This window comes from Cryptomeria japonica, chromosome 8, assembly GCF_030272615.1.
Source record: "Cryptomeria japonica chromosome 8, Sugi_1.0, whole genome shotgun sequence".
Classification (NCBI taxonomy): Eukaryota; Viridiplantae; Streptophyta; class Pinopsida; order Cupressales; family Cupressaceae; genus Cryptomeria; species Cryptomeria japonica.
This window is the reverse complement of record NC_081412.1, coordinates 213,654,331-213,726,419: the sequence shown is the minus strand read 5'-3', so window position 1 is coordinate 213,726,419 and position 72,089 is coordinate 213,654,331.

The window sequence follows — 72,089 nt, the reverse complement described above, 5'->3', positions numbered from 1 at the left end:
CACCAAATTAGGTAACATGTACAGATGGGCTAGATCTTATACAAATAATAGGTGAAATAGAGCTTTGGAAGGATAGAACATTAACCCCTAAACATAAAGGGAAATAGATTTGTCTTTTAAAATGTATATCTGAGACCATTCCCAAATCTGTCAAAGACTAGTGCCTTGTTCATTGGGCAGTAGAGTCACTCACAGAACTACAAATATGAATCATAGATGCAAGTTTGTTTTCCTTAAACAAGATATTCATGCATCAATACCTTATATTAATGCACTATTTGATTCATTCACAAATTCATCAGATCTGGATACATATTTCATTATTTATGACTGACTATAGAATTTAAACTCTTCATTGAAGAATGCCTACAAACAATCATACAATCTCCTTGAGATGACAAATTTCATCCTCCTTGAGGATTGAATTCATAATAATGAAAAAACATATCACAGAGACAATCTTGTGGGAAATTACTCATGCCTGACACAAGTAAGACCTGCAATTAAAACCATATTTACAATAGTGCACTGCAATCTCTATACCCTGAAACCAAACAGAAGCATTTACAAACTTGGGTCAAGATCTTCAGAAAATGGAAGCCATCAAATCTGGAGCATTTTCCTAATTTCTGGAACCCTTACAACTGAGAAGAATTGGGAATAAAAGGGAGAGGGAACCAAATCAAATCTGCAACTGAATTGCCAAGTGTCTCCTCTCTAACTGAATTTTGTTCCCATGGAAAAATTCTCCAAAATATCCCACATTTGTCAAAATTAACCTCATAATCAGATTCCTCACTCTGAGAGCTTTCCGGTGATATATAATACCTTATATTTTGGCCAAAATTTAGACCCTGGGCAAATTAATTTTCATTTGTACTCGGTCATTTAAATATTTCGAATTTTAATATAGTCAGAACTATATCATTTATTCATTTTAATTTTGATTTTTGCTTCCATTTGTGCTTTGACGCCTTGCCATGTGGCGGCCTCTGATTGGTCGATAAGGTTGACTGGGTGCCACCTAGGATGACACCTCATCACCGTCACATGTAAGCTTACTCATCTGTCACTTGGTCGCCATGTGTACACCACCTCAGCACCATGTCATCGCCACTGGACTGCCACCTATGCGCCAATTGTGTGCCACGTGGATGGCTCTCGTTCACTTTCACTATTTCGCGGGGTTTAAACTACGTGCATCTTCCCTTTGCGAAATAGCACGCACCGTTGATCCATCTCAAACCTGCTCACTCGTTAACCTGACCTTCCTCTGCAAAATTTTGCCTATTTGCCTTGGGAAGCGTGCCTATGTGGGGTCCACTTGGTCTTCGTCAACTCACATCCTCTGTCACCTCGGGAAGCGTGCTCACACATGGGCCTGCCTTGGGCGCACATAGGCACCATCTGTCAAAAGCCCAGATGGCTTTGACATTATAGATGTGTTTGTTTTTACTTATAAACATTAAAAAACATCAATTCCCAACGAATGTGGGATTAAAACATTAAGCCTGGGACTACATTTTGGAGCTTTGCCTGAGCTTTAATGGTGATTTTTTGTGGTCTATTCACCTTGCTACAGTTAGAGAGGGAGGAGATGATAGCTGCACACCTACCAATTGCATTTGCCACGTTTTATATACCTTTCAGCACCTTGACCATGTGGCGAGGAAGAGAATTTGCATTGGCTGTGAGTTTTCAACGCTTTACCAGAGGCATCATGTGAGGGAGAAGATGATAGTGTGGAGTTTGAAGACCACCACACAAACTGCTGTTAAACCTTTCAATCGCTGCACAGGAGGAATGAATTAGCTGCCAATTACATTTGTTTAAAAAATTCTTTAGCTTTTCAACAACCACGCAGAGAGAAGTGGGAGGCCCTTTTAATGTTTGCATTGGTTTTAAAGGCTTCTAATGTGCTTCCCAATAGCCATGCTGCCTGGAAGGATTGCTGCTGTTCACTGAAGTTTTATATACTCTTAGGTTTCAATGCCTTCTCCAATGGCATGTAAAGGATCCACACAAGAGAGATTCACCATCCTATGCAGAAGAGGGAAGACTGGTAGAGATTGTGGATTTTGAATTACAGCTACCAATGTGCATTTGCTGAATATTTTAAGTTCTACATGCCACGTGACATTTGCAAGAAGGAGCTACCAAAGCATTGGCTGGAGTTTTATTATCTTTTCAAAATGCTCTCATGAACTTTGCTTTGTCCAAACCTTCTCTGAAGCCCCAAATTCCACTCCATGTTGGCATTAATTTGTGTATGTAGCCTCTTTGCATATCATGTAAACTGCTGGGAAGAACGTTGGGGGGCACATGAAGGATATTGGTTTTGATTGGCATTCATTTGCCAAAATGCAATTGCTTAAGAGTTTCTTAATTTGTTGTAGCTTCACGTGGGGAGTTTGCCACCAAAATCATTTACCATTGGAGTTTTTCTTGTCTTTAACACCTCCTTCAACCTTCCACGCCCAGCCAATACATTTTAGTGATGGTTCCACGTGGAGAGAGGAAACTGATTTGTAACTGAGAATTGCATTTGGTCTGCTCTTGCTGGTTGCCATTTGCATCTGCCTGAAGACTTATTTCATGACATTAAACACTACCCATTTGCATTGCTTTAAAACCTTATTGTTGTCTACTCCCAATTCAACTTCGGCATGCCACGAAATAAGAACAATTCACCATAAAAATTAGTGCATAAGCATGAGCCAGGTTGGGCCCCAAAGTGGGTCCGACTAAAATTTTTTTCGTTTTCATGCAACTGACCCCTAGAATGCTTCACGGACCTCAAACACACCTCTGGAATCGATCGACACCATTTTCGGATCATAAAATTGCATTTTACATCCTTCATGCAATTACGCCACAATTTTCGCATTTAATCGTGAAGACGTAATTTTCAAACCTATCAAAACATCTTTCTGGAGGTCGCCATCTGACAGGCATGTACTTTGTTATACAAGGATGACATCTACTAAACAATTTCTCAAGATGAGTCCTGAGCGAAGAGATATTAATTTCCGAAAACGGCCAACTGGCTTTGTCGACACTGCGGACCTGATGAAGTCAATGTTCTGGCAACACATGATGCCTTTCTCAAAAATATCAAACGACCTCTATAGGCTCTCAAATTTAGAAAATAGGTACCTTTAAGTACATATTAAATCTTTGAATTCTTAGTTAGATTACCTGACTGACAGGATGCAAATGACGCGCTCACCAATACGGCTACATTAACTGATATAACACTGGAAGTGTGGATAACTGAATTTGATGGCAAAATGAGCTCTTTTGAAAACCGATCAAACGGATTGGTAGAGCCTTGAAATTTGAAATGTAGCTCACCATTTATACCAACATTATCCCAGAACAAACATTCTGACATGACGCTCACCGGGACATTTTTACACTTGTGCAAACATCACAAACTACAAACGGATTGAGCTTTGAAAACTGAGCAAATGGATTCATAAGGACTTGAAATTTTGCATGTTGACTCACATTTATGCATAAAATTGAATCCACTTTGAATTTTTTCATGACGATCAATAGGGTAAAAGATGTAATTGCTCAAAGTAGGCTACTCAATAAAATTTGCACTTGTGCCTAGAATGCACTTTCAGCTCACCCCTCGAAATGGGTACTTGATAAACTTCTCCAAACTGAATTTTGAAAGTTGCAACACACTAAATAGGCCAAATGAAAGATGTGGGACATGAATCCTGAGCCTTACCCTCTGAAAATCAACTGGCTCCATTTATCCCCTCTCTAACTAGGCCATTCAAACTGACTTATTCAAGTATGCAGAGCAAATTTTTGGATTGGGCCTCTAAACTTGACTCAATTTTAATCAATCCCAACAGGATATACATTCTCCTTTTCCTATAGATGATTCCATGTTAGGGATTGAACAAGTGTTGAACTAGATAGAGAAAATATAGTAGGATAAGACCTTCCTATGGTGCCTGAATAATCCTATCTCGATGGAGGAGGTTGAGTGTCTCCTATATCTCCTGGCCCAACTCTGTGCACTCTTGAAACTGGTCCATGACGAACCAACAAGCTTTCCATTTGACGAAGTAATTTGTTTAGATCAACACTACTAGAGTCTAGAAGCACAGGTGCTGCCCTCTGAAGATGAATGGTTTCTATTGCAGCAGGTCTTCAATCTGCTTTGCTCTACTCTAGCATGAAGTCTGGTTTCTGAACCAACAATTTTGGGTTCTAGCATTTTGTAGGCAGAATTCCCCATTTAGTTGCCAAGAAATGTTGATATTATTTTGGTATTGCTCGCAGGTGGAATTTTGATCAAGTGGTAGCATTCTTCTTTGCCTTTGGCCTTTTTCTCAGTTACCACCATGTGAGCTAGGTGGCGTCTCGACATTTCCTCTAGGTGCTCTCATTTTTCATTCAAAGTAGGGAGAACACGAAGCTACCACGTGGCTAGGTTTTTATAACATGGTACATTTCTTGGCCCCACCATTCATCGTGTGAGGATAAGGACACTTGGTGCCTCCACGCTGGCCGATTTGGTTATGTTTCTACACTGATTTTTAGATGTCCTCTAAGCTGCCACGTGTCTTCTATAGTGGTTCATGAGCCAAGATGTGGTTTGCATCATGGTTTTATTATTGGGCAGATATGGAGATTGCCATGATGCAATCGAGATAACAACTTTGAAGGTGGTTTTTCTAGGTAGTGTCTCGCTAGGTGCCATGCTAGGTTTTCTTGTTAGGAGCGGTTGTCAGGATGTTATTAACGTTGCTAGTTGTTAGTTAGGATCCGTGGGCTCTATTTATGATTTATTTTCCTTGCTAAGAAGGTTTTAGACTTTCAGAGAGTTTTTTAGACTTTGGCTCATTTGAAGAAGCCTTTATGTTGATTTAATTTAGTGAATGATAGATAGATCATATTGTGCCTATGGCCTCTGTGATGGTTTTATTTGAAGCTTAATATATTAGCCTCTGTGATTTTTTAAACTTCAATAACTTCTATTATATTTGTTGTGAGACTTCGCGAATTAAACTATGTTTTGAATGAATAGTTAATATCATTTTATGTTGAATGGGCGTTGTGTTGGATTATTCTCTTGAATGGTTCTAGGGCATGTAGTTTGTTTAATGGGCTTTAAAACTAGATGTTTCTAGGTTTATACACTATTAATGCTTTTCCAAGATGTTCTGGCGCATTGCCTAAATAGTGTAGACCATTTAGCTTCAAGTTTCCTCCTTCCCCTTTCCTCCCCCAATTGTGTGAAGAGCCGACTTCTTAAACCCCGAGGTCATTCAATGACTTTTGTGCAATAGGTCCCCCATCACTGAATTTCCCATAAGGTTGTTCATGTTTACTGTAAAATTTAGAGTCAACAGGGACAAATTATGCATTTTGGATCATTAATATGGAAGCCTATTTGAATGCACTTGTTTATGATGTTTAGCAATCTGTGGTAGATGGTTACACACCTCCATCAACTCCTCCAACTGACAAAGTAATAAAAAATAAAATGTGAAATATGTATAATTCTAGAATTATTTTTAGACTGTGAGAAATTTTAAAAGGAAGATAATGTTGATAATATAAATCTGAGAAGAGAAAGGGTTGTTGATAGTTTATGGTGGGCACTAAGTGCACATATACATACATATATATGTATACCAAAAAGAAGATGAGTTAAGAAGTGAAATAAGAGGACTATGAGGGTATAGTTCTTGCAGATGTATGGGTAGAATTATGAAGCATTATAAAGAATTTGTAAGTATGTTTGGAGTGGATTTCATACTATATTGAATAAAAAGTAGAGCAAAGGTTAAGGTAGAATTTGAATCAGAAGTTGCATCATTTTGGAGTAGACATTATTGCAAACCTTGAAGTAGGATATAAGACAGATTCAAAGCAGAGATATAAGGTGAACTTGAGAAGATTTTTAAGTAAGAATTGTGAGAATAATTATCTATAGGTGTATGGGTAGCTTTTGAGAAGATTACAATCAGATTTATATAGAATATTTATGATAGTTGTTGGAGGAGTTATTCATATAAATATTTTATATTGAGATTGGTTCCTCTTTGTTTGTGAAGTTGGTTCTTCATCCTTTTGGGTTGGTGCTCACTAAATCAGTTGGGGGATTTGGTGCTTCCAATGGGTTGGTGCTTACAAATTAGTTGTTGGAGTTGGTTGTTCTAGTGGGTTGGTGCTCACAAAATCATATTTGGGAGTTGGTTCTTCCAGTGGGCTTGTGCTCACAAACGTAGGGGTTGGTACCTCTAGTAGGTTGGTTCCTATGAAACATTGTAAAAGAAGAAATATATAAAAGAAATAATTTGTCATGGTTTTCTCCTACATAAGTATTTCCACATAGATATCTTGTGTTCTACTTGTGTTCATATTAGTTAGATCACATATGAATGTTGGTATGCAATGAATATGTTAATGAGATAACTTATATGCTTGTGATTGAAGTTGAATTTTTTTAAATTGGTTGTTATACTGATTCACCCCTTCTCTCAGTATAACCATGTGCTCTTCACTATCTAGAAATATCCTTGGCTAAATTCGTACAAAATTCTCCATATATTTTCTTAGGGATTATCTTCTTACAACATTCTTGAACATTTTTGTATTAATAAGTGTTATCCTCAATAAAGAATAGAATTTTATAAATTTAGAGAGAAATGGATTGTTAATATGTGCAAGATCTTGGAACAACATATTATCAATCATGTAGTGTTGTAAATTGTATCCCCCTATAATTTCACACATAGTTTTGGGACCTTGCTTTAGTGTGTTCTCTCCTAGTTCATTTTAAGCCTATTTTTGCTTGATCCTATCCAAACTATCATCATATGCTAATGTTATAACCAAATCCTATGTCCTAGGACCTAATGCTTTGCAACCACCTTTATCTATGCCCTTTTTTAGTGGAATATGATGCCTAGAGGGCACCCAACACCCTAGCCCCTCTAAAAGGGGCCCAAATTCAAATGTGTTAGTATTGGCTCCTTCCATTAATGATCTGATCATGATATTTTCATTTCTTGTTGAAAGTCGACCTAAATATAAAAATGCCTTGTGAACCCTATATAAAGTAATCATTTGTCATTCATCAAAAAACTAGTGATCAAGAGCAAGAATCATTTCCTCTTTAGAAAGCATTATTCAGAAAGTATCTTCAAATTTGAGCATTATGGAAGAACAAGCTACAACCACCTACCTTCAAGTATGATTTTATGATTGATTTTGTTATGCCTTGTCATGCTATTACATCAACACTTGAAGGAATTGTCTAAAGATAATTTCATTGCCACCATTATCAATCCTAATGTAATTGTTAGACAGTTCAGATAAATGGAAGACAACTGAGAGGGGGGGCAGGGGGTGAATCAGTTGTCACAGATTATAGGAACATTCAACAACTAAAACTTTAATGCTAGAACCCAAAACAATAATAATTGAATAGCAGTTAATCAATTAAGCATAAGCAATAATCACAAAATAAAAGCCTTCCACATAACACCAAGATTTGTACGTGGAAAACCTAGTAAAGGGAAAAACCATGGTGGGAAACCTACCGACAATCAGATAATACTTCTATAGTAAGTATGTGAATTAAAATTGAGGGGCCTAAACTTGCAGGAGGACCAACAACCTATAACACACTACTCATCACAAAAGGAGGCTCATTGAATACATATAAATCCAGACTACAATAAGGAGAAGTGTTGAACTTCAAAAGATAGCATCTCCTATGCTTGAGTATAGTTCCGGTTAAGCTCAATACCAAAGGACTAAATCCTCTTACATAAACCCAATTCGATCTCCAATGATTGACCAACTCCTCTACCTGAATGATATTACATTATTCACACATTGCATTTCTTGACCACAACCTCTTACATTAACCATGATGATCTAAAATGAGATCTTACATCTATTTATACAAACTCTCGACCATAAACAATCAGGTCGGCCACCAGATAATAAACCAATTACATAATTACAAACCATGTTGACCTTAGACCAAACAAATAATATCAATCACATAAGACATCCCAGAAATACAACAATAGGTCCTATCCACATGTTACATTAAAGCCGGTCCATAACCTAGATCAACCAGGACCAAGTATAGGTCCACATGCTTCAACAATGATCTCCAATTGCCAAGTCTCGAACATGATCACCAACAAGATCCTGAAATTCCATCAGAAGCTCTACCTACACCACTTATGCAATTCATCAAAGATCTCCATCAAAAGCTCTACTGGTGAAACCCTCGTCGGAACAAGAAACCAATCTTCTAAGTAAACAAGATAGCATCCAATCACTAGACCAAAACCAACTGACTAAACATGAGTATAAGTATCCTGAACAAGCCAAATCCATCACTAGACTATATCAGAGCCTACCAGATAATACCGGATCCAAGTTAATCAGAAACCACTTAACCTACCGAGACTAGAAGGGTATCGGTAAAGCATCCAAACAACTAGTGTTGACATTAATACAACACATAATCAATTCCACCAAATTGCCAACAATCTCCCCCTTTGGCATTGATGGCAACACTAGATGTGAAAAACATTTAAGTACTAAGAAATTTCAAACAAGTCTCCCCTTGTGGAAGACAACCAACAATCACCCACATATAGCTCTGAATATCTCTCTCCTTTTTTAAATAATATCTCTCCCTTTGACATCAATGCTAGAAATCTGATAGAAATATCAAAGAAAAAATATAAGCCCCTGAATCTCAAAGCTGACTACTCCCCTTGAGAAGTAGCATCCCACATCAGTGTCGTAATGAATAGTGCCTCAGATAGTGCATGCCGGATTGGTGCCAAACCGCATCAATCAATTTTCTACGTGAGGTGCAGAAACTCCCAATCTATCTCTCAGGTACTCAAATGATTCCTTGGATAAAGGTTTAGTGAAAATATTTCCAATATGTTCTTTAGTGTTCACATAAATAAGTCTAACTTCATTTGCTTCCACCTTCTCCTTCAAAAAGTTATACTTGATAGATATGTGCTTTGTCTTAGAATGAAATACCCGATTCTTTGATATATCAATAGCAGTAGAGTTATCATAGTGAAGAACTACCAGTGCATCACAATCCACCTTTATATCATTCAACATTTGCTTCATCCATAAAACTTGTGAATAGTTAGTAGCAACAACAATATACTCAACTTTAGCAATAGATAAAGAAGTACATGATTGTTTCTTGCTGATCCATGAAACTAACTTCTTTCCAAGAAAGAAAGCTCCACTATAAGTTCTTTTTTTATCATCAACATCTCCAACCCAATCAACATCTGTATATACACATAAAGTAAAGTTATCATCCTTAGGGTACCATAAGCCATATTCTGATGTACCTTGAAAGTATCTAAAAATCCTTTTCACTGCCATCTCATTATTATCTCTAGGATCACTCTAAAATCTTGAAACAATACAAACAACATTCATAATGACAGGCCTAGCCTGAGTCAAATAAAGAAGACCTCCAATCATAGATTTGTATCTTGTAGGATTTACCGGTATGAAAACATCTTATCTTGTCAATTTCTCACTTGTAACCATAGGTATACTTACTGGTTTAGAATCTCCCATACAAAATTTCTTCAACAATTCCTTAGTATATATAGTTTGACATATAAAAATACCTTTGTTCGTCTGAGTAATCTGCAAACCTAAGAAAAAATTCATCACCAATCATAGACATCTCAAATTCTTTCTCCATATTCTTAGAAAATTCTATGCATAATTTATCTTCACCTCCAAAAATAATGTCATCAACAAATACTTCAACAATCAGTTTATCATCATCAGTGATTTTATAATATAAATTTCTATCAGCACTACCCTTAGTAAAACCAAGCTTCAAAAGATATTTATCCAACCTTGTATACCAAGCTCTAGGTACTTGTTTTAGTCCATATAAAGCTTTCCTTCACTTGCAAACCATATCTTTTGATGAATACTAAGAGGGGGGGATGAATTAGTATGCCAAAAAATACTGTAAACAAACTTTTAAACAGTTTAGTAGATAACCGATTCATCAGATTCACTAATAAACTAGTTAAGATAAATGCAAACCAAATAGAAGACAAAGCATTCACCCACAAGAGCATAGTCACCATAACACATGATATTTGACGTGGAAACCCAAATAGGAAAAACCATGGTGAGCAAAAACTTACAAGTAACTATCTGCAGAATAGAAACCAGATCGGTTAAGGTCAGCCCGATTAAGGTCATACAATGTTCTTCACCAGAACAAATCCTATTAGGAATCTAGATCTTTGTTAGGAGATAAGTCCTGTTAAAGACTACCTTGTTAAAGGATTTCAGTAAGTCCTATTAAAGATTACCTTGTTAAAGGATTTCAGATCCACAGTTGTGAACCACCTTGTTAGAGGATTTACAAAGGCTTTGCTGGGCCTACCCAATTAAGGGTTTCAGACATGTCGAAGATATTAGTAATCAATAAGTGAATGATCTAGATAATAGAACAGTCTGGTTAATTAGATCCTTGACAACTCCTTGTTAATGCATTTCAGCATTACTTTAGTCTTCAATATCTCTACACTTTGTCTCTTCACATAGACCTAATCTTCTCTTCAATGATCGCACATAACCATTTCAATTCTATATCTCACATATCACACATCTCATATGCAAACCCTAGACATGATGTCATTATAAAGGAAACTAATTTCATGTCGGTCCAATAGGATTAGACTACAAGTTCCTAGGTTCAGTGTATCTAGACACATTTGGTAGCACAACACAAAAACAACACCAAAGTGTCGGTGGATGATAACTCATCACACATTACAGTAATACTGGTTGGTAATTCATCACAGAGTAATATTGGTTAATACAAATGAAGACTGGTAGATCGTAGTGTTCCGATCAAAAGTTAACTACCGCTTGGTTCCTTCATACCGCTTGAGCTCCTCGAACCGCTTGGGATCCTTATACCACTTGGGGTCTTCATATCGCTTACGGTCTTCATACAATCTGTGACCAGTAAACCATTTTCTGCAAAACACCGATAGTCTAAAGACTATACATTCAATAATACATAATACCGGTTGGAGCAATTACTGATTGAGCATAACTCATACATCAAGAAAGTGTGTGTCCATCAATGACAATCAAAACATCATCAAAATGCCAACAATCTCCCCCTTTGGCATTGATGGCAACACTTAGGAAAAAATTGACATTTAAGTGTTTTTACAACAAAAAAGCCATAATCAAAATTACTCCCCCTAAGCATATACACTACCCCTTTTGTAAAGATTACAATGTACACTACTCCCCAAAATGGTAACATGAAAGTGAATGTGATGGGAACATTCACCAAAATTTTAATGTACACTACTCCCCCTTTGCCAACAATGACAAAGTAATGCAAAGTAACCCCTTTTTGCTTATATAATAAAATAGAGTAGATGTTCATGACAATAAGGAATGAAATTTCTCAAAAATAGATTTAAAGTTCTGCACAAAAAATTTCTTGTCCAATGTCCATGACTCAAGTAATGAGGTAGAAACCTCACTTTTAGTCTTCATCTGGAATGCCAGTTCCTCCATTGCATCGATTTTACCAAGCTCTTGAGTTACCATGATGGCTTCCAAGTTGAGAAAACATCTCTGAAGAATCTGCAATCTTGGAAATAGGAGTAGTTGAAGCTCCTGCAAATATTTAGTCTGGTTGCTGATCTCTGAGTCCATCTTGGCCATCTGATGCTGATAATGATGCATAATTTGTCCATAGGCAATGAATAAGTCATAGGGCATCTTGAAGGTTCTAATATATTCTTGTAACTTCGATTGGAGTTTAGCTTTCTATTTGAGCACATCTTCACAAAATAGATGGGGTTGGCAGATTTTACTCAACAGTAATTTACCTTCACCCATAGAAACACTGATATCACTCTGTTGCTTCAGTAGTTGTGTCCTTAGTTCATTCATTTTCTTGAATAAGGCAACATTGAGTGCCTTTTCATGTTTCTTCTTTGCAGTTGCTTCAGCAACATCTTCCAAGCATTGTACCTAGTCCTCCATTATGGTACAGAGAAGTTTGAGCTTGGATAGAGAGGAATCGGTATTGGGGAGGTTGGTACCGAGAATTATACGGGTAAGGGTGTCAACTGTAGTTTGTATGATATCTTGTTCTTTCTTCCTTTGCAATTCTTCCAGTCTCTCCTATGCAAGTTTGATGCTTCGTAGTAGCTCACACTCATCTGCTAATTGAGTTAGACTTGCAAGAGTTAGATCAATAGGATTGGTTGTATCAACCTGTTTGGTTTGATTACCGGTTGCCTTAGGAGTCTTCCCTCTTTCTTTTTTTTTGATCTCCGCTTGTTTTTTCTTCTCTTCTTCCTTCTCCTCTTCTACTCTTTTCTTATCCTCTTCTTTCTTCTTTTGCTCCTCTTCTTGTTTTTTCTTCTCTTCCTCCTCCTTACTTTCTTCTTCCTTCCTCTTGTCTTCTTCTTTCTTCTTCTCTTCTTATTTTCTCTTATCTTCTTCTCTCTTCTTCTCTTCCTCTTTCTTCTTTTCTTCCTCTTTCTTTTTCTCTTCCTCTTTTCTCTTATATTCCTCTTTCTTTTTCTCTTCCTCTTTTCTCTTGTCTTCCTCTTTCTTTTTCTCTTCGTCTTTCCTCTTGATTTATTCTTGCCTTTCTTTTTCCTCTCGCTCTTTCTCCGCTTTCTCTTTGTCCCATTTCTCTTTCTCAGCTTGTTCTTTGTCAGGAGTGACATCCTCAATATCTAATGCATCAACATCAATAGGATCAATTTGTTATGTCACTCTTTCTCCTTGACTATCAAATACCTCATCCAGTTTGCCTAATGATAGGTCAGGTTATTATTCAGTCTTCTTACTGGCTTCAACTACCTAGTATATTTCGACAACAACTTTAACATGTACATGTGTGTCCTTTTCCACTTTAGAATCTTTACCTTCTAGTAGCTTGAGTCTTCTCCTTCTCATGAAGAAGATGCCTTTGTTCTTATCCATTATTTCAAATAATTCAGAATTTAAAGCATAAGGAAAGTATTGTGCAAAATTTTTGTCCCTGATCTCCCATTCTCTTTCAATGGCAATGCACAATTTATTATCTAAATAATTATACAAAGAATCTGGTGTAATCGATCTAATCTCAGATGGTGACTAATCATTAATACATAAGTATTTAATGACTTCCTGTTCTACCTCCTCTTTCTCACTATCATTAAAATCATCAAAATACTCCTTTAAATCATCAAGCACTTTCCTCCTAATATTCTTTAGTGTCGTTTGACAATGTGTCATTGGCTTATAAGAAGAAATATCTATATTTACCAGTGCTGAAGTTGTAGGTACATTACCGGTAGACTTTGGATTTTTACTTGATTGCCATGTCTTCTTTGTTTGAATCTATGGTTCAATGTCTTCTTCCTTCAGTGAGAGGGTCCTGGATTTCTGTTTCCTCTCAAAGACTTTTTCCAGAATGATCTCAGGTTTCTTTTTGGCTGGTGACAAATTGGTCACTTTCGGACTGGCAAATGTAACTGATGCAAATACCGATGGCATTGCTTTGCCCTTTTTCTATTTTGGTTCTTCAATCAGTGTGACCCTTTCCATGTAGGTACTGGTTCTCTTTTTCTTTGCATCTAGTGGTGAGGAAGTAGGGTAGAGGCATACCCGATTAACATGTCATTCATCACTTCATACCCCATAGGTTTAACTACTTCCTTTCTCAGTTCCACCCCTTCCATTATGCAGTCATCTATCCTTATTGTGAAGCAGATGTTATCTTCATACTTCTTCACAATATCATCTGATATCCTCATTCTCTAGCTCATCTTTCATTTGAATTCATCAAAATACTTGTTTAGAACCTCAGGATATGTAGTTCCCACTACTTGTAGACTCTCCTTGATCTGCCTAGAAACTGGTAGGTTAGTAGACCATTGAACATCACCTACTCCAGGGAAATAACCTTGAAAGTAGAAGAATAAACCAACCAGAAGTTGGCCAAACCTGAACCTTAGAGAATTGTCCTGTTTGATGGACTTCAGATTCAACAACAATTACTTCTATAGTTAGGTACATAGGTCAAATGTAATGTCTTTCTTGATCATCCTGTAAGCAACATTCACTATAGTAGGAGGGACAAAATTCATTCTGCTGGCATAAAATATCTAGTAACCAATCACCATGCAAGCATATTTTACCAGATCATCAAAGATGGTGTTGACGATCATCGCCCATTGGTCACTCACAAAACCGGTGAGCTTTATCATTTCAGTTTTGGTAACCTTCTGTAGAGATGGTACCTCTCCAATATTGTAGAAACCGGTGATGACATAAATTGCTTCCGGTGTGATGTCATGGGTCTGCTCGAGATACATCTTGTCACCATGCGCTCTGCTAAGGATGATGCAAATATTTTCTTCTGTGAACTCTTCCAGAAAATATACCGCATTGTGCAGTTTCATCTTCTCAAGGACACTATACTCAGGTTTGATCTTCTTGTCATCCCCATAGAACAAACTTAGATGGGAATGAATTACTAAGGATCTTAGGTCTTCCAATTTGCAGTCTATATACCCTGAAATATCTCCCTCAACAATAATTCTGGCAGGTATTTGAGATAGGTCATTGTATTTCATTTTCTTTTGAAGAAATTTGGCTAAATCTATAGGTGCACTATAACTAGAGTGCGATGTAGAAGCCATGATCAAATGATAAGTAATAATTTTGGAAAATACCTTCACAAACTAGAATTTAGGTTTTCCAATGTTGTGCACAAAACACCACTTCAGTTGCAAGTTCACCGCTTAGAGTTCTTCACTGATTTCTTGAAGATGGTTGCAAGATTTCACACAATATTTCATCAATTGCTAGAGAAATCACTCTGGTTGCTCTGCTCTTGAAAAATTCTTCTTTCAAAAATAGATAAGTGATAATGACGACGAAAATCCCTTTTAAACAACTCTTACCGATCGTAATAAATGCATCACCATTAGGGTTCAAACCCTAATTTTGCCTTTTACCGCTTTAGATCTTCTATCGTCTGATAGGTAACATATACCGGTAAGGGTCTTTACCGATATAAATTGGGGGTTCAAAATATTTCACCGATATGTTCCCGCTAAGCTTTTCTAGAAGCTTAGTTTGTCGGGTCAGAGACTTCCACACTAGGTGCAGAAGCAGGTTCATTCTGTGACTCTTCTTCTGATTTCTTTTTCAAAGTTTTATTCATTTCCATTTGAACGATTTCAACATCAATCTTCCCTTCTAGAGTGATTGGTATATCACCTCATAGGTTCTTTCTCTGTCTGCAAGTTCTGGCAATGTGTCCCAGTTTGTTGCAATGATAGCATACCGTTCTAGGTGTTCTCCATGGTCCATTATTCATACTTCCATTCTTCCTTCTACATGTTGCAGCAGTGTGACCGCTACCATGATAGATCAAACAAGTTTCTCTCCAACTAGTTGCCGCTTGATAACCACCTGACTGATGGTCATAGGTATTGTATTGGTTGGGATTCTGATTCACAGGAAGTTCCAGAATAACTCATTGAGTCCTTGGGAGGATATCTCCTAGTGTTGTACAAAATTGACCTGCATTCAAATGCTCTATGCCCAAACTTGTTGCATGCATAACAGTTTCCATTGAATCTATTAGATCTAGGCATATTGTTTTGAAAATAAGGAAAATTGTTGTAGGCCTTGCTTCTACACACATTAGCAGTATTTCCTTCTTTGAGACAATTAAAGAAAATAGATTTATATTTTTGCTTACCTTTTCCTTTGGATGTCGGTTACTTCTTTGATGCTTCAAATTTTGTTCCAGAGGTCTCACCTTCCTCGTATCTAGAGAAACCAAGTCCAGTGGTATTCTTTACTCGCTTCTAGCTTTTTCTCTAGCTTAGCAGTACTCTGATTGAATTTGGCAAGTATCTCCTTTGACTCAGTAAGTTCCTTGGAAATAGCAGCATTAGATTCCATCAAGGTTGCATTCTCAGAAATAGCCATGTTTAGTTCACCTTGCATTTCTTCTTTTTCCACTTTACTCTCCTGAAGATGAGTGTTAAGGGTACTAATTTCTTGCTTCATCTTGGAGATCTCATGATCTTTGTGTTTTACCATATCTTCAACTTTCCTTCTGTTCTCAAGCTCCTAACTCATTCTGATAGTCAATCCTTCCAACTCCCTTCTCAGATTGACTTTTGATTCATTCATTTTTTCAACTTCTTCAACTAGGGCATTCATGTCGGCTTCATCAGAAGAGCTATTTTCAGTGAGTTCTATCAGTTTTTTGACATTCTCTCTTATCTTGGCTAAAGAGGCTTTATACTTGACTTTGAGTTCATCATAGGCACTCTCAGTCTGACTGAGATGATAAGTAAGTTCCCTCATACTGTATTCCGCCATATCTCCTTCCAAGTGGTTAGACTTATAGAAAGGTTTTCTTTGATACCAATTGATGAATACTAAGAGGGGGGGGTGAATTAGTATGCCAAAAAATACTGTAAACAAACTTTTAAACAATTTAGCAGATAACTGGTACAGTAGATTCACTAATAAATCAGTTAAGATAAATGCAAACCAAATAGAAAACAAAGCATTCACCCACAAGAGCACAATCACCATAACACAAGATATTTGACGTGGAAACCCAAATGGGAAAAACCATGATGAGCAAAAACTCACAAGTAACTATCTCTAGAATAGTAACTAAACCTGTTAAGGTCATACAATGTTCTTCACCAAAACAAATCCTGTTAGGAATATAGATCTTTGTTAGGAGATAGGTCCTATTAAAGACTACCTTGTTAAAAGATTTTAGTAAGTCCTCTTAAAGACTACCTTGTTAAAGGATTTTAGATCCATAGTTGTGAACCACCTTGTTAGAGGATTTACAAAGGCTTTGTTGGGCCTACCCGATTAAGGGTTTCAAACTTGTCGAAGATATTAGTAATCAACAAGTGAATGATCTAGCCAGTAGCACAGTCTACTTAATTAGATCCTTGACAGCTCCTTGTTAATGCATTTCAGCATTACTTCAGTCTCCAATATCTCCACACTTTGTCTCTTCACATAGGCCTAATCTTCTCTTCAATGATTGCACATAACCATTTCAATTCTATATCTCACATATCACACATCTCATATGCAAACCCTAGACATGATGTCCTTATAAAGGAAACTGATTTCATGTCGGTCCAATAGGATTAGACTACAAGTTCCTAGGTTCAGTGTATCTAGACACATTTGGTAACATGACACAAAAACACCGCCAAAGTGTCAGTGGATGATAACTCATCACACATTACAGTAATACCGATTGGTAACTCATCACAGAGTAATACAAGTTAATACATTATACCAATTACAGGTTGTCAAAAATGAAGATTGGTAGATCGTAGTGTTCCAATCAAAAGTTAACTACCGCTTGGTTCCTTCATACCACTTGAGCTCCTCGAACCGCTTGGGATCCTCATACTATTTGGGGTCTTCATACAATCTATGACCAGTAAACTATTTTCTGCAAAACATCGATATTCTAAATACTATACATTCAATAATACACAACACGGATTGGAGCAATTACCGATTGAGCATAACTCATACATCAAGAAAGTGTGTGTCCATCAATGAGAATCAAAACATCATCAAAATGCCAACAATCTGTATCATGTAATAGTGAAAAACCATCAAGTTGCTCAATATAAACTTCCTCATTAAGATCCCCATTGAGAAAGGCACATTTAACATCCATATGATAAACCTTGTAGTTTTTATAAGAAGCATAAGCAAGAAATAATCTTACAACTTCAATCCTAGCTACAAGTGCAAATGTCTCTCCATAATCAATTCCTTCCTTTTGAGAATATCCTTTACAAACCAATCTAGCCTTATTCCTTATAACTTGACCATCCTCATTCAATTTATTCCTAAAAAACCCATTTAGTTGCAATAACATTTTCTTTTAGGCCAGGGAACCAAAGTCCATGTGTTATTTTTCTCAATCTAATCTAATTCTTCTTCCATAGCTTTCAACCAATCTTCATCTTTACATGCTTTAATTATTGATACTAGTTCAACTTATGAAATTAAACATACCTCATTAGTTACTAGCATTCTTCTTGTCATCACTCCATTGCTCTTATCCCCAATGATTTGATCTTAAAAATGATTCAGTCTCACATACCTAGGAGTCTTCTGACTCTCTATTCCTCTTCCATGTTCTTCAGTTACTATAGAATTATCTGATGTTGCTAGAGTAACTAGTTCAACTCTCTGTTCTGGTAAAGGTTCTATCAATTCAGATATAATCATTTCCACTGCCGATTCCTTCTCATAAACTCTGATTTGACTAATGTTTAGCTCATCTACTTTGAAATTAGCACTCTCCATAATTCTCTGCAATCTCTTGTTATAACATCTATATGCTTTGATTTTGTTAGAATAACTAAGAAATGTGCCTTCATCACATCTAGGATCAAATTTCCCAATAGTATCATCTCTCCTGATATAACATTTACTACCAAATTTTTTGAAATACTTAACTCTAGGTGTATTGCCAAACCATAATTCATAAGGTGTCTTACCAGTTTCTCCTTTGATATGTACTTTGTTGAATGTATCAACTATTGTACTCACTACTTCTCTCTAGTAGATTTAAGGTAGATTAGCTTCCATCATTATTGTTCTACCAGTATCCAAGATAGTTCTGTTATTCCTTTCCACAACTCCATTTTGTTGAGGTGTCCGGGGAGAAGAAAATTCTCTTCTTATACCATGTTTGTCACAAAAGCTATTAAACTCACTAGATGTGAATTCTCCACCATGATCTGATCTTAAACATTTAATCTTCAATCCTATCTCAGTTTCTACTTTAGCCTTAAAGATTTTAAACTTTTCAAACGCTTCATATTTTTCTCTCAGAAAAGTAACCCACATCATTCTAGAATAATCATCAATGATTATCATGAAATATCTATCACCATGAAATTTTTTAACTCTAGCAGGGCCACATAAATCAGTATGAATAAGATCAAGAACATCATTTGATTTATCATGTATACTCCTAAAAGAGGTTCTGACCTATTTACCCATTTGACATTCTTTAGATATCGGATTATAGGGCTTCATAATCTTAGGTATATCCCTAACTGCCTTAGTTGAACTGATCTTAACAATGCAATCAAAATTCACATGACACAATCTGTGTAATCAAACATGTCTTCTCATCGAAGTTCAAATGAAACATATTACCTATTGTTTGTGTACCGGTTGCAATCTCCACGCCAGATCTGTTAATGATTTTGCATTTTCCATCCTTGAACTGTAATTGAAATCCCTTATCTACCAATTCTCCAACACTCAAAAGATTATCCTTGAAACCTTCAACATAATAAACATTGTCAGTATTGGTTTTACCATCCAATGATATAGTTCCTTTTCCTTTAATCATTCATGCCTTGTCATCTCCAAATCTAACTAGTCCACCATAAAATTCTTGCAAAGACATAAACTTCCCTTTATTTCTAGTCATATGATGTGAACAACCACTATCAATTACCCATTCATCCTTGTCCTCAATTTTAGTAGCAAGTGCCTTCTCTTCAGGTATATTCACTTCCAGTGCCGGATCATCTTCCTTGATAGCCAAGAACACCCATTCCTTCCCATTTACGAATCCACTAGCAAAGTCTTGTATCGGTTCATCATCTAAATTAGTAATGCCTTCCTCATCCACTATGTAGCATGATTTGTCTCTATTTTTCTTGTATATATATTTTTTTTGATATCCAGGGTTAGGCTTAAATGATCTTTTAACTCTTTCTTCAAATCTTGAATTCCTTTCAAGACATCTAGATGCAAAATGACCAATCTTATTACATGTAAAATATTTAAAAGGTGATTTTCCTTCATACTTACTTCCTACAGGTCCTTTTAGTACTCTTCTAGAAAATAGTACTTCAAGTTCCTCAAACTCATCATCTTCTCTCTTCATTTCTTCTAATTCCTTTGCATATAAAGCTTTCCATACTTGCTTATCAGTTGTAGATGTAGATGCATGAAAACCAAGTTTAGTCTTCATAGCTCCAGAAGGTCCAAATTCTTCGAGCTCAAAAGTAGATAGTTTCCCAACCAAAGTATCTTTGTTGAAAGATGTATTAACCATTTTTCTCAACTCATTAATAGTAGTAGCCTTCATTTTGTAATCCAGTGGTAGGGCTATCAGGACTTTAGAAACAATTTCATCTTCACTAAGAGTTCCACCACAACATTGAATTCCCATAAGAATCTAATTTACCCTTTCCATGAATGCAGTAATCCTTTCATCTTCTTCCATCTTTAGGTTTTCATATCTCACCCAGTAACCATCAAGTTTAGCAATGTTCACTGTAGGGTCACCTTGATTAAGAGTCTCCAACTTATACCATATAGCCTTTCCAAATGATTTGTCAGTTAATCCCATTATTTGCTGATCATAAAGTGCACACAAGAGGGCTTCTCTTTCTCTACAATCATTCTCAAGCTCCTTCTCTAGGTTTGTCGGAGGAGGATTGCCAGATCCTGGATTATAGGGTGTGACACCATTTTCTGTGATCTCCCAAATCTCCTTGCCAAAACATCTTAGATGAGTCTCCATCCAAATCTTCCATATTGTGTAATTTGTTCCATCAAGCCTCAGAATATCCCTTTGAAAGATAGCTCTGAAAGAAATAGATGAACTTCAAGTGTTAGTTGCCATAGGATCTTCCTCTAGCAGTTAAGCTTTATGCAGAGAGGACAAAGCTCTGATACCAATTGTTAGATAGTTCAGATAACTAGAAGACAATTGAGATGGGGGGTGAATCAGTTGTCATAGATTATAGGAACATTCAATAATTGAAACTTTAATACCAAAACCTAAAACAATAATACGGGAATAGTAGTTAATCAATTAAGCATAAGCAATAATCATAGAATAGAAGTCATCCACACAACACCAAGATTTGTACATTTAAAAAATCGGTCAAGGGAAAAACCATGATGGGAAGCCTACCCACAGTCAGATAATACTTTTGCAATAAGTATGTGAATTACAATTGAGGGGCCTGCACTTGTAGGAAGGTCAACAGCCTAGAGCACATTGCTCATCACAAAATGAGTCTCATTGACTACATATAAATCCAGACTTCAATCCAAAGAAGTATTGAACTGCAAAAGATGGCATCTTCTATGCATGAATATAGTTCTGGTTAAGATCAATACCTGAGGACTAAATCCTCTTAGATAAACCCAATTCAATCTCCAATGATCGACCAAATCCTCTACTTTAATGATATTACATTATTCGCACATTACATTCTTTGATCATAACCTCTTACATTAACCATGATGATCTACATTGAGATATTACATCTATTTATATAAACCCTTGACTATAAACAATCAGGTCAGCCACTAGATAATTAACTAGTTACATAATTACAAACCATGTCGGCCTTAGACCAAACAAATAATATCAATCGCATAAGACATCCTGAAAATACAACAATAGGTCCTATCCACACATTACATTAAAGTTGGTCCATAACCTAGATTAACCAGGACCAACTGTAGGTCTACATGCTTCAACAATGATGTCCAACCACCAAGTTTCAAACATTATCACCAACAACATCCTAAAGCTCCATCAGAAGCTGTACCAACACCACTTATGCAATTCATCAAAGATCTCCATCAAAAGTTGTGCCAATGAAACTCTCGCCAGAACTAGAAACCAATCTTCTAAGAAAGCAGGATAGCATACAATCACCAGACCAAAACCAAATGACTAAATATGAGTATAAGTATCATGAACAAGCCAATTCCATCACTAGACTATACCAGAGCCTATCAGATCATACCGGATCCAAGTTAACTAGAAACAACTTAACCTACCAGGACCACAAGGGTTTCAGTAAGGCATCCAAACAACTAGTGTTGACATCAATGACAAAATTTCAACACAACACATAATCAATTCCACCAAATGGCCAATAGTAATATCATTTCATTTTAGCATTTCAATTATGATTTAGTGCCCTACCAAGGGTAATCTCTCTTCTACATCATCATTGTTGTTGTGAAGATGTAGATGCCAACATGGGGTTTGACTTAGGCAAGACCCTATAGAACATAACATTTTTTCATCTTTCATGTGTCTAGGTACAAATCTAAGAACCAAAAGTTGTATAATTATGTAGAATAGAATGAGATGGATGGTCTCAGACTAGAAAAAAAAATCCCTAGAATATGTGAATCTACACATCGGTTTGACATTTTTAGGATGATTTTAGGAGGTACAAATATATAGAACCTCTTGACCGAAAATATAATTTTTTCTATTGACAAAGACACCTTTTGATTAGGGCACCTAGAACACTAGTCCAACACTTTCAAATCCTGATTGTTGTCACAAGTTCTTCTTTGTATCTTGATTCCAAATATGTACTTTTCTATTGGTTTTGATTGAAATCCAGATAGAATATCTTCAACCATAGGTCACTTAATATTTTGAGAGCATGATATATAATGAGAATGTACAACCAAAAATACTATTCTAAAACCACATAATAATCTAATGTATATCTACCACATATCGAACCAAAATATTTGACAAACTGTTCATAACTAAAATACTATGAAACATCAATAAGATCTCTAGAAACATCACAACACTTCAAAAAGCATCTGTAAATATATTCCTTACAATCCCACACACATATACACTAAAAAAAATTACATAATTATTTGATATACACCTTCTATAGTCTGGACCAAGATGCCAGATAAAAACACCATAATACCATGTTTCACCATCACAAGAATTTATCAACATATTATATACATCTATATGTCATCTACACAACTATACATTATTGCACCATATCTAGATCAATTGGACCATAGAACCAACACCATAATTCCAAAATCATTATGACAAAGTTATAGTTTGTTGGCATTGTGTTGTCATTGATGTCAACCGATATAGGCTGGCAACCAGTATTGGAGATTAAGGAGAAGGGTTGTAATTGATGCATATTGAAGTGATGTCTTTGATGTCAACCAACATAGCAGGTCACTAGTACACAAGTTAGTGTTGGCTTGTGTTGAAGGCATATTAGCCGGAGACTGGTATGGTATAACAAATGGTAAGTGCTATGTTGGCAGTGTGTTGTGGCCAACTGACAAGTGAGAAAGCATGGTGAACTAGCAAGTGGATCTGCAGGGTGAGATAATGTAGAAGTACCAACCGATATGATGGTTGGATGTGAAACAACATGATTCCCACTAGATAAATATGCAATCACCAAATGAAGAGATGGCTGACAATGAGTGTGCCCAACCAGATTCCATGTCCCTGTTTGAAGATATGCCTGATCAAACAAGGAAGCCATATTGGTGCTTTGCAAGATGTAGATGACAAGGATCCACTCCCACCGGTAAGTGGGGCTTATCTCCTATTATGAATATAATGCATCATAGTCCTCTAAGATAAGACAAAAGAGTGGAAGGCAGGTGATTGAAGATTCACACAAGATCAACCGATGAAACACTAAGTTGCCTTAGGTGCATGAGATAATATATATGCACCAGATCTACAAGGGAAGACATGATGAGTTGCCGATACAAAAAAGGAAGGATATGTTTGTCCCTTTGACAAACTAGTTGATAGGAGAACCGGTCTGTTGATGAAGAAGGAAAAGTTGGAACATCTCTAGATAGAGGATGTTGTCGGATTGAAGATGGATTTTGTTGAAGGTTGATGACATGGTGTCATCAAGGTGGTTGCTGGTAAGTATGTCCACCGGTAAAGCTGACATGGTGTAGAAGTGAAAGGCTCCCATCTATTGAAGATGTGCAGGAGGTAGGATGGCAAGTGTGTTGACTTATTTAGGTGTTCCATTGGCAGAGAAGAAAAGTGCAAGGGTGACGGTAGACCGGTTAGGGTGTAACCGACATAGTTTGTGAACTAGTAGATGAACCCAGTTGTGTGCTATTGGTTGGTGACCAAGTCAAACTAACATAGTGAGCTAAGGTGGATGCTGACAAAGGGGCCATGTGGAGTTGAAGTGGCATGCATGCACAGGTCGGTGTGGTGTGTCGGTGAGGTCATTGGCTCAGGGAAGGATGGTAGATGATTGCGACTTGAGATCAAGGAAACAACAAAGATCTAGGACATACTAATTTAGCAGATCGAAGTAGGTGAAGGAGACTGCATCATGCACATGATTGACTAGACACAAGGCCAAAAATTATGCTACAGATTACTAAAGATAGAAGATGTGAGTCACAAGGTAAAGATAATGGTGATGTTGATTGATGAGTTGTAATTCATCAATCAAGGACATGATATCAGATTGGATATGAGATGTCATGATAAGCAGAGAAGATATCTAATGTAGATTCAATGCTTGGCAAAAACCCTAGCATGCATATGTTTGAACTCACATTTAGGCAGGAAAGTCTGGTTATAAGTATGCGAACAAAATATGTAAATGATGTTATTGCATGAGAGAGGAAAGCCAATGAAGGGAGTAAAAAATAGAGAGCCAACCATTCAAGTGCTCAACAACGATCATAGAAGAGATTGAGTGTGCGAGAGAGAATCAGTTTGAAGAGTTCAACCAGTGAGAGTGAGGCAATGGACAATCTACCATTAAGTCTGATAGAGGAGTGCACCGATGATGATTGAACTGATAGAGAAGAGCCATACTAGATTGCAAAGAGAAGAGAATAGTGAGAATTAGAAGAGAACCGATAGAGTATGAGTCAGCAAGTGAGCAGATACCAGGGAGAAGTAGAAGAGACATAGAGAATAGGGAACCGATGACCAGTTGTAGATACAAAATGAGGCAGCAGTGAATAAGACAGAGTGTGAACTGACAAAGAGGAGGTTGAGTAAATACTAAAGATTCTACTAGTAAAGCTAAGGAGGAGAGAATCCGATAAAGATATTATTCATGAGTGGTTACAAAAAATATTTGTAACCAGGCTATTACTTTTGTATTTGATGATATTCATTGTAGATCACTGGGTTGGTGCTCAGTGTAGGGGTTGTAGATCCTTTGGGTTGTTGCCCATAAACCATCAGGGGTTGGTGCTCCTTGGGTTGGTGCCCTAAAGAAGGAGAGGTACTCCTTAGGTTGGTACCCTAAATGTTGTAACCGAGTGTTTCATTGTGAGGTTGGATTGGAGCAGTAGTCTCTAGCAGCATTTCTCATAGAGGTTTTTCCCATCTTGGGTTTTCCATGTACATATGATATTTTGTAATGTCCCTTTTATGTGTGGTTGCATTTTTGTCATTCTCCCATCTAACCGATTGTTGGAAATATGGATGGAGTAACTGAGAGGGGAGGGGTGAATCAGTTACCACAAAAATAAATCCACAAGTCCCTTAGATGTCTTAAATATAAACTGCTGAAACTCGGTAAATTAACTTATCATTGTTCATTAAACATTAACATGCATAAAACAAATAACATGAACACAAGTAACACCAGATATAACGTGGAAACCCAATTCTGGGAAAACCACCAATGTAACTAGTTACTGATTTTCACTCTTCTGAAGTGAGCCCTGTTAGGAGCCAACCCTGTTAAAGGTTACAAAACACACTGTTAGGTGTGACCCTGTTAGAGGATTTAATCACCCTGCCAGGAGTGGCCTTGTGAAAGGTCTTAAGAACAATTCAACCGAATTGTCACCTTGTCAGAGGATTTACAAAAATGGTTGTTAGACCAACTCTGTTAAGAGATTTCGGTATCACTGCTACAATGGTTAGAAAGCAACAATGAAGTGATCTAAATTAAATACAACTTATCTTGCTGATACAGATCTCTGTTCTGCACGAATAGATCCTTACTGATCACATATATCTTTTCTGCACCTCAAGGATATCAGAATTCACACATTTCTGCTCCTTCACATTTCCATACTTCTTACTCTTCGAAATCGCAACTTGATCTCTCATATATACCATTCAGGTTACCAAGTCGGCCCAATTACAAGTTACAATAAATATTACATAGGTCGGCTACATATACAAGTTTCAATTAATAAATATTGCTTTGGTCGGCTGCATAAACATTTCACTGATGCTTGGTGAACACTGCTGATTCTTCGGTAACCGACTGAACTCGGTAAGTACTGCGAACTCGGTAAAGACTGACTTTCCTTCACATATTCTTCGAAGACCGACTGAACTCGGTAAAGACTGCGAACTCGGTATAGCATTCTGGAGTGCTAGGTAGACTCTATAACTTGCTTCTCTTACCGTATGAACTCGGTAGACTCTGTCTAACTGCCTTGCCGAACATTCTGAGCTCGGTAGACTGATATGACATTTGTGTAACATCAAAGACAATACACAATTAAACAATTGTATCCAACAATCTCCCTCTTTGGCATTGATGGCAACACAACATGTCATAGTAGAATGAAATTTGAAAGCAGGTCTTTTCTTTTATGACAGCAACATGCTGACATAACTTTCCCTTTGGATAGAGAACACTCCTTCTTTCAATAATCTCCCTCCGTGAAGTAACTTCATCTTTGGATGGTAAAACTCTCTCTCTTTATCAAACAACTCTCCCTCTTTATCTTAATGAACTTTCTTTCAAATTTTAGTAGGATATGACAATAAAACTCTCCCTCTTTGACAACACATGCCAAAGACAATACGACTTCATCTGAGTTATAATGTACCTTTTGTACTGATTCATATGCAATATTTTCCTGATTATACTGCATCAACTAGTAGATTTTTCACTTAGGATGAGTTGATGCATCACTAAAACTTTTCTTTAATGAATTTCAGATAGGGGAGTGACCCCTAACTTACCTCTTAGATACAAGAATGCATCCTTAGCCAATAGTTTTGTGAATATGTCAGCAATTTGTTCCTTTGTGTGAATATATTCCAATCTAATCTCCTTGTCCTGCACCAATTCTCAGACAAAATGATATTTTATTGCAATGTGCTTGGTTTTGGGATGCATCACTGGATTCTTGGACATGTCAATTGCACTTGTATTATCACAGAACATAACAATTGGTTCTTTGATTTCCATTTTCATGCCTGCCAATAGCTGTTTAAACCAAACAACATTTGAACAATTTACTGCTGCAGCAACATATTCTGCCTCTGCTGTAGATTGGGATATACAGTTCTGCTTTTTGCTTGTCCAGGAAACCAATCTCTTTCCTAGAAAGAATGCTCCTCCGCTTGTACTTTTTCTGTCATCAATGTTTCCTGCCCAATCAGCATCAGTAAATACTTTCAAATCAAAATTTCCTCCAAATTTGTACCATAATCCATACTCTTCAGTTCCTTTCAAATATCTCATTATTCTTTTGATTGTCGTCATGTGACTTTCTCTTGGTTTTGCTGAGAATCTTACAACAATACCAACTGCAAGAGCAATATCTGGCCTAGTATGAACAACATACTGCAGCTTTCCAATCATAGATCTATATAGTGTTTGATCTACTTCTTGTGATTCATCTTCCTTGGTAAGCTTCAATCCAGTACACATAGGAGTTCCAACTGGTTTACAATCTTCCATACCAAACTTTTTCAGTATCTCTTTGATGTATTTTGATTGTGTAATGTAGATACCATTTTTGTTCTGTTGAATTTGAAGACCAACAAAGAATTTGATCTCACTAAACATAGACATTTCAAATTCCTTATTCATTTGTACTGAAAATTCTTTGCAAAGATCATCATTTCCTGTGAAAATAGTATCATCTACAAATATTTCTGCTAAGACAATTTTGTTATCTGATCCTTCCTTGATATACAAGCTACTGTTATCATTAGTTCTTTGAAATCCAATCTGAATAAGATAGTTATGCAATCTTTCATACCATGCTCTAGGGGCTTGTTTCAGACCATACAATGCTTTATGTAATTTGCAGACCATGTCCTTCTTTTGTGGATCAACAAAACCTTCAAGTTGTTCAATATAAACCTCTTCATCCAATATACCATTAAGAAATGTAGATTTAACATCCATCTGATAAACTTTGAATCCTTTGTAGGTGGCATATGCAAGTAAGGTTCTGACTCCTTCCAATCTTGCAACAGGAGCAAAAGTTTCTCCATAGTCTATTCCTTCTTGTTGAGCATATCCTTTGCATACTAGTCTTGCTTTGTTTCTTGAAACTTTGCCATCTTCATTCAGTTTATTTCTGAATACCCACTTAGTTCCAATCACATTTTTATCCTTAGGTCTGGGTACAAGAGTCCATGTCTTGTTTTTCTCTATCTGTTCTATCTCTTCTTTCATAGCCTCTGTCCAACTATCATTTCCCAATGCATCTTTGACATTTCTAGGTTCAAAATCAGCAAGTAAACAAGTGCTTTTCAACTTACCTCTTGTCATGGTTCCTTCAGATTTGTCTCCAATGATCTGATCTGCTGAGTGATGTCGTCTGACATACTCGGCTAATACAGGTTTCTTGCCTTTAGAATGAATTTCATCATTGTCCTCTTGTTCTTCAACTGGCTGGTCCGGCTCGGTAAATATTGGCTCGGTTTCTTCAGACTCGGTAGACATTGGTTCTGGTTCATCAGACTCAGTAGATACTGGCTCGGTTTGCTCTTTCTGTAACTCGGTTACTGATGACTCGGGAGTAGAAGATTCCTGATTAGCAGATGTATCTGGTATTGTATCAGGTTCAATAGACACAAATCTTCTATAATCTTCTGGTTCTCTTTTGCTTTCTTCTTCAGATCTTTCTGCAAACTCATCAACTTTCACATGTGCACTTTCTATAACTTTATGAGTAGACAAGTTCAAACATCTATATGCTTTACTCTTGCAAGAATATCCGAGGAATATGCCTTCATCACCTTTCACATCAAATTTTCCTTTTCTAGATTCTTTCAAAATGTAACATTTACTTCCAAATACTTTTAGGTAACTTACATTAGGTTTGTAGCCATACCATAATTCATAGGGGGTTTTGAATGAGTCCTTCTTCAGCTGTACTCGGTTCAAGGTATGAACAGCAGTGCTGATAGCTTCCTTCCAGTATTTGATAGCAATATTCTTTTCAATCATTAAGGTTCTTGCACAATCCATGATAGATCTGTTCCTTCTTTTAGCTATTTCATTTTGCTCAGGAGTTCTAGGAGCTGATACTTGTCTTTTGATTCCTCTTTCAATGCAAAAGTTATTGAATTCATGAGAGATGAATTCACCACCTTTGTCTGACCTTAGACATTTAAGTCTTTTACCTGTTTCTTTTTCTACTCTGGCCAAATACCATTTTAACTTTTCAAATGCTTCTGATTTGTTCCTTAAATACATGACAGTCATCATTCTTGAGTAATCATCAACAAAAAGAATGAAGAACTTTTCTCCAGTATAACTTTCAGTTCCTATGGGTCCACATAAATCAGTATGCACAATTTCTAATATATCTTCAGATTGATAGTTTTTGCTTTTGAAACTAGTCTTTCCCATCTTTCCAATTTGACAATTCTTACATAGACCGACCTCAGGTTTCTTTATATCTGGAATACCTCTTACTTTTCTGAATTTACTTATTTTCACTAGGTTATCAAAATTTACATGACATAACCTTTTGTGTCATAACCAACTTTCTTCAACTTGAGCAATAAAACATGAATTTTCACTTGTTTCAAATCGGAACAAATTACCTTTTGTTTGAGTGCCTGATCCAATCAGCTTTCCTTGATTATTTAGCAGTTTGGCCTTTCCAGGCATGAATTCCACCTTGAGTCCACTATTAAGTAGCTGTGTCACACTCATCAAGTTGTGATTGAGACCTTCAACCCAGTAGGCATCATCAAATACAAGTTCTTTGGTTATAGGGATTCTACCTCTTCCTTTTATGTAGCGAGGTTCATTATTACCAAACCTTACACTACCTCCATCATAGTCTATAAAATGTTCAAACTTGGTTTTATCACCAGTCATATGATGAGAGCAACCACTGTCTATGATCCAAATATCATTTTTGCTTATATGAGAAATAAGTGCCATCTTATCTTCCTCATCATTATCAGAATCATCTCTTATAGTAATATAAACAATTTCATCTTCACTATTATCAGAATCCTTAGCCATAAAGCATGTTTTCTTACCTTTGAATGATTTGTAGTCCTTTTTGCCATTCTATTTGTGATCTTTCTTCTCATCTTTGCTCTGCTTGTTTGGGCATCTAGCAGCAATATGACCAACTTCATCACATGAAAAACAGATTAGAGGAACTTTGCCTCTGTATTTTCCTTTACCTTTGGAATATTTCCTTGCTAGAAGAGCTTCAAATATTTCAAGATCACTGTCTGAACTTGGTTCTGATTCATCTTCACTTTCTAACCGAAATTCTTTTTTCTTTTTGCCTTTCTCCTTGAGTGAAACCTTAGCTTCAAATGCTGATTCCATGTTTTTGGAAGCTGGAACATAGTTGTCATAGTTGTCTAACTCAAATGCAGTTAATCTTCCAACTATGGCCTCTAAATTTATCTTATGATTTGCTTCACATCTTCTTTCCTGAATTGCAGAAACTCTAATTGCATAAATGGGTAGTAATGTTCTGAGAACTTTGCTTATGACTGTTTCCTCTGAGATATCACCTCCAGAAGCTTTGATTGCACTGACACTGGCTTTGACTCTTTCAACATATTTTGCAATATTTTCATCCTCACTCATTTTTAATTGATCAAACTGTCCTCTCAAGCTTTCTGCTTTGGCTCTTCTCACATTGTTATCACCACCATAGATATCTTTCAGCTTGTTCCACATTTCAAATGCACTTTTGCAGTCTTTGACATCATCAAACTCTTCATAGCTTAGGGCAGATGCAATGTCTATCATCATGGTGTTATGAGTCTTCTTTGCAGCAATATCAGCAACAGTTAGTGTACCAGTAGGTGTCACATATTCTGTGTCAAGATGTGTCAATCCTGTATCTCCAATGGAAGCCAAATGGAGTCTCATGACACCTTGCCATGCTGAAAAGTTATTTCTGTTTAGCCTTGGAATTTCCCTCTTGTAAGACATCTTGATCTTTAGCTTAGATCCTTGAAATCCTTCCTACAAGCACCGAATGCTCTGATACCAATTGTTGGAAATATGGATGGAGTAACTGAGAGGGGAGGGGTGAATCAATTACCACAAAAATAAATCCACAAGTCCCTTAGATGTCTTAAATATAAACTGCTAAAACTCGGTAAATTAACTTATCATTGTTCATTAAACATTAACATGCATAAAACAAATAACATGAACACAAGTAACACCAGATATAATGTGGAAATCCAATTCTGGGAAAACCACCAATGTAACTAGTTACTGATTTTCACTCTTCTGAAGTGAGCCTTGTTAGGAGCCAACCCTGTTAAAGGTTACAAAACACACTGTTAGGTGTGACCCTGTTAGAGGATTTAATCACCCTGCTAGGAGTGGCCTTGTGAAAGGTCTTAAGAACAATTCAACCGAATTGTCACCTTGTCAGAGGATTTACAAAAATGGTTGTTAGACCAACTCTGTTAAGAGATTTCGGTATCACTGCTACAATGGTTAGAAAGCAACAATGAAGTGATCTGAATTAAATACAACTTATCTTGCTGATACAGATCTCTGTTCTGCGCCAATAGATCCTTACTGATCACATATATCTTTTCTGCACCTCAAGGATATCAGAATTCGCACATTTCTGCTCCTTCACATTTCCATACTTCTTACTCTTCGAAATCGCAACTTGATCTCTCATATATACCATTCAGGTTACCAAGTCAGCCCAATTACAAGTTACAATAAATATTACATAGGTTGGCTACATATACAAGTTTCAATTAATAAATATTGCTTTGGTCGGCTGCATAAACATTTCACTGATGCTCGGTGAACACTGCTGATTCTTCGGTAACCGACTGAACTCGGTAAGTACTGCGAACTCAGTAAAGACTGACTTTCCTTCACATATTCTTCAAAGACCGACTGAACTCGGTAAAGACTGCGAACTCGGTATAGCATTCTGGAGTGCTAGGTAGACTCTGTAACTTGCTTCTCTTACCGTCTGAACTCGGTAGACTCTGTTTAACTGCCTTGCCGAACATTCTGAGCTCGGTAGACTGATATGACATTTGTGTAACATCAAAGACAATACACAATTAAACAATTGTATCCAACAACCGATATGTCTTCTTTATGTTAGATCAGTTAACCGGTATACACACATATCATACAAAAGGGTTAAGTTTGGAAACCATTGATTCACCCCTCTTCTCAGTTGCATATTGTGTTCAACATAGTTCACCTTTTACAAATCTGAAGCAACATTGTACTAAAATATACCACTATATCCAACATCACTTGAACCATCCAAACCTCAACCAAACCAACAACCTTGACTATTGTACAAGGTATATCCAACTAGCTCACATCTAGACCAACAAGTTTGACATCAATGGCAATGTAAACCTATAGAATTTGCAAAAATCTCGCCCTTTGTCATTGATGGACACACTTGTGCAATACAAAATAATTTTACCCCTTTGACAATAAGAACAAAGGGTAACACTTCTCTCCTAATTATCTATACACATCTATAGCTCTCCCTATCAACAACAAATCCTCAAAACCAAAATTAGAAAAATTAACATCTATTGCTTACCAAAAAGGTTATCCTTGCACTTAGCATGTATTGCAACCTTTTACTGAGCCAAATGTCCTTGAATTGTTTCTTAATATCCACAAGGGAATAATTCCATGAGCATATTGTAGAAGAAATAATTCTACTTTGACACTCACACTAAGAATATGACTCTACTACAATATCACAAGTATCCAGACCACATACATTGTAATGCCCACCAAGAAACCTTAGAGATTAAAGCCAACTAACTATTAGGATTCCCAAAGATACTAAGAGGGGGGGTGAATTAGTATCTTGTTGGTTGATAGATTTTGTGACCTTATTATATAATTTGCATTCCAAAACAGTGTACTGGTAAATAAGAATTAATGCAGTAAATATGAACAATAAACACAACATAGAAAGCAAAACATAACACAAGATTTTTGGTGAGGAAACCTGGTGTGGGAAAAACCTCGGTGGGATTTGTGACCCACAATATTCACTCACTGGCCAATGAATGGATATTACTTACAATAGTGTTCCTGCACATGTAGAAAGGCCAACTGCCTAGAGCTTACTGCTCAAATACAAAAGGAAGTCTCACTGACTTACAAAATGGATAATGAGAATCCAATATAATGTATTGCTACAAAAAGCATTTGCTATGCTAGGTTCAATACTAGTTGAAGCTCATACAATAGCCATAAACCTTTCTATAAGATCTGCCTTAGTATTCTCTCTACATATCCATCCTATTATCTCACTACAAAATGATCTACAAGATCTCATACTTATATATGAGTCTTATTACAATATGCCATGTCGGCTTACAAAAAGATATTACAATTAAATAAAATATACAATAAACAAAAGGTCTTGTCAGCCAGGGTGCAGATAAACATCCTTGTCACTGCCGGTGAACTATTTGCCAGTGTAGAGTCTGTCGGTGCCAGTGCTATAAGATTGCAAGGTTGCCATCAATGACAATACTTTCAATCACCTACAATTCTCATTGGAGTGTGTAATGCCAACAATCTCCTCCTTTAGCATTGATGGCAACACCCATGAGAAAAATCTAATTGTGTCCAAAAATCTTCCCAAAACTGTGTGCTCCCCCTGAACAGATGATCTCTTCTGTTAATCATTTTTCTCTTCTCTACTACTCCCCCTTTGACATCAATGACAAAGGCTGTCAAAATGTCAACTGAGTGTAGTTATCAACTAGAACCCTATAACTAGTTGGTTACAATCTAAAATAGGTTTGCTAATACAAAATTCAGGCTCAGAGTGAACCTATCACTATCCTTTAATGCTGCCTCTATAATTTGAATGGTACCAGTGAGGTGATGCATTTTCTCTTCTAGTGGCTTTAGTCCCTGAACAAGTGCCTTTGAGATCTCTTTTCTCAAAGAGATGAGGTTATCAAGCTTTGGACCGAATCTACATTTAAGTTCTTTTTCCTTTCCTTTTATTCTTTCCTTTTCCTTCTCCAATTTTTTAAGTTTTTCTTCAAAACTAGTTATCTCCTATTCTATAACTGATATTGGTTCTGATGAACCAATGATATTGTCAGCTATATCATTTATTTCTTTTTGTACTTTGCTGATCTCCTTATCGATATCCACTATCAAAAGATTACTCTTACATGTATCTCTATATAGTTCCTTAAACTCCATTATTATTTTATTCAGTGCCGGTAAGAGGGTATCAATGTGTCCCATGCACTTCTTTATTGTCTCATCAAAGAATTTATCCTTTTCTTTATCCATTTTCTTTTTAAATGTCTTTTCGTTTATTTGATCAACAGTTAATATGTTGTTAGTGATTTACTTAGACAATGTGTCTAATTGGCTCAAAGAATCTTTATTTTCTACATTGCACTTGGGTGCAATCAATTTTAGAATAGGGATGGTATCATCTATAGCCTTGTATGCTAATACATTACAATCTATGGTTTTCTTGATAGAATCCAATAATACTTCTATTACATTAGTTGGTTTGAGCTCTATCAAAGAAGTACCAGATGACTGTCCAACTACCTTAACAATCTGCATGTTGCTTGTGCGAGTAACCTCTTTGCTTGCCTCGACCTCTGGTGGGTCAGTTTGTGTTTTCATTTCTATTAGTAAGGGTTTAGGATTCTGAGTTTTTGCCAATGGCACTATCTCTGAATGTACATGTGTTTCAATCTTTTTCTCTTCCTATTTCTCAGTGGGTTTCTTAGTATGGGTCTCTGTCAATTTCTTTGTGCTCTCTACTACCGGTTTTTCTAATGGTTTCTCAGTGTTGTCAGCCAGTGCCTCTGATGATTTTACAGTGGTATTCACTACTAGTTTCACTATCTACACCTCTACACTATCCACTACTAGTGACTCAGTAGGCTTCTCTGTAGTCGGTATCCCATCTGTCAATTTTTCAATGTTTGCATCAATGGTGTTAATCACCATTTCAGTAACCAGGGGATCAACTGATTGTTTAATTTGTTCAACTTTTGTTTCAACCCCAATCTTAATATGTGTTTCAACTGCAATATTGTCAGCCAATGGCTTAGTAGCCACATCTTTCTTCTCACCAGTGGTCTCCTTATCAACCGTAATATTGACTTCCTGAGTATTAATATTCATTGTGTACAAGACTTCTGATTCAGGATTTGTATCCTCATGTCTAGTCTCCATATCCTTAGTTGCTGGTGTGTCAATAGTCTGAACTAGTGGAGTAACAGAAGGAGGTCGTGGCAAATTGTCTGTTACTTTTATGTTAGGTAGTCCACCTACCTTGCCTTTTCCCTTGTCTTTATCCTTATGGTATACCTTAAAAGTTTTTGGTCTCTTTAGTTCTTCTTGTTTCTCTTTTTCCACAAAAAAGATATCCCAATTATCAGCTATCTCTTCAGTGATCTCATTAACTCTGCTGACCATTAGACTTACATGGCGGTGTCCACTAGAAAATACTGTCTGGTTAGCCTCACTTATCAACTCATCAATTTATTCTACTAATTTCACAGGGTGTACAACAAGTAGCTTCTTGATTTTTATTTTCTTGTCCAATTCCATAAAGGCTAACCTTTTTGCATCTAGCTGCCTATACAAATCACTAGGTAACACATCTACAACCTCTATCAAAACTTTCTTATAGATGTCAAGGTGTAGAATGATGCTATTTTCTATGCTTTCCTTTTCTTCATTGTTAAATATGTTATAAAATTTACTAACATTAGAAAAATTCCCATCATCTGTTATTTCACTCAAAAGATTGTCAAGAGGAGGGATAACCTATTTTTCCTTTTTCTTCCTTGGTGTCATTTTCTTTGTTGGGGCCCTCACTGTCTGTTGTTTATTTCTTGCCTTCTTTGGAGTAGGAGAGGGTACTGGTGAAGTTTTTCTCTTCCTTTCTACTCTTTTAAATTCAGCTGGGATTTCATTGTCTGATGAAGTTCCAATCAGTGTGATGTGAGCTTCAGGTTGTAACCCTTCCAAATCACTTTCCTTAATACTGGTGATATTGATTACATTTTCCTTGATCTCTTTCACTTGTTTTGTTTCTTTTATGATATATTTCTCTCTTCTCTTTCTCTTTTTCAGTGTTTGCACATCACCTTCAATTTTTTCATCATTACCAAGCACTTTCTCCTTAGGTTCTCTAGGGGCTTCAAGTAGGGCTTTGGCATATGTCTCAATAATGTTTACATCAGCCTCATAACCCATCTCTGTCACCCAAACAGTTCTAGGAATAACTACTTCCATCCAAATCTCATCTTTCTTAATTACAAAACAAATTTCTTTTTTATATTTATCAACAATACTCTGAGGTAATCTTTCCCTAGTCTTCATTCTAGTCTTAAATGCTTGAAAATATTCAGTTATTTTGTTTTCTCTATTTGTTCCCATGTTGGTAAAGATATCCAACAATTGTTTACCTACCAGTATGTCAAAGTCAAAGTCTTTCCTGCCTGTACCGGGAACTTATTTTGTAATATATAGCATTATGCATACAAGAAGATTTCCAAATCTGGAAGTACATTTCTTATCTCCTTTGATTTTCTTCAAATTATCAATTAACTCATCCTTCAACCACTCACATACATCTATCTTAGATTTACTGTTCACCATATCATATGCACTCTTGATACATAGACTCGAAACTGAGTTCAATCGATTAGCATGTGTAGTTTAATATCCTAATATCATGCTAATGAATTTGACGTTGTCATCTTTCACATCATTAACCCTTAGGGATCTGTTGTCATAGGTTGCACCAGTTAAAGTCATCACTGTGTTGTTTGGAACTTTCTTGGTCTTATCTGGCCTACTACCGATGGAAGGTAAGCCAGTCATTGCCTTAGTTGCTTCTCTGGTAATCTTATGGATATAATCAAGCCAAAATAATTCCCCATGGACTCTACTGAGTACAATCCTCACAACTTAGGGAATTTCGGAATATCAAGGATTTTGACAAAACCTAGGGTTTCAATAATTTTATGTTCCAGTTTTATAACTCCATTCTCATCACAAATCACATTCCTATACATTTTCATGATTTCTTCATCACTTAGTTCCTCAATATGACAATGTATGTATATCCTAGGGTCTTCTGCATATGCAACTCCTTTAGGAAATTTAGAGAATGCACCTAGGGTATCATCTTATTTTGCTACTTTGGGAATAATCTTGAACATGGGCCTAGGGTGTTTAACCACTTCAATAACAGTAGGGTTTGCAATGAATTTAGGAGCAGAGGAGGAAGCCATTGATAAATACCTTAATCTGCCTTTAGGTTTGTATGCTTCAAATATTTTGCTTCACTTCTCATTGTGGATGCCTTCGCTCGGGTTTTTTGTGCTCTTAGTAAATTTGAATGCTTGATGAGTGAAAAAGAGTGAAAAACACTGATTTATAATGGCTTTTCCTTCAACTACCACAATAAATGCCTATCGGTTAAGTGAGACTTAACTCATCTACCGGTAAAGAAGCAATTCATCTTCTTACCATTAACCGAGGGTAAACTTGCATGATTTTCAATTAGTTGCCATACCCCTAAGAGATTTCTTTTCAGTTAGATGAAAAATCTGTTAGATCCCAAAGACAGGGGGTTGAATCAATTGTCCAATAAATGCAACCAAGATCAATTTAACCAAAACTTAATGTTCAATACCGGTAAACCAAACTTAATGTTGGTAGATAGTTTTAACAGTTAATTGCAATACCGGTAAAGATTAATGCATGAAATAGAAATACAATAACATCCACAATACATAACACCAATATTTGTACGTAGAAACCTTGTAAGGGGAAAAACCATCGTGGGAAGCCTTACCCATAATCAAATGATACTACTGTAGATAGTATGTGTTTACAATATGGATTTTGCACATGTAGAAAGGACAACTGCCTAAAGCTCATTGGTCAATCACAAAATGAGAGTCACACTGACTACAATTGGATGGTTAAATCCAATGATAATGTACTACACAAAATAGCATCTTCATATGCTGGATTTAGTATCGGTGTAGTTCTGATTGCCTTTACAAAACCCTCTTTCAACCTTCAAATCTATATCCGATCTTGAAAATAAGATCTTACATATATACCATAACCTAAGACGAATTGAATAGGTCAGCTCACTAAAAGATATTTCAATAAAACCAATTACAAACAAATCAATATTCGATGCGTGATGTCAACTCAATGCATTTACAACAATAATAAATCACCTTCATAACATGTCATGCTGATCTAGAATAGATAAGTCTATTGGTGCTTATCCTGGACCTATTTTCCAGTAACAACAAATATGCAAACCCAAATAAACAGTTAACCAAATTGCCAAAACCAGGTGATTGAATAATGTATTCAACATAACCAAGTAGTTTCCAAGTCATTCTAGGTGTCTGTGAAGAATATAATCTATCGGTGAACGAAATACCAATTTCTTGCATAAGTCTTTGTCTTGTCAGTGAACATAACCAAAATCTCCAAGTGATAATAAGTGTTGACAAGTGATGATAGGTGTTGACATCAATGACAAAACCATATCAACATATCCAAAATACCAACAATCTTTCCCTTTGGCATTGATGGCAACACAAGATGGAAAAACCATCAAAGTGCCAAAACAGAAATGCAAAATACCAAAAACCAACAATCCCCCAAAAGAGATCATAACCAGAAAACAAAATACAGATATAGAGAGTAATCAATCTCTCCCCCTAGGAGTAACATGTGTTTTTCCATATCAACCTCTCCCCCTTTGACATCAAATACCAAAGCAATACAAAACCAAATTCAATCAGTTCAAAGAACCTATCACAAAATACCAACTTATCAATTTATCCAACTACTCCCCCTGAGAAGTATCTCTCCTCATCAAAACTTGGAATACAAGATTTCTTTGTTAATTCTGATGGTTGATGACAAACATCAACTGTCTAAGTCTCTACCGATGGGTGTAGGACTCCAAGTTGCTCTCTGAGATACTCAAATGTTTCCTTAGGCAAAGCCTTTGTAAAAATATTTGCAATCTGCTCTTTAGTATTCACATAAACCAATTTCACTTCTTTTTCTTCAACATTTTCTCTTGGAAAGTTCAGTTTGATAGAAACATGTTTAGTTTTAGAGTGAAGTACTGAGTTCTTTGATATATCAATTGCTGCTATATTGTCATAGTAAATAGTTATAGGTTCCTTGCAATTTACCTTTATGTCCTTCAACATTTTTTTGATCCATAATACCTGTGTACAGTTGGTTGCTGTTGCAACATATTTTGATTCTGCTATTGATAGACTTGTACAACTTAGTTTCTTGCTCAACCATGAAATTAGTCTGCTACCAAGAAAAAATTCTCTGCCAGTGGTGCTTTTTCTATCATCCACATCTTGTGCCCAATTAGCATCTATGTATGCACATAGGTCAAAATTTTCATCTCTAGGATACCATAAACCAAGATTTGTAGTGCCTTGTAGGTACTGGAAAATCCTTTTTACTATTGATTCATGATTTTCTTTAGGATTACCCTAAAATCTTGAAACAATACATACTGCATTCATAATATTAGGTCTTGTTTGTGTAAACCTCCTATCATAGATTTGTATCTAGTCGAATTAACAGGTGTAGATTCATCCTTCAAAGATAATTTATGATTGGTAGTCATAGGTGTGCTTACCGGTTTACAATTCTCCATGCCAAATTTATTTAGTAATTCCTTCAAGTACTTAGATTGACATAGGAATATACCTTTATCATTCTCTAAAATCTATAATCCTAAAAGGAGTTTTATCTCTCCAATCATAGACATTTTAAATTCTTGCTACATTTTGTTAGAAAAGTCTTTACACAATCCATCTCCTCCTCCAAAGATTATATCATCAACACAAACTTAAATAACCAAATGTCATCATTAGTTACTTTGTAGTATAGATTGTTGTTTGCATTACCTTTAGTGTAACCAAGCTTTAAAAGATATTTGTCCAATCTTGCATACCAAGCTCTAGGAGCTTGTTTCAATCCATATAAAGCTTTCCTTAACCTACAAACCATTTTTATGTTATCTGTCAAAGAAAATTCATCAGGTTACTCAATGCAAACTTCTTCTTCAAGATCTCCATTTAGAAATGCACATTTAACATCCATTTGATATACTTTATAATTCTTGTGTGCTGCAAAAGCCAATAAAAGTCTTACTGCCTCAATTCTAGCTGTCGGTGCAAAGGTTTCATTGTAATCAATTCCTTCTTTCTATGAATATCCCTTACACACCAATGTTTCTTTGTTTTTGATTACCATGCCATCTTCATTAAGTTTGTTTCTGAAAACCCATTTAGTTTCAATTACATTTTTGTCTTTAGGCCGGGAAACTAATGACCAAGTGTTATTCCTTTCAATTAGTTCCAATTCATCTTCCATAGCTTTAATCCAATATTTATCTTCACATGCCTCATTAATTGATGTAGGTTCAATTTGAGAAATAAGACATACCTCCTCATTTGCCAATCTTCCTCTAGTCATAACTCCTTGAAATTTGTTTCCAATTATCTGATCTTCAGAATGATTCAATCTTACATACCGGGGTGTTTTTGCTTGTTGTTGTTCTTTAGTGACTGTTGAATCTCCAAATGATGCCAGTGTAACTGGATCACCATTATATACTGGTGTATTCTTAATAGGTTCATTTTTTATTATCTCTATTGTCGGTTCAGAGTCTGTGTACCTTGAATTTCCTCTAAATTGTTCATCAATCTTCACATTTGCACTCTCAAAATTTTTTGGCAATCTTTTGTTAAAACATCTATATGCCTTGCTCTTAGATGAATAACCAAGAAATATTCCTTCATCACTTCTAGGATCAAATTTGCCAATATACTCATCTCTTCTAATATAACACTTACTTCCACGTATTCTGAAATATTTAAGAATAGGAGTATTACCAAACCATAGTTCATGTGGGGTCTTACCGGTTTCTCATTTGATGTGAAATCTGTTGAATGTGTAAACAACTGTATTGACCACTTCTCTCCAGTATATATGAGGTAGATTTGCTTTTGATATCATACTTCTAGCTACATCCAAGATAGTTTTGTTTTTCCTTTCTACAACTCCATTCTGCTGGGGTGTCTGGGGTGCTGACAACTATCTTCTAATCCCATTGACTTCACAGAATGTATTAAATTCCTTAGATGTGAACTCACCTCCTTGATCTGATCTCATAAATTTGATTTTCTTGTCAGTTTCATTTTCTACCATCACTTTGAATAGTTTGAATTTCCCAAATGCTTTAGATTTTTCTCTGGGAAAAGTAACCCAACACATTCTAGAATAGTCATCAATGACTAGCATGAAATATCTATCTCCTTGTATACATCTAGTTCTTGCTGGACCACATAAATCAGTATGAATTAAACCAAGAACATTGTTAGACTTCTGTGGAATACTCTTGAAAGATACTCTAACTTGCTTTCCAAATTGACATTCCTTACATACCAGATTGTGAGGTTTAACAATCTTAGGTAAATCTCCAACTTCCTTGGTAGTATTGATTTTTACAATGCAATCAAAATTTACATGACAAAATCTTTTATGCCATAACCAACTTTCATCAATATGTGCAATCAAACATGCTTTCTCATTGTTGTTCAAATGAAAGATATTACCTCTAGTCTAATTACTGGTTGCATTTTCCAAACCAGTTCTGTTTAAGATTTTGCATTTACCATTCTTTAATTATAACTGAAATCCTTTCTCAACTAATTGACCAACACTCAAAATATTATGCTTCAAACCTTCAACATAGTAAACATTATCAGTATTATGCTTACCATCAAAAGATATAGTGCCTTTTCCTTTGATCAAACAAGCTTTATCATCTCCAAATCTTACTAGACCTCCATTGTAATCCTGAAAGTTTAAGAATTTCCTCTTATCTCCAGTCATATGATGTGAACATCCTGAATATTTAATCCATTCATCCTTATCTTCAACTTTAGCTGTCAGGGCCTGATCTACTGGTTGAACAATAGGTGTCGGTTGATCTTCTTTTATAGCAACAAAAGGCCATCCATTGTCTATTGGATCCTCATCAGAATCATCAGTGACTCCTTCATCATCATAATAACAAGATTTGTCTCTATTCTTCTTGAACTTGTATTTTTGATAGTCAAGGTTAAGCTTATATGTTCTTTTAGCTTCTTCTCTTAATCTTGCATGTCTATCAGGACATCTAGATGCCATATGACCAATCTTATTGCATTTAAAACATTTAAAGGGTGCTTTACCTTCATACTTACTTCCAATTGGACCTTTAGGCATTTTCCTTGCAAATAGTGCTTCAAGTTCTTCAAGTTCTTCATTTTCTCTCCTACTTTCTTTTAGTTCTCTTGCATAGAAGGCTTTCCAATCAGATTTGTCAAATGATGATGATGCTGCTGAAGTTGATGATGATTCCTTAAAAGCTAGATTTGTCTTGATAGTAGTAACATGACCAAATTCCTCAAGCTCAAAAGCTGAAATTTTTCCAACCAAAGTGTCTCTAGATACTGATACATTAGGCATTGTTCTTAATTCATTTATAGGAGTAACTTTCATTTTATATGCTGGTGGCAAAGCTCTTAAAACTTTAGAAACAATCTCATCTTCACTTAAGGTTCCTCTGCAACATTGTATACCCAAAACAATTTCATTTACTCTTTCCACAAAAGGAGAAATTATTTCATCTTCTTCCATTTTCAGACTTTCATACTTGACTTGGAAGCATTTAAGTTTTGCAATTTTGACTATGGAATCTCCTTCATTCAATGTTTCTAGTTTGTCCCAAATAGCTTTAGCAGTAGATCTATCTGACAATCCCATGACTTGTTGATCTGACAATGTGCTCAAAAGTGCTTCTCTTGCTTTGCAATCATTTTCCTCATCTTTTCCCAAGGTTGGTGGATTAGGATGACTAGGAGTAGGAGTAGTATATCCATTCTTTGTAACCTCCCATATATCCTTTCTGATGCAATTCAAGTGTGTCTCCATCTTGATCTTCCATATTCCATAGTTAGTTCCATCAAGTTTTGGACTGTCCTTCCTGAAATAGTTAGAAGACATTGGATCTCCTCAAGCTGTTAAACTTCTGCAAAAGGAGGACTAAGCTCTGATACCAATTGTTAGGTCCCGGAGACAACTGAGAGGGGGGGGGTGAATTAGTTATCCAATAAATTCAACCAAAATCAATTTAACCAAAACTTAATGTTCAATACCGATAAACCAAACTTTATGTCAGTAGACAATTTTAATGGTTAATTGCAATACTGGTAAAGATTAATGCATGAAATAGAAAGATAATAACATCCACAACACATAACACCAATATTTGTACGTGGAAACCCTGTAAGGGGAAAAACCATGCGGGAAGCCTTACCCACAATCAAATGATATTACTGCAGATAGTATGTATTTACAATATGGATTTTTCACATGCAAAAAGGCTAGCTGCCTAGAGCTCACTACTCAATCACAAAATGAGAGTCACACTGACTATAATTGGATGGTTAAATCCAATGATAATGTACTACACAAAATAGCATCTTCATATGCTAGATTCAGTACCGATGTAGTTCTAATTGCCTTCACAAAACTCTTCTTCAACCTTCAAATGATGTTTGTGTGTATAGCTCTGCTTATTTTCGCATATACCTTATTGCAATCCTTTTCACATTCACAATCTCATCTATATTGGATCTTGCAATAAGATCTTACATATATACCATAACCTAAGACCAATTGAATATGTCGGCTCACTAAAAGATATTACAATAAAATCAATTACAAACAAATCAATATCCAATGCATGATGTTGGCTCAATGCATTTACAACAATAATAAATCATCTCCATAACTTGTCGTGCTGATCTGGAATAGATAATTCTACCGGTGCTTATCCTAGACCTATTTTTTGGTAACATCAAATATGCAAACCTGTATAAATAGTTAATCAAATCGCCAAAACCAAGTGATCCAATAATATCTTCGACATAACCAAGTAGTTTCCAAGTCATTCCAAGTGTCGGTGAATAATATAATCTACTAGTGAACCAAATACCAGTTTCTTACATAAGTCTCTGTCTTGCCGGTGAACATACCCAGAATCTCCAAGTGCTAATAAGTGTTGACAAGTGATGATAGGTGTTGACATCAATGACAAAACCATATCAACATATCCAAAATACCAACAGAATCTCCTGTCGGTGGAGTGATACTCCGTTCTACTAGTGAAGGAATAGTCTCATCAACATTTTGATCTCTCTTTCTTATCCATTGTTTTGAGAATTCTTGCTTTACCTCATCAACCTTCTCTTTGCCTTTCAAACTGGGTCCTTTGTTATTTGCTGATGAATCCTTCTACAAAAGTTTGCAATATGTCCAATCTTGTTACAAGCATAACAAGTCACATTGTTTTTCTGAATAGCTTTTCCATATCCTATGTTGGTTTGTGTTTTGCATTGATTAGATAGGTGTCCAAATCTTCCACAAACATAACATCTTACATTCATTCTGTAATTTTCTGAATTGTGACCAATTTTGTTGCATTTAGAACATTGACTGGTGGGTGTATTAGTGTTCTAATAGTTTCTATATCTACACTAATTTTCTCTATGACCATACTTGTTACAATTAAAGCATTTCCCATTAAATTTGTAGGCATTAGGTTTTCTTACTGGTTTGTTTTGATCATGATTGTTTGCAGTATCGAGTCTTTCACCAACTTCAAATCCAAGTCCATTAGTGTCTCCATTAGGTTTCTAACTTTTCAGCATATCATCAAGTTCTTCTAAACTTTTCTTGATTTTCTCTTTGTGTTGATTCACAGTAGCCAACTCATTTTCCAAAAAGTCCTTTTCTCTCATAAGTTCAATTTTATCATGTTTCATGTGAATCAGATCTATCTTCAACATATCATACTCATGACTGAGTCTTAGATTTTCATTTCCAACATCATTGAGTCTCCTAGTCAAGTCATCTTGATTCTTCTTTCTGTCTTCAATGTCTTTACAAAAGCTCATAGTCATATCTTGCATCTCATTCCTCAAGGTCATGCTTTCTTGCCTCATCTTTCTTACAAGATCATTAAGAGTTTCCTTTTCATCATCATCATCATTCTATATCTTCTCATGAAGTTATCTTCTTTTGTTTCTAGCAATAGTGAGATTCTCCTAAAGTCCTTGAATGAATTCCTGTGCAATCTTCAGATCATCTTCAAGTTTGATATTCTTCAACTTTTTTGCATCATAATCTGAAAGAGATGTTTCCAATTGCTTCCTCAGGTTTTCCATCTGTACCAATGTTAGAATCTCCCTCAAGCTGTTAGGCTTTTGAAAATAGAGGACCATTCTCTGATACCAATTGTTAGGATTCTCGAAGATACTGAGAGGGGGGTGAATCAGTATCTTGTCGGTTGATAGATTTTTTGACCTTATTAAATAATTTGCATTCCAAAATAGTGTACTGGTAAACAGGAATCAATGCAGTAAATATGAAAAATAAACACAACATAGAAAGCACACCATAACACAAAATTTTTGGTGAGGAAACCCGGTGTGGGAAAAACCTCAGTGGGATTTGTGACCCACAATATTCACTCACTGGCCAATGAATGGATATTACTTACAATAGTGTGCCTACACATGCAGGAAGGCCAACTACCTAGAGCTCACTTCTCAAATACAAAAAGAAGTCTCACTGACTTACAAAATGGATTATGAGAATCCAATATAATGTCCTACTACAAAAATCATCTGCTATGCCAGGTTCAGTACTGGTTGAAGCTCATACAATAACCACAAACCTTTCTACAAGATCTGCCTTAGTATTCTCTCTACATATCCATCCTATCATCTCATTACAAAATGATCTACAAGATCTCATACTTATATATGAGTCTTATTACAATATACCATGTCGGCTTACAAAAATATATTACAATTAAATACAATATACAATAAACAAAAATTCCTATCAGCCAGGGTGCCAGTAAACTTCCTTGTTGCTATCGGTGCCGGCTCCATAAGATTGCAAGGTTGCCATCAATGAAAATACCTTCAATCACCTACAATTCTCATTGGAGTGTGTAATGCCAACACTAACAACCTATCTAATCATCATATCTATATAAAAAAAATTAAAGTGAAGAGGTAACAATATATTTAACTAAAAATATCACATCATCTTAAGTGCACAAGAGATATCACATTATTCTTGAAGAATAACATCCATATAAACTTACACGATTAAGTATTACATAAAGCACAAACATAAATAAACTCTAACATCTAGCTTACATGCTCTAAGGTTCTTAACGTTATTATTAATAAAGCATCAACTAAAAGATACTTGAGATATTTCCTACTTAAACTATTACCCACAACATATAAAAGTTACCATTTAATCTATAGATTTCTAATTATGAGATATAACTTATCTAACACTACTAGGTTACTACATTCAATTTATTTCACCAATATCCTATTGTTCTTAAGCTATTAAAACATCCAAGATAGAAAACTATCCATTCCTATAACATAGCCAATACCAATTCCATATAGAATGAATATATTACATTACATAATACCTCTCATACATTCAATACATTATTGATATAAGCCAACTACTACGAATATAATTTCATGATACAATGTTCACATGAATGATATACAAATACAAGGTCATAGATGAATCTTTATATATAACAAAGTTTCCATTTGCATCATAAATCCATAGCACTAGAAACTGAAGAGAAGAAGTAATATCCATCATGCACACAAACATCCAACAAGGAAATCTCAATGGAAGAAGGCATCAAACCACCCGACCATGTGGAACCAAAAAGGTCCACTCCCCTATGCCCTGAAGAATGACATAGTGCCTCCCACACACACACTAAACCTAGGTTGACACCTAGGCATCCTAGGGAATGCAAAAATATACAAGGAAAAGAAACCAAACAAGAACTAAAACACAACAAGTAGAGGCTCAATCACAAAATACAAACTCACTAGAGGCTTTTGCACAAAACAAAAGTTAAAAGTAGTATTCCAACACATATAGGGAAGAGTATCATCACATACCATCAACATGGGTTTCCCTAGTCATCCAACTCTCTCCAGAACTCCAGACCTCAATTCCCATTGATGCATATGTGGAATTAACTCAACCTTTTGAAAAGATAGAGAATAAATATTCTATACAATCCTTCCCAATCTCATCCTGAGTCTAAATGAGCACTCCAAGCCATGAGATCCCATCCTTGGTCTACATAAGCACATAAGGCATGTTTGGGCTCCAACAAATATCTTATCTTATCTTATTAATGTGTGAAAACCCAACCTAAAGATTTATATTAATGTTATCACTTGATTAACCAACTCTCAATGAGATTCCTTGGTAGCCATCAACATTCACTTGAGAAGAAACTTCTAATAATATTTTCTGGTAGCCACCTAGGCCCTAACACCTGTTATCGCTGTTTTTAAAACTGGGTTCTTTCCCCATATTTGGCTATGGTTTTTGAAAAAATTTGTATAAGATGTGGCCCCAAATGCTTCAGCGTTACTCTAAACCTAGAGGGTTTAAGGCTTTTCTAAGTTTTGCGCTTTATCTTTTGTTTTAAATTCCCTGGTTTCTATTCCGTCGTTACTTTATTTCACTTAAGTCATGGGTCACGGGGTCGTAAGAAGTGTTCCCCCCTTGCTATTTACCTAGGCGGTCATGTTAATTATTTGAAAAATTTTCACCTTTTATTATTTCCTTCTAAAGTGCCGGGCCCAGTAAACATTGATCACCTTGGGGAAGGATCCAATGATTGGCACTATTTCGCAAAGGCTAAGTGCTTGCCCTTTAAGGCTGCGAAATAGCGAGGATTAATATCAGCCGTCCATGTGTCATGCGGAGGAAGTGAAGGTTGCGGCTGTCAAGAAGGTGGGGCCCCCTCTACGTGGTCTTCTCTGGCGTATTAGAGGGCAGCACGTGGCACAGGCCGCCACAGTTAGCATGTTGAGATCAAGGTTCAAAAGTGGGCCCCAAAGATGAGTCAGCTCACAGGTGGAGGTGACCTGGCAGGGGCAGCTCTTACAATTCATTGAAACCCCGTGGCTCTCTCTGACAAATGAAAAGTCAACAGGTCAGCTTCGAAGGTGCCAGGTGTCTATGGCGTGTCTGTGGACCCACCATCTCTGAGGGTTTCTAACAAGGTTTAAATGCTGCGCAAGTTGAGAAAGGATCCGACGGTCGGCGCTATTTCGCGAGGGTTAAGTGCTCACCTTTTAAGGCTGCGAAATAGTGAGAATTAATATCAGCCGTCCATGTGTCACGACCGGGTAAGTGGAAGGCATAGCTGTCAGAGATAGCTGGAGTCCCGTGGCTTTCTTCTGGCGTATTATAAGGTAACACGTGGCATAGGCTGCCACAGTCAGCGTGACAAGGCGCCAGGTGTCCGTGGCGTGTCCGTGGGCCCACCTCTTCTGAAAGCTCCTAACAGGGTTTAAATGCCGAGCAAGTTGAGATAAGATCTAACGGCTCGCACTATTTCGTGAGAGTAAGATGCTCACCCTTTAAGGCCGCGAAATAGCGAAAGTTAACCTGGACCGTCCACGTGTCTTGATGACACGCGGTCTAAAAGGCAGCTGTGGGTCCCTATAGTGTATGCTTGACAAATGAAAAGTCGACAGGTCAACTTCGAAGGTGACAAGAAGCCAAGTGTCCATGGCGTGTCCGTGGGCCCACCATTCCTAAGGACTTTTTCGAAGGAGTAAAAGGTGACCAACTTGAAAGATGATCCAACGGTCCACGCTATTTCGCAGGGGTAAGCTACTCGCTTTTTAAGGCCGCGAAATAGCGAGAGTTAATGAGAGCCGTCCACGTGTCATGATGATGATAAGGCAAAAAGGGAAAAACATGGGCCCGCCACAGTATAAAGGGATACATTCGGCCAGTATCAAAATAGAATGTGAGGGGATTTTCTAAACCAATGATCAGATGCCACATGGTATTATGTAGCAAATAGAAGGATGGGACCCAGACTAAAGACAAAGCCGTCAAAATGCAATTCATAGTGAGACACTTGCAGGAAGGCTGCGACCCGTTGGAGTTAAGATATGAATTCTCGTATGAATTCGATTTTGAAGGGATGGCCGAAGCATGCGGAATCAATGTTACAGTTAAGGCCCAGAGTACAAGCATTTGATTTCCTAACAACCAAGTATAGAGACCTTTTAAAAGGATTTTTGTAGAGGAAGCAAACGCAGAGTTATCTTTTATAAAAACAGAGAAGGCGAATTGGTTGCAGAGCGAATTTCTTCGAGCAAGCATCAGGTTTTTTCTTATTTTGCAACCATTCTTGTGTTGTAATAAGTGAAATTGTTCTCGTTTAATAGAAGTATTTTGAGAAGTAGTATTTATCTGGTTGTATTGCAAATGGCTCCTAAAAGGGAATTTTCTGGTAAAGTTGATTATCTTGAAAGAAGTGTGTGTGATGACTTCTTAGAGCAGTTGATGCTGTCAACCAATCAGGCCTCTAAGGCCAAAGAATTAGTACCCAGGGCTCCCCGACTGAGAATTGGAGAAGGATTATATGATAAGGGTAATTGGTTAAGAGACCCACAGGTTGGGCTGTCTGGGTTGGGGTTATTTAAAATCGGTTTTGGAATGAGGAATTCTCCTGCTCCTCAAAATAGCATTTGGGAATTAGATGTTGGGAGATTGGTAGTCCCAGGGGTGTTCATGGATACAGATTTGTTAACCCAAATGGCATTGAATTATGATTCAGTTACCAGGTGTATCCGGGATGTGAATGGAAAAACCCTCATGGAGATAAATGCAGAAGAGCTGAGAAAAGCATTTGGGCTTAGTGAGTTTACCAATTTCTTGGAGCCTATAAACTTCACACAATTAGCTCAGGTATACAGGGCACAGAGGACTCATCTCAGGAATGGGCCTCTCAAAGAACTTTTTCTGAAAGTAGGCGGGTTAGCAGTTGTAGGGCCCAATACACAAGAGCCTTTTTCATTAAGTATGTTTACCTTAAGGGCAAAAGGGATGTACTGGGCACTTTGCCAAGTTCTAGGAGAGGATGCTGAATCTAATATGCCAAATCATTATCTGTTAATGATTGTTCAAATTCTGAATCCTTCTCTTGCTATTACATTTGATTATGCCTCCTATATTGCTGATGCTATCCATGGAGGATTGATGGGAATAAAGAATGGGAAGGTGGATAGGCCATTTGGGTGGTATTCACTATTGATGCACCTCTTCCTCTTCAAAGGTGGAGATTATTTTGCCAGTGGAATGGACCTGGTAAAAGAAAAGGAGGGAGAAAAGATGCCGGTACAATTATGGAGTACCCTATTGTCATGGGATAGAGAGGATGCAAGTTTTCTAAAGTTTGATAAATACTTTGCATCCAAGATAAGGACTCTTCTTTGCTCTGACAATCCACGAGTCCCCAAGATTCTTCTGGAATTCTTAAGACCAAAAGAATTCGCAGAGAATGTCAAGATTGTTCATAACTGGGGTGATATGTATTTGTATCCAGTGTCTACAGTGTTTAGGGTCTTTGGTTTCAGAGGCACCCCATTTTTGTTACCATACCAGGTCCCCCTCAAAGTGGGAATAGCTGAGATTCTCAGACAAATTGGTGACTTGCAAGAGGCAGAGTTAACAGGCCGAGGTAAAGGGACTATTTTCCCTACAGCTACAGTAGCCCACCAATTTGTGATCACCAAGGGAGGCTGGAAATGTTTTGAGGATTTCCTTAAACCCTACCATTTGTCCACTGCAGTGTCTAGATGTGCTTACCCGGAGGATTTCTACAATGGTGTATTCCAGAAGAAAGTAGCATGCAGAGGTAGGCCCCATCAATTCCACTTTCCTGAAGACCTCATCAGGAATGAATTTGATTTAGATGAACAGGAGTTGAGGAAGGAAAAATGGGTGGCTTACAGGAAGCCCCTGGATTTTGTGCATCAATTTGATGCTAGCTATGACCCATTGTCTAGCTTCTTCCCATTGGAAGAAAAGATAAAATTTTTGATTATTTGTTTTGAGGATGTGATGCAGACAATAAAGGAGAAAAGGGAAGTTGTAATTAAAAACAACCCTGAGAAAGCAAGAATGATTTTGGGGAAATCAGCTCCTATTAAAGCCATTCCTCCTGGTGATTACACCCTGCATAAGAAAGCAGGTTACAGTGTGTTGATGTCTGCAAGAGGGGAACCCTCTTCATCCAAAGGGAAGAGGAAAACACATGAAGTCATTCACATACAAGACAGCCCAAAGAAGCAGAGGGTGGGGAAGGAAGTGCAATCAGATACACCCTTATATTCTCCATCCCAATCCCCTCTCCACATTGGAGATGAACAAGCAGCAACTGAATACCTCTCTCAGTTGGGCAGCTTAGAGGAGATTGCGTATACATATGATGAAGTGGAAGAAGGGATGTCAGAAGAGCCCATTGAAGCACAAATGGACATCACTTCAACTTAACTCAAAGGCCAGGAGTGGGATCCTGAGATAAAGAAGGCCACTAGTGCTTTTCTAGCAGATGATAGTTTTGTAACATCTGAAGCATTCATGCAATTCATATGGAAACAACATATAGATAAATATAATGCTAGATGTGAAACAAGAAAGGCAGAACAACCAAATAAAGATCCAGCTTCGGTGGAAGAAGAAATAAAATAGGAGATGATGGAAGAATTCAAAACCATTACTCCTGAACAGGGGAGAGATTTAGTAGCACAAACTGGAGTGCTCATTCTACCAGAATGGAATATTGCTGATGCTCTGGTGCTGGATGCAGTGAGGAAAGAAACCAAACCCATGGAAGGGGTTACATTCAGTAAAGACAATGCTGCTCTAGTCATGTGGTCCCTTAAGAGAAATGAGGACAAGAAGGGTAAAGACACCACAGGGACAAGTCACATTGGTGGATTAATGGTTAAGAGAGTAGAGAGTACAGGGGTAGTAGAGGCCACTAGCACAGTGTTGGAGACTGCCAAATTTAGTGTTGCAGTAGCTGAGAAGGATGCTAAAGAAAAGGAAGCCCTCCAGCTCAAATTGGAAACAGTCTTGAAGGCTTATGACAGTGCCAAGGAGGAAATAAGAGGCAAGGAGAGTATTATTGCCAGATTGCAGAGCCAATTAGCAGGACAACGTCAACAAGGTGAGTCCTCAACATTAATGATCACCTCTTCTCCTGCAAGACCTCCACCTACTAGCCCCATTATCGAGCTCCCACCATCTCCTACACCTTCCAGCTCTCAGATGATAGAGATAACTCCCCAAGAATTGGAGAGTCTTAAGCAAACCCAGGCCTATTATGTAGGGAAGTATGAAGAAAAGATTAAGGCCACAGTCTCCAGTTTTGTAGACACTATAAATGCTTCACTCTTTCACAATAGTGTAGGAAAAGTCATGCAGATATGGACTGAGTTGAGAAGAGATAAGGCCATCTTGACACCCATTTTTGACCGATGGAGGCCTAGGGAGCAGGATTTGGAGTTCATGTGTGTTTCCTATGATGAAGCAAGGGCCAATCCCATTATAAAGGCTACTTCTGATGTTGCTAAAGTTTTAATGCAATTAGCTGCAGATGTAGACAATATGGACAGGAAAGTCAATTTGTGCAAAAAGGAATACAATGATCAAGTTTTTGAGTTGCTTCCAGGAATTTTTGCCAATCCAGACCAGCTGAAAGACAAACAGGTATGGCTCAGTGAGATAGATGCAAAGTTGTCAGCAAGGGTCAAAGGAATCATTGATCTCGATGACACCTCATTCTTTGTTCTAACCATACAGGAAATAGAAAGAATTAAATCACACTACAATTTTCTTAACTCAGAAGTCAACAAACTGAGGAATTCTTGGAAAGGGTTGACTAAGGTTAAAAGTGATGTGATTAATTTTGTATGGCCGACCGAGGAGACGTATAGTGAGTGGGGAGTTAAATATTCCACTCGAGATCCGGAGCAGTTAGAGAACGTCCCTGAAGAGCCAGAGGAGGTTGCAACTGAACAACCCGTCCAACAGACTGCTGAAGAAGCTGAAAAGAGCGTTTAACTGAAATTGTAACTTCTTCAATTTTTGAAGTAATTGTAACAAACTTTCCTTGAGAAGTCCGAAGCTTTGTGCATCCGTATTGTTATAAATGGATACCAGGACTAGAGAGAAAGGGATCACAAATTTTTTGTAAGAAAACGCTGCAGAAATATTCTCTGTGCTTTTCCAAAGATTAATGGAGGATCAGACTTTTGTAGAATTTTTTCAAATGAATATCAATATATAGGCCATCAATTTTGAGTAAAGCTTTGTGTCGTCTTCAAACTTGTCCTTAAGTTTATTTACTTTGTTTCATTCAGAATAGTCTAGGATTTTTCTGTTTGAATGGAATTGTAAGGCAATCTCAGTATGGGTGTTTCCAGCTTTTCTCTTTAGGAGGGAAATTAAATATGCACAACCACTCTACCAGTAAATACTTTAGGAGAAACTTTGAATTTGAGGACCATAGTTTATTTTGAAGTGATTAGATCCTTGTTGATGTTAGGCACTTACAGGGATAAGTGGAAGCTGAGTTGATGGGAGGTATAGAGATACCTCATTTCAGGAGTTTTATTTGAGTTTGAGTGACTCTGTAGCCTTGGATAAAGCACTGGTATTAATCTGAGGCCTTTATTGCATTCTTTGTCGATCAAATATGTTGAAATTGAGTATTGTTTCCCCCTTTGTTTTCAATTGTTTTTCAAGGTGAATAAATCCACTGGTTTTTTGGACTGGTTTGTTGTGGATTTGTTGCTTAAGAGTGTGGATTTAATTCACAGAAGGTATACCCACCTGGGCTCAAGGAAAGGTCCGAAGTGTAGAAGGTCTAACCAAACCTTGTCATATGTTGTCTCTAGAATCCCTTTCTCCATGATGTCTCTTCGGCAGTTATTTTAGGTTGTATTATTTTGAGGGCATTGAAGAGGAATCAGATTTTGAGAACAACAAAAGTGCCGACTCTGCTGGGGATCGAATTATCACAAAGATATACACACAGAATCTGTGCCAAGACTTGTGGAAAGTATTGTTGTGTTTGTGAGTAAGACTGCTTGCGTCTATATTTCCCACAGCTTTGTGGGTGGCGACTCTGTTATTTTTGAACCAGTCCTTGTGAGATATAAACTTTCTAAAATAAAGACAAACAAGATGCAAGGAAATAAGCATACAAGATCATTTATGAAGAAACATCCTCATGAAACCCTGCAAGAAGGTCTGCCCGAGCAATCACGAAGAGGCCAGAAGAGATCTGTGATCCATGAGCCGTCAAATGTTGCATGGGTGCAGAAAAACAACAATACTGGTAAGATGCCTGACCGACCTGTTTATGCAAAGTCAAATTCATCTTCAAGAGATTCGGATCAGAATATTTTAGGTTTTCATTCAGGATTGTTTGGAAATATTGATGATATGCCTATTTTAAGTCGAGATTTATCACATGCTAGTGTTTCCGCAAAAGATAGAACTAGTTCAAATGCTATTAGGCACTCTGTTCCTAGGATGATAGATGGGAACATTAGTTTGATTGATATAGATCAAATTAATGTATCGGATTCTGAAGAAAACTATCCTGATGAGGATAAGATGTCTCAAGAAATTGAAGAATTAAATAAAAGGGTTCATCATTTAATATCCTTGAGGGCCCAAAAAGAGGCAAATAAGGAAAAGGAAGTTAAAGCCAAAATGATGGAGAGAGATAGGCTTCTTAGATAGATAGCTGATCTTGAAGTCCTTGCCAAAGACAAAGAAAAGAGTGATCAAGAAGGCCCGGTGATCAGGGAAATCTTAACCCCTAAGATCAGACCAGTTCCTAAGTCAGTAGCCCAGCCAAGTAAAGAAGTCCCTAATGATTCCCAACTCCCTAAAGTTAATTTAAACAAAGGGAAACAGATATGGGTAGATGATGGAGTAGAGTCTAAAACTGCAGAAGGGATTTCTCATAGGATCCTAGCACATGAGAGAGAGATGGAAAGGATGAGGAAGGAAAAGGAAGACCTCCAAATGGAGTTGGAAAAGGCTGAGTTAGAAGCTGCAAATCAGGAAGTTAAGAGAAAGATTAACTACCTAAAAGCTCCCCCTATTACATTCCCATCAGAAGATCTTAGTAAGCCTAATCCCCAACAAATTTCTCTCCCTCAGGTCAATATCCAACCAGTAGTGCACACTAACATTGCTTCAGTAAGCCACATACCTTCAAATAAGCAGTACACCCAAACATCTCAATCCCCAATCCCAAAGGCTAAGATGATTATGGGGAATAATAATACTGTTTCCCCTTTTCAAAGAAGGCTGATTAATCTAGAACAATATAAGCAATTATTTTTTGATGGGATCCCAGGATATCCAAATCATGTTCCCACTGAGTTAAGAGACAAACTCCATAAATTTGCCGGGAACAATGCAGTCAGTGCTGAGGAACATCTCAAATCTTTTGGGGATTTGATAAATGATTATGAGATAGTTGATGAAGATGTGATTATGAAACTATTTGTTCAATCCCTGGTTGATGATGCAAGAGATTGGTATAGAGGTCTTCCAGTAGCCAGCATAGGTTCATGGGAGGAATTCAAAAATTGCTTTCAAGAACAGTATGGTGATAAGACTAATGTGAGTTTCATGCTGAATGAGTTCAATAATATTAGAAGATCTAAAAATGAAATAGTCACTGATTTTAATGCTAGGTTCCAGAAGGCTATGCATAGATTATATCAGGTAATGAGGCTAGATGACAATATGTGCCTTAACACCTATTATAATGCATTTGATTCTAAGATGGCTTACATTCTCAGAGATAAAAATCCTCATAACTTGAGGGATGCCTTTAGAATTGCCATAAATGTTGAAAGTAATAGAAAGGCATCTGGCAAATTAGGAAGGAGGACAGATGGAAGATTATGGCATGAAACCAAACAGCAACCTAACAAAGTTGCTAAGGAAGAGGATAAAATAGAAAAACTGGTCACTGCTATGAAAGATTTGACTGCTAAGGTTAACAAAAATGATAAACCTCATTACAATTGACAAGATAGACCTCCTAGGTTACATGATATGCCATACAATACAAATTGGAAGGATGGTAAGCCCCAAGTTGAGAAGCCTAAAATTGCCCAAAGCCAAGACACACCAGATCCTTTGAAAGGCAAGACTGTTAATAATATAGAAAATACTCCCTGGTGTATTGCTTGTGATGGACCACATTCTCCTCACCAGTGTGCAGTAGCTCAAGCTCTGGAAGAATCCATGAGACCAGAAGCAGAGCTTGATATTAATATGTTTGAAACTATCATAGAAAGTGATGAGGAATCTATGCCAAGTGAGTGCAGTGATGTGTTAGATAATGAAAGATCAGTAAAAGGGCAGTTAGCCTTAGGCTGGCACCCTACATTGAATGTGGTAACAATTGAAGATGAAGAAGTTCATCTTAGGAGGCCTAGTGAAGAAGAGGTTAGAAATCTCACTAAGGCTGTAATCACCAAAGCTAAACATAACTACAATCTGAGAAGCACCAAGAGAGATACTGATCAAGGTGAGCCAGGTTCCATGTTTGTAAAAGAGGTCACAAAGAAAAGGGCATCAAGCAGTGTTACTGCTACTGTTAAAGCTAGTCAAGAAAAAGAGGAACAAGTTAAAGACTTCCCTAGAACCACAGATGCCAAAAATGCTGGTGATGTACAAAAGGTGGAAATAGTAAAAAAGGGCAACCAACTCAAAGTAGAAAAGGTTAAGATTAATACTGAACAGTGTAATTACTCCACATTTAATATGGCCCAAGCTTTAACTCAAATGAAGGTCACTGTCCCATTAGTGGAGTTACTAAAGATTAAGGAACACAAGGATGCAGCTTTGTCTCTATCCTCTAGTATATCTGATGGTGATTCAGTATTACCCACTGGTTCAGATAAAATCGGGAAGGATCAAGAGTTCCAAACTCCAGAGGTATATGTTGGAACCACTATCACTCAGGAGCCTTCTCAGGTGGACCCTTTCTATGTTACCCTGCTGGTAAATAACCGGTTAATTAAAAACTGCATGATAGATTCAGGAGCAGCTGCTAATGTGATGCCCTATGGTGTCATGAAAGAATTAGGATTATCGGTGACTACTGTGTATGGGAAATGCTATGCCATGGATAACAGAGAAGTACCTATGATAGGTACAATGAAAGATGTAGAAGTAAAAATAGCTGCATTTCCTGAAGCTACTTACAAAATGGATGTTATTGTCACAGATACTAAACCCCACTATGGCATGTTACTTTCTAGGCAGTGGGCCGCAGCAGTGGGGGGAAATGTTCAATTGGATTTGTCTTATGCTACTATTCCTGTTGGTGGCAATAAGGTCAAACTATACAGGGAGCCACGAGCTCCTAAGGTAGTTGAAAATGTGGACCCTAGTATGCTTAACTGTATGATTGATGTGGATTTAGATAATTTCAGAATTCAGCCAGTATTACCTCAATTGAAGAACACTGACCCAATTGTAGTTGAGTTACAAGCACAACAGTATGGATTGTGGCAAATGTATTTCGATGGAGCTTGTTCCAAAGAAGGGTCTGGAGCAGGAGTTCTTTTTGTATCCCCATCAGGTATAACCTTTAAATACTCATTCCTATTGGCATTCCAATGCACAAATAATACTGCAGAGTATGAAGCTCTGTTGTTAGGACTTGAGGTTGCAAAAAGGCATGGAATCCGATTATTGAAAGTGATGGGCGATTCAGAGCTGGTTGTCTCTCAGGTAAGGTCTAAGTATGCATCCAAGAATGATAAATTGAAGCAATATAAGCATGCTGTTTGGGATGTTATTGAATATTTTGATGCCTTTTCTATCAACTGGATAGAGCGAGCAAGAAATATTATGGCAGATTTTTTAGCTAATGTTGCTTTAAAAAATGATGATGCAACACTAACTGGTATTTCTACTGTGGAAATAAAAGCTAGGCCTGCTATTCCTGATAATGTGTATAATTGGCAAGTTTTTGCTGATGATGAAGATATTCTTAGATCCATCCAATGTGTTGATGATTATGATGGACAAAAAATTGATTGTAATGCATTGGTGGAAGTAGTGGATGGCATAGAGACAGTGTTTGGAAATGATATTGTCCAGTTGGAAACCAATGAGATACCTAAAGGGTTGGTGGAGTTACAAAGCATGTTTAGTTATAATGACAGTCATTTACACCAGCAATCCACCACCAAGTTAGAAGAATTGGAGGAAGTCAACTTGGGGACAGAATCATCCCCCAAGTTGGTATACATTGGAAAGAAGCTACCTCCTCACATTAGGACTAACCTAATCAGTTTACTGAAAAGGTATAAACATGTTTTTGCTTGGTCTTATGAAGATCTAAAGGCGTATAGACAAGATCTTTTTCAGCATGAAATTCCCTTACTTCCAGATGCTAAGCCTTTTAGACAGAAACAGAGACCTATTAACCCCTTGTTAGAAACAAAAATGCAACAAGAGTTGACTAAATTGAGAGAAGGGGGGATTATCAAACCAATCAGACATTCTTCATGGGTTTCTAATTTGGTCCCAGTGAGAAAAAAGAATGGAGACATCAGATTGTGTGTTGATTTTAGGAACCTTAATGTTGCCTCTTTAAAAGATAATTATTCATCCCCAAATATGGAAGCAATGCTACAAAGAGTGACAGGATGTGATCTTTTATCCATGATGGATGGTTTCTCAGGATACAATCAAGTGTTAGTAAAGGAGTCAGAACAGTTCAAAATAGCTTTTACTACTCCATGGGGAACTTATGTGTATGTGAGAATGCCGTTTGGATTGAAAAATGCAGGGGCTACATTTCAAAGAGCTATGGATGTGGCTTTTAAGGAATTCATTAACATCATTATGGTGGTTTACCAAGATGATTTAACTTGTTTCTCAAAGAGAGTTGATGATCACTGTGGACATTTAGAGAAAGTGTTTGATAAGGCTTTGGAATTTGGTGTATCACTGAATCCCAAGAAATGTCATTTTGGGGTCACTGAAGGAAAGTTATTGGGACACATAGTCTCCAAGGAAGGAATAAGAATAGACCCTGAGAGAATTGAAGCAATCAACAAGGTGTCTGAACCAAAGAATGTGAAAGGAATTCAGTCCTTTTTAGGCAAAGTGAATTTTGTCAGGAGATTCATTGCAAATTTTGCTGAGATAGTGAAGCCTATTGTCAAATTGCTCAAGAAGGACGCAAAGTTTCATTGGGATCAGGAAGCCTCAAAAGCTTTTAATGAGATTAAAAAAGCAATCCAGGAAGCACCAGTGTTGAAGTCCCCAGATTATGGTAAGCCTTTTTCTCTATTTTCTTTTGCTTCATATCACACAGTGGTGCAAAAGGATAATGAGGGGTATGAACATCCCATAGCTTTCTATAGCAAATCTTTGCAAGCGGTAGAATTAAAATATGAAACCATGGAGAAACAAGCTTATGCCTTGGTTAAAGCTGTTAAAGCCTTTAGGCCATATTTGGTGAATGCAAATGTCACTGCCTATGTTCCACATGCTGCAGTTAAAGATATTTTGTCTCAATCTGAGGTTACTGGGAAGAGATGTAGATGGATCAATAGAATTCAAGAGTTCAATTTGGAGGTAAAGATCACTAAATTGGTGAGAGGGTTAGGTTTGGCCAAGCTCATGACTGAGTCAAATCTCATGAATATAGAAGTACACAATGTTGAGGTTGAAGATATTTTGGTCACTAGTATTGAGAGGCAACCATGGTACACAGAAATAATCCAAGTATTAAAAGGTCATATGCTGCCAGAAGAAATGACACACAACCAGAAGAGAACTTTGAAGCTTAAGTCCTAGAAATATGTCCTCATTCAGGGTGATCTTTATTGGAGACAAAGAGATGGGGAGTTGCTACTGTGTTTAGATGAATTTCAAGCTAAACGGATGTTGAATGAAATGCATGATGGAGTATGTGGAGGTCATTACTCTGCTAAGACTACAACTGGTAAGATAATACGGGCTGGGTATTATTGGCCTACTTTGTTTAAAGATACTCATGCATATGTTCGAAGATGTGATTCATGTCAGAGATTTTCTTCCAAGCTCAAGTATGAAGGAGCTTTACCCCTGAATCCAGTCTCAGTAGAAGCTCCTTTGGTCCAATGGGGTATTGATTTTATTGGAGAAATTGCTGAGAAGTCAGGAAGAGGTCATGGATGGATTATAGTGGCTACAGATTATTTTACTAAATGGATAGAAGCTATTCCCACAAGAAGAGCTACTAGCAAAATTGTCATTGATTTCTTGATGGATAATATTGTGACTAGATTTGGAACACCTGCAAAATTGATAATGGATAATGCTATGTGTTTTAGATCAGAAGAATTTATACGCTTTTGCAATAGTCATGGTATACTTATGTCATACTCATCACCTTATCACCCTCAAGGGAATGGACAAGCAGAATCTAGCAACAAAAGCTTGCTAACTATTATTAAGAAGATCTTAGAAGAAAACAAAAGGTCTTGGGATCAAAAGTTGAAATTGGCTCTGTGGGCGGATAGAATAACAGTTAAAAAATCCATTGGAATGTCACCTTTTGAGTTGGTTTATGGTACCCAAGCCAGATTACCGGTAAATAACCTTCTTCCAGTATATAAGTTTTTGCAGGAAAAGAGCATGGAACTATCTGAACCAATTGAGAATAGGATGATCCAAATTGTAGAGGTGGAAGAGCTTAGAACCTCCGCTCATAAGAAAAATCAGAAGCTCCAGTTACAGTCAAAGTATCTTTTTGATAAAAGGACATCATTGAGGAAGTTTCAAATTGATGACATGGTTCTTCAGTGGAATGCAAAAGGGCAAGATAAAGGAAAGCGTAAGAAATTTGAATCACTTTGGATTGGCCCTTTTGTAATTTGTGACTTGAATGGTAAGGATTCATATTTTTTGAAGAATATGAATGATGAGATGCAGGAATTTCTAGTGCATGGACAATTCCTGAAGCACTATTTCTCTTAATGTCCATGCACAGTAGGTCCTTTGTTTGTATATATTTTGTTTTCTTTCCCATTTTCCTGGTTTCGGTCTGTGTTCTGGTCTGTTTCTCCAGAGTTTCTGAGTTTTCTTGTGTTGATCTCGCAAACAACCATCCCCAGTCAGAGCCGCTGTTATCGCTGTTTTTCAAATTGGGTTCTTTCCCCATATTTGACTATGGTTTTTGAAAAAATTTGTATAAGATGTGGCCCCAAATGCTTAAGCTTTATTCTAAACCTAGAGGGTTTAAGGCTTTTCTAAGTTTTGTGCTTTATCTTTTGTTTTAAATTCCCTGGTTTCTATTCCGTCGTTACTTTATTTCACTTAAGTCATGGGTCGCGGGGTCGTAAGAAGTGTTCCCCCCTTGCTATTTACCTAGGCGGTCATGTTAATTATTTGAAAAATTTTCACCTTTTATTATTTCTTTCTAAAGTGCCGGGCCTAGTAAACATTGATCACCTTGGGGAAGGATCCGATGGTTGGCGCTATTTCGCAAAGGCTAAGTGCTTGCCCTTTAAGGCTGCGAAATAGCGAGGATTAATATCAGCTGTCCATGTGTCATGCGGAGGAAGTGAAGGTTGCGGCTGTCAAGAAGGTGGGGCCCCCTCTACGTGGTCTTCTCTAGCGTATTAGAGGGCAGCACGTGGTACAGGCCGCCACAGTTAGCATGTTGAGATCAAGGTTCAAAAGTGGGCCCCAAAGATGAGTCAGCTCACAGGTGGAGGTGACCTGGCAGGGGCAGCTCTTACAATTCATTGAAACCCCGTGGCTCTCTCTGACAAATGAAAAGTCGACAGGTCAGCTTCGAAGGTGCCAGGTGTCTATGGCGTGTCTGTGGACCCACCATCTCTGAGGGTTTCTAACAAGGTTTAAATGCTGTGCAAGTTGAGAAAGGATCCGACGGTCGGCGCTATTTCGTGAGGGTTAAGTGCTCACCTTTTAAGGCTGCGAAATAGCGAGAATTAATATCAGCTGTCCATGTGTCACGACCGGGTAAGTGGAAGGCATAGCTGTCAGAGATAGCTGGAGTCCCGTGGCTTTCTTCTGGCGTATTATAAGGTAACACGTGGCATAGGCCGCCACAGTCAGCGTGACAAGGTGCCAGGTGTCCGTGGCGTGTCCGTGGGCCCACCTCTTCTGAAAGCTCCTAATAGGGTTTAAATGCCGAGCAAGTTGAGATAAGATCTAACGGCTCGCGCTATTTCGCGAGAGTAAGATGCTCACCCTTTAAGGCCACGAAATAGCGAAAGTTAACCTGGACCGTCCACGTGTCTTGATGACACGCGGTCTAAAAGGCAGCTGTGGGTCCCTATAGTGTATGCTTGACAAATGAAAAGTCGACAGGTCAGCTTTGAAGGTGACAAGAAGCCAGGTGTCCATGGCGTGTCCGTGGGCCCACCATTCCTGAGGACTTTTTCGAAGGAGTAAAAGGTGACCAACTTGAAAGATGATCCAACGGTCCGCGCTATTTCGCAGGGGTAAGCTGCTCGCTTTTTAAGGCCGTGAAATAGCGAGAGTTAATGAGAGCCGTCCATGTGTCATGATGATGACAAGGCAAAAAGGGAAAAACATGGGCCCGCCACAGTATAAAGGGATACATTCGGCCAGTATCAAAGTAGAATGTGAGGGGATTTTCTAAACCAATGATCAGATGCCGCGTGGTATTATGTAGCCAATAGAAGGATGGGACCCAGACTAAAGACAAAGCCGTCAAAATGCAATTCACAGTGAGACACTTGCAGGAAGGCTGCGACCCGTTGGAGTTAAGATATGAATTCTCGTATGAATTTGATTTTGAAGGGATGGCCGAAGCATGCGGAATCAATGTTACAGTTAAGGCCCAGAGTACAAGCATTTGATTTCCTAACAACCAAGTATAGAGACCTTTTAAAAGGATTTTTGTAGAGGAAGCAAACGCAGAGTTATCTTTTATAAAAACAGAGAAGGCGAATTGGTTGCAGAGCCAATTTCTTTGAGCAAGCATCAGGTTTTTTCTTATTTTGCAACCATTCTTGTGTTGTAATAAGTGAAATTGTTCTCGTTTAACAGAAGTATTTTGAGAAGTAGTATTTATCTGGTTGTATTGCAAATGGCTCCTAAAAGGGAATTTTCTGGTAAAGTTGATTATCTTGAAAGAAGTGTGTGTGATGACTTCTTAGAGTAGTTGATGCTGTCAACCAATCAAGCCTCTAAGGCCAAAGAATTAGTACCCAGGGCTCCCCGACTGAGAATTGGAGAAGGATTATATGATAAGGGTAATTGGTTAAGAGACCCACAGGTTGGGCTGTCTGGGTTCGGGTTATTTAAAATCGGTTTTGGAATGAGGAATTCTCCTGCTCCTCAAAATAGCATTTGGGAATTAGATGTTGGGAGATTGGTAGTCCCAGGGGTGTTCATGGATACAGATTTGTTAACACAAATGGCATTGAATTATGATTCAGTTACCAGGTGTATCCGGGATGTGAATGGAAAAACCCTCGTGGAGATAAATGCAAAAGAGCTGAGAAAAGCGTTTGGGCTTAGTGAGTTTACCAATTTCTTGGAGCCTATAAACTTCACACAATTAGCTCAGGTATACAGGGCACAGAGGACTCATCTCAGGAATGGGCCTCTCAAAGAACTTTTTCTGAAAGTAGGCGGGTTAGCAGTTGTAGGGCCCAATACACAAGAGCCTTTTTCATTAAGTATGTTTACCTTAAGGGCAAAAGGGATGTACTGGGCACTTTGCCAAGTTCTAGGAGAGGATGCTGAATCTAATATGCCAAATCATTATCTGTTAATGATTGTTCAAATTCTGAATCCTTCTCTTGCTATTACATTTGATTATGCCTCCTATATTGCTGATGCTATCCATGGAGGATTGATGGGGATAAAGAATGGGAAGGTGGATAGGCCATTTGGGTGGTATTCGCTATTGATGCACCTCTTCCTCTTCAAAGGTGGAGATTATTTTGCCAGTGGAATGGACCTGGTAAAAGAAGAGGAGGGAGAAAAGATGCCAGTACAATTATGGAGTACCGTATTGTCATGGGATAGAGAGGATGCAAGTTTTCTAAAGTTTGATAAATACTTTGCATCCAAGATAAGGACTCTTCTTTGCTCTGACAATCCACGAGTCCCCAAGATTCTTCTGGAATTCTTAAGACCAAAAGAATTCGCAGAGAATGTCAAGATTGTTCATAACTGGGGTGATATGTATTTGTATCCAGTGTCCACAGTGTTTAGGGTCTTTGGTTTCAGAGGCACCCCATTTTTGTTACCATACCAGGTCCCCCTCAAAGTGGGAATAGCTGAGATTCTCAGACAAATTGGTGACTTGCAAGAGGCAGAGTTAACAGGCCGAGGTAAAGGGACTATTTTCCCTACAGCTACAGTAGCCCACCAATTTGTGATCACCAAGGGAGGCTGGAAATGTTTTGAGGATTTCCTTAAACCCTACCATTTGTCCACTGCAGTGTCTAGATGTGCTGACCCGGAGGATTTCTACAATGGTGTATTCCAGAAGAAAGTAGCATGCAGAGGTAGGCCCCATCAATTCCACTTTCCTGAAGACCTCATCAAGAATGAATTTGATTTAGATGAACAGGAGTTGAGGAAGGAAAAATGGGTGGCTTACAAGAAGGCCCTAGATTTTGTGCATCAATTTGATGCTAGCTATGACCCATTGTCTAGCTTCTTCCCATTGGAAGAAAAGATAAAATTTTTGATTATTTGTTTTGAGGATGTGATGCAGACAATAAAGGAGAAAAGGGAAGTTGTAATTAAAAACAACCCTAAGAAAGCAAGAATGATTTTGGGGAAATCAGCTCCTATTAAAGCCATTCCTCCTGGTGATTACACCCTGCATAAGAAAGCAGGTTACAGTGTGTTGATGTCTGCAAGAGGGGAACCCTCTTCATCCAAAGGGAAGAGGAAAACACATGAAGTCATTCACATACAAGACAACCCAAAGAAGCAGAGGGTGGGGAAGGAAGTGCAATCAGATACACCCTTATATTCCCCATCCCAATCCCCTCTCCACATTGGAGATGAACAAGCAGCAACTGAATACCTCTCTCAGTTGGGCAGCTTGGGGGAGATTGCGTATACATATGATGAAGTGGAAGAAGGGATGCCAGAAGAGCCCATTGAAGCACAAATGGACATCACATCAACTTAACTCAAAGGCCAGGAGTGGGATCCTGAGATAAAGAAGGCCACTAGTGCTTTTCTAGCAGATGATAGTTTTGTAACATCTGAAGCATTCATGCAATTCATATGGAAACAACATATAGATAAATATAATGCTAGATGTGAAACAAGAAAGGCAGAACAACCAAATAAAGATCCAGCCTCAGTGGAAGAAGAAATAAAATAGGAGATGATGGAAGAATTCAAAACCATTACTCCTGAACAGGGGAGAGATTTAGTAGCACAAGCTGGAGTGCTCATTCTACCAGAATGGAATATTGCTGATGCTCTGGTGCTGGATGCAGTGAGGAAAGAAACCAAACCCATAGAAGGGGTTACATTTAGTAAAGACAATGCTGCTCTAGTCATGTTGTTCCTTAAGAGAAATGAGGACAAGAAGGGTAAAGACACCACAGGGACAAGTCACATTGGTGGATTAATGGTTAAGAGAGTAGAGAGTACAGGGGTAGTAGAGGCCGCTAGCACAGTGTTGGAGACTGCCAAATTTAGTGTTGCAGTAGCTGAGAAGGATGCTAAAGAAAAGGAAGCCCTCCAGCTCAAATTGGAAACAGTCTTGAAGGCTTATGACAGTGCCAAGGAGGAAATAAGAGGCAAGGAGAGTATTATTGCCAGATTGCAGAGCCAATTAGTAGGACAACGTCAACAAGGTGAGTCCTCAACATTAATGATCACCTCTTCTCCTGCAAGACCTCCACCTACTAGCCCCATTATCGAGCTCCCACCATCTCCTGCACCTTCCAGCTCTCAGATGATAGAGATAACTCCCCAAGAATTGGAGAGTCTTAAGCAAACCCAGGCCTATTATGCAGGGAAGTATGAAGAAAAGATTAAGGCCACAGTCTCCAGTTTTGTAGACACTATAAATGCTTCACTCCTTCACAATAGTGTAGGAAAAGTCATGGAGATATGGACTAAGTTGAGAAGAGATAAGGCCATCTTGACACCCATTTTTGACTGATGGAGGCCTAGGGAGCAGGATTTGGAGTTCATGTGTGTTTCCTGTGATGAAGCAAGGGCCAATCCCATTATAAAGGCTACTTCTGATGTTGCTAAAGTTTTAATGCAATTAGCTGCAGATGTAGACAATATGGACAGGAAAGTCAATTTGTGCAAAAAGGAATACAATGATCAAGTTTTTGAGTTGCTTCCAGGAATTTTTGCCAATCCAGACCAGCTGAAAGACAAACAGGTATGGCTCAGTGAGATAGATGCAAAGTTGTCAGCAAGGGTCAAAGGAATCATTGATCTCGATGACACCTCATTCTTTGTTCTAACCATACAGGAAATAGAAAGAATTAAATCACACTACAATTTTCTTAACTCAGAAGTCAACAAACTGAGGAATTCTTGGAAAGGGTTGACTAAGGTTAAAAGTGATGTGATTAATTTTGTATGGCCGACCGAGGAGACATATAGTGAGTGGGGAGTTAAATATTCCACTCGAGATCCGGAGCAGTTAGAGAACGTCCCTGAAGAGCCAAAGGAGGTTGCAACTGAACAACCCATCCAACAGACTGCTGAAGAAGCTGAAAAGAGCGTTTAACTGAAATTGTAACTTCTTCAATTTTTGAAGTAATCGTAACAAACTTTCCTCGAGAAGTCCGAAGCTTTGTGCATCCATATTGTTATAAATGGATACCAGGACTAGAGAGAAAGGGATCACAAAAATTTTGTAAGAAAACGCTGCAGAAATATTCTCTGCGCTTTTCCAAAGATTAATGGAGAATCAGACTTTTGTAGAATTTTTTCAAATGAATATCAATATACAGGCCATCAATTTTGAGTAAAGCTTTGTGTCGTCTTCAAACTTGTCCTTAAGTTTATTTACTTTGTTTCATTCAGAATAGTCTAGGATTTTTCTGTTTGAATGGAATTGTAAGGCAATCTCAGTATGGGTGTTTCCAGCTTTTCTCTTTAGGAGGGAAATTAAATATGCACAACCACTCTACCAGTAAATACTTTAGGAGAAAATTTGAATTTGAGGACCATAGTTTATTTTGAAGTGATTAGATCCTTGTTGATGTTAGGCACTTACAGGGATAAGTGGAAGCCGAGTTGATGGGAGGTATAGAGATACCTCATTTCAGGAGTTTTATTTGAGTTTGCGTGACTCTGTAGCCTTGGATAAAGCACTGGTATTAATCTGAGGCCTTTATTGCATTCTTTGTCGATCAAATATGTTGAAATTGAGTATTGTTTCCCCCTTTGTTTTCAATTGTTTTTCAAGGTGAATAAATCCACTGGTTTTTTGGACTGGTTTACTGTGGATTTGTTGCTTAAGAGTGTGGATTTAATTCACAGAAGGTATACCCACCTGGGCTCAAGGAAAGGTCCGAAGTGTAGAAGGTCTAACCAAACCTTGTCATATGTTGTCTCTAGAATCCCTTTCTCCATGATGTCTCTTCGGCAGTTATTTTAGGTTGTATTATTTTGAGGGCATTGAAGAGGAATCAGATTTTGAGAACAACAACACCCACTTGGAAGCCACTCCCCAAAATATGCTCCTAAAACCTAGGGTACAAAATAAGACTCACAACAATATCATAACATCAATGACTCTCATAATGAATCATCATAATCGTGTCTCATAGACAAGAACCTCATAATTCCTCAAGAAAATTTATACATTGGATCCATATCAAAATCTAATCCACATTATCAAATCTGACCATAATCACTTTTGAACCATAAATCCATATTCCACTACTCTCATGCAATAAATCAAATATGGAAACAATAATCTCAATAGCATGACACATCAATCTCTTTCAAAACCAATACACAACATGGATAAAAATCTTTGAAACCAAATAAATCGAAACTAAAAAAAATCACATGAAGTCACATAAAATCTTGAAGACAAGCCTCTGGTTCAACATAGACTCATAAAATCAACTGCAAAGGTCAAAACAACATAAAAACACCTTTACAAAAAACTCTAGCACATCCACACATTATATTGGTACCTTTACAGAATATTTTAGCACACTTATGACTCAGAGTAGCACTTATATTAACCAACATAGCACATGTGAAACTCAGAATAGCACTAAAATGAAACAAAATAACACATATACTAATTAGAAAAACACATTGTTGGAATCCAATAATACTGAGAGGGGGGGGGGGGTAAATCGGTGTTATACTAGAGAGTTTAATTTTAGCCTTATTAAAACATGCATACACCAATCGGTATACCGATACATACAGAATTGAAATAAGTAAAGCAACCAATAAGCCAATCACATAAATGAGAACCATAACACAAATAATTATACGTGGAAAAATTCAAAGAGGAAAAACCATGCTGGGATTTGTGATCCACAATATCAATCCACTGGCCATATGAAGAGATATTACAAAATATAAGGAGCCTGCACTTGTAGGAAGGCTTATAGCCTAGAGCACACTACTTAATCACAAAAGGAGCATCACTAACTACATATAAATCTAAACTACAATCTAGAGAAGTATTGAATTGCAAAAGATAGCATCTTCTATGCGAGAATATAGTTCTGGTTAAGCTCTGTTTGTTCCGGTCTGAAACCCTAAACCCTTCATCGGAATAACCCTTACATAAATATCCTCACATACATAATCTCTCTGATATATTTCACATCATATCACATCCACACCTCCATTACATTTCCATTATCAAATCGATTACAAATTTTTAATATCAAAATGATCTAATCCAACTGACCTATATACCCTATACAACTTATCATGCCTAATGTCAGCTTACAAAGATAATTACAATATCAAATTACATGTCGACTAGATAATATAAATATATAAATATAAAAAATAATTGCCGATGCCAGATCCAAGAGATGTCGACCTCCAATACCGATAACCATATTCTAAACCATGTCAGTCTGCATTTTCGGTAACCAAATAAATCCTTCTATCCTGTCAGTGTAGTCTCCATGAAGTATCTGTCGGTACACAACTAAACCAAAACATGAAGCCAAAACAAGATATCATGTTGCCATCAATGCCAACATAGTGAAACCAACCAATTGAGTGTCAACTGCCAACAATCTCCCCCTTTGGCATTGATGGCAACACTCATTTGAAAAATGGTCATGGTTTCATCTGCCGGTTCATCCTGCCTGCTCCCCCTGAGATGAATATTAAAAAATACTCCATACTCCATGTCTCCCGCTAATTTATACAAATCCTTCTATTCTTTTTCACATCTATATCACTCTCCCTTTGACATCAATGTCATCAAAAATTCTAAAAGGAATGTCAAAGATCCAAAAAAAAAACTGTACAATGAATATCCCCAAAATATCTTACTTGAGCTTAACAAATTTTAAAATTTCTGGATAAGCCTTCTCCAATAGCTCAAGATAAGTATCCCAACCAGATTTCAAAGTTTTGTAAATAGATACAAGTCCATTTAGTATATTTTCAATTGATTCTTTCTCACTTATCTCTGTCGGTGTGGGCCTTCCAACCATATCCATACATTCCTTCTTATGTACACCGAGTGAGTCCAACCGAGGACTCACCAAGCCTCTCAGACTTCTAGCTCTTCTTATGATTTTGCCTTTTTTTTTCTCAAGAATGAAAATTTGGGCTTCCAAAATCAAACTTTGACCATTAATGGATGTAGTCAATGAAGTCAATCCATCAAAATAATTAAGTATACTTGAAATTTTCTCCTAAAATTCCTTTATCTTCTTATCCACATTAACTGTAAGTATATCTATGTTACAACATACTTTGTATATATTTATACATTGCTTCAAAGAATTATCTATCAATTTTAGATTTTCATCAATCTTGTTCTTCTCAGATTCAATCACCTGATCAAATGCAACTCTTTTAGCCTGTGTGAATCTCTCCAATGCTTGCCTATTTGAAATCTACTGCAAGGATTGAAAATCCTTTGAAATATGCTCATTAATTATTTTAAGCTTGCCGGATGGGATTGCTTCCCTATCAATCTTGCAATCCAGGACTAGTCTGTGTAAAACAATGATAGACTGATCAATAATCCCTTTATCTGTAGATCCCTCCTTCATCAATTTCTATGCAGCCATCATCATGAGTTCAATAGGACTCATCTTGGTTATGTTTTTCTTTACAACCTACAAGCTATCAATTGACAACAATGATGGACCTACTACTGGTTCCCTACCAGATTCCCCTTTCTTCTCCTCTGATGATTTATCCTTTATAGCTTCCTCACTTGCACCGGTGGCTTCACCACTTGGTGCAATCTTTGTAATTGTCAGTTCTCATGTAGGAACTATAACCTCAACCTGTACATCTGTATCCAGAGGACTGTTATCCTCAACATTAGTATCCTGTACATTATTAACCTTTTCACTCTTTGTATTTATCAATATTTCAACATTTGTCTATACACTTGTATCTACCATGGGCTTGATTTCCACTATCTTAATGTTTTTCAAAATTAAGGGTGAAGTACCCATAATACCCTTTCCTTTTCCTTCAATCGGAGTGTCTACAGTGTCTGTTTTTTAATTCCAATGAAGTAAAGAAACCTTGGTTCTCTCCTAAGAACTTAGCCCATGCCTTGTGGGTCTCCTTTATTATCTCATTTACCCTTCCTAGCATTAGAGTGGCTATTCTATGTTTGTTGTTAAAGAATTTTCTATCTGCCACCTCAAGTGTCCTATCTATTTCTTTTGGAGTAATAGAAACACGAATAGATAAAAATTCTTTAATTTTAATGTGTTTGTCTTCTTGCATTGCTGAGAGTCTCCTAGCATCTAACATATCATATAATTCTCCTGGTATTTGATCTTCAATTTCTATTAAGGCTTTCTTATAAATATCCAAATATAAGAATATTGCTTCCTCTACCTCTCTTTGTTCATCATCCTCTAAATGTACAATTTATTTCATCAACTAACTCTGCAGAAGTTTTCTATGGAATGACAATTACATTCCTAGATTGAATAGTTGTATCAATGTCATTCTTCTTCTTCCTTTTTGTAGTAATAGATGGAGCTAAAGGTGTTGCTTTTGGTGCTTTCTTTTGTGCCGGTATTTTGAATATAACTTTCCTAATCAGTTGATTTTTAGCCTCTACCTTTGTTTTCTTTGTTTTCTTCCTTACAACCCACTTGAATGATAGGGGTGTGTCATCCTCAGATTTAGACTCAGTTGTGATAGACTCAATGAACACTTCTGGTTCTTTCCTCTTTCTTTGATATCTTGTGATACCTTGTCTACAAACTTTCTTGCCTTTCCTTCATGCTTCTCTCTCTTCTTCTGGTTGGACTCTGTTTGAACCTCTTGTGTTTTTTGTTTTGCAGTACTATAGGGCTTCTCTACCTCATCAATGGGTGCATCAATTAACATTTTTTCATAAGCATCAAGGATCTATGCATCAACTTCATAGCCCATTTCCTCAATCTAGATCTTCTAGGGCTTGACCGCTTCCATAAGTCTTTCATCTTTCTTCACCATGAAGCATATGCTAGTTGAATATTTCTCAACAACATGCTTAGGAACCCTTTCCATAGATTTCATAGACTTATGGAATCCCTTAAAATAACTCCATACTTTATCATCTCTCTGACTGCCTAAAGTAGCAATTAACTGTTTCAAATGTCTCCCTATCAAGATATCAAATTCCCATTCTCTTTCCAAAACTGGGAGTGTCATTCATGAAAAATAACATTT